Raw genomic sequence first — 62,910 nt, 5'->3', positions numbered from 1 at the left:
GCTGGATTTTGTAAACGCTATTGTACAATTTGAATGTGGTTTACTGGTAAGTGGAATAGAACAGAACGATTGTATTATGCCAATCAGATTGAGAAACTTCTCTGGGCTTACTTTTGAGCCAATAAATCAACTTATTTTTGACTCCATTGAATTGAACAGTGTGAAAACCCAAGACTGGTGGAGAGAGGCCCAAGACACACTGGCAAGCCAGAAGAACATCCATTTTATTACCATTTCAAACCAGTCCAACTGAACCATAACAACCTACAGTTATCATCACACCAGTTCAAACCAGTCCAACTGAACCATAACAACCTACAGTTATCATCACACCAGTTCAAACCAGTCCAACTGAACCATAACAACCTACAGTTATCATCACACCAGTTCAAACCAGTCCAAATGAACCATAACAACCTACAGTTATCATCACACCAGTTCAAACCAGTCCAACTGAACCATAACAACCTACAGTTATCATCACACCAGTTCAAACCAGTCCAACTGAACCATAGCAACCTACAGTTATCATCACACCAGTTCAAACCAGTCCAACTGAACCATAGCAACCTACAGTAATCACATGCATATGCTCATGCGGAACGGCGAGAGAGACAAGTGTGTGTGTTTCTGTGTAACTTTTCCAGCAGAATGAGATATCAGTGCTTCTCTAGGAGTCCATCAGTCATGTGGTTGGGGTGCATTAGGGGTGCATTAGGGGTTTAGGAGGGGTAGCAGGGTTGTGGGAGGTCTGTCTGTGTCAGGAGGAATGTGCAACAGCTGGATAGTGAAGGCGGACAGGGACGGGGGTGACGGGGTAACTGGGCATCAGGGGCACCCAGGACTGAGCCAGGCTGTGGGAACCATGGAGCGGGGCAATTACTGGAAGTTTTCCTCAGATGAGGCTATGGGCTGGCCGTTTGGCCCCTGGGGGCCGAGAGCTTAAAACTCTATTGAATCAGATACGCTCCTGCTGAACCTCTCCGCTCTCAGCTGTTCTCCCTCGTTTTCTTCATCCTTCGCTCTGTCTCAGTCGGTCGGTCACTCTCTCATTCGCTCACTCACTCACTCACTCACTCACTCACTCACTCACTCACTCACTCACTCACTCACACAGCTGTAAAATAATGAATGACCTCAAAGGTATGGCCAGTTATGTAATACATTTTTACAAGAGCTGTGAGTAGATGATGGAGTTCACCAACCTATTCACATTTATAATGGAGGTGGTGGCTATATGAACCCAGTGAATGGGCCTCCCTCCCTCTCTGTCTCTGTCTCTCTCTCTCCCTTCAGTCCCTTTTCAGCCCAGGGGGAGTATTAGAGTTCTATGAGTCAAACCTACCTCAAGAAAGCTCTTCTCACAATACCGCTAACTTGATTGATAGTTAATTAACTGTAATACACTTTCTGACTGGAGTAGTGTTCCGTAGACAATGAGGAGTAATCTCAACATTATTCTTGGAGCTGTGGACTCTTTTTATTTTTATTTTGGAAACATTGATTTAACTGCTTCATTTGAATATCAACCAGTCAGCAGAGACTGTTTAGTGTTCCCTATCAAACAACCCAGATATTTTCCTTCTAGGGAGGGAGTGTGTGTGTGGTGTGGTGTGTCTTCTGTCTGTGTGTGTGTGTGTGTGTCAGTGTGCATGTTCTCTTCATTGAGGACTGTGTGTCTGAGGGGACCCACTCATCAACCTAGCAACAGGAGGGAGGGGCCAGGATGTGAGGGAGAAATTCATATTTGCCAATGAAGCCCCTCTCCAGCACAGTAACCCCTCCTCCTCATGTGGATTTCCCTGTGTGTGTGTGTGTGATGATTCTGCACTGGGCCGGTGCAAGGAGTGAAACAGTGAGCTGTGCTAGAGGGAGAGTCAGTGTGTGTGTGCATGCTAACAGTGTGCCTTATGGAGAGAGGGGGCTTGAGTGACTGTTGACTAGCCGGCAAGTAGGTGGAGGAACAGTAAGAGCACAGACAGAACTCCGTGCTTGTTGGATCCAGTGTTTGTTGTGGAATCTATACTCTCAGACAAGGAGGCTCTGGGTGACGGTGGGTTGAAGGAGCGGGATGTCTAAGATGACGTTGTGGTTGGGCCTCATCCTGGCTCTCAGCGCAGGTCGTCTAGATGCTTGGTTCTGGAACAAGGACCCTGATCCTACTACCCAAGGCCCAACGAAGGCTCCGCCACTGGGCAAGGCAGGAGGACAGCCCAAGAGAGGTGAGGAGAACCTGGCAGGGGTTGGGGCAGAAATCATCAACGTGGCTGATGGGATCCGTAAGTTTGTGCAGACGTGGGACGCGACCCCAGCCACTTGGACTGAGAGTGGAGTGGCGAGCCCTACCACACAGATGGCTAATAAGGAGGAGTCTGTGTCTGGGGAAGGGTCTGGGGCTAAGGATGGATCTGGGTCTGGGGAAGGATCTGGGTCTAAGGAAGGATCTGGGTCTGGGTATAAGGAAGGATCTGGGTCTGGGGAAGGATCTGGGTCTAAGGAAGGATCTGGGTCTGGGGAAGGATCTGGGTCTAAGGAAGGATCTGGGTCTGGGGAAGGATCTGGGGAAGGATCTGGGTCTGGGTCTAAGGAAGGATCTGGGTCTGGGGAAGGATATGGGTCTGGGTCTGGGGTCTGGGTATAAGGAAGGATCTGGGTCTGGGGAAGGATCTGGGTCTGGGAAGGATCTGGGTCTGAGATGGGTTCAGGATCAGGGTCTGGTTCAGCATCTGGTTTAGGGTCTGGGTTTGGATCGGGGGTTGAGTCTGGTGTAGGTTCAGGGACCGGCTCGGGTTCGGGGTCAGGGCTTGGAGAAAGGGAAAGCTTGGTTCTCCCCACTAACCTAACAGGGGTGGTGGAGGATGACCTCACAGGGTTTGAGGGGGTGAAACAGGGCGAACCAAAGACCAACCTCTCTGACATCTCTTCTCATGACCACAATGGAACCTGCCACCTTGTGCCCTCTGATTGGCCAATCTGCATATCAAGGGGGTCAAAGCATTTCTCGCTGCCCAACTTCCTGAACCACACCTCTGTGGAGGAGGTTGGTGTGGCCCTGAGAGAGTGGGCGTGGCTGGCCAAGGCGGGGTGCCACCATGGAGCCGAATGGTTCCTCTGCCTCCTCCTCGTGCCCAGGTGCCCGCTGCCTGGCCAGGTGCTCAACAAGGTTCCCCTGCTGCCCTGCTGCAGCTTCTGCCAAGTCCTGCAAGACAGCTGCTGGCCAGCCCTGGATGACGGGCGACTTCCTGTAGAGTGTAATTTGCTGCCCGACAGGGATCAGGAGGCGGGGTTGCGGTGTCCGCCATGCGTGTCAGTTAGTAATCGGAAAGGTAAAACCGCGGGTTAGAATGTATCCTGTTTGGAGATACATTTTGAATCCGGTTGTCTGGTCATGACAGGTGTGCGTGTGTGTGTGTGTGCATGTGCACGTGTGATTAACACACCTTTGTGAAGTAGCATAGACACGCGTTATCCTCACATTTGAGCGACTTCAAAATGCTTGGCGGCAGTGGGGACTTTCAGTCAGGGACTGCTGATGATTGTACCTTGTTTTGGGGTCAATCATACTCCACTGCACGTGCTCAGAAGTGTGACATGAACACAAGCATGACTGACCGGCACTATAGACCACCAACCTGGGAGCATTTGCATGTTGTGTATGAATGTTAACGTTAATAATAATGTTTTGTCTGCGTAGACGAGACAACCCATGAAATATACACGAAGCATAAGACAAAATCATGCCACAGCATGTTGTTTTCAGACAGTGGAAAATACATTTCCTGCATTCTTCCCAATGCAACATTTATGAGTATTCAGATATGCTCGTACTGTAGGTTGGACTTGTGATTCATGTGATGCAGTAAAGAAGCAAATGGAGAAGTGGAAAATGCACACTGTTTATAATCTGTTCTCCAGGGTTCGGCCCCACAAAGGGACATGAAGACTTCTAAGCTCTACCTGGGCTTTAGCTCGGCAGGCTACGGCAGCTCAATAAATCATTCCCTGCTGAGTATGCATGGGAGAATTGATTGTCTGAGTTCAGAGTCACAGCACATAAAACGCATCAAGCCATATTTATCACACAGCTGTTTTCCCATGGGGATTTGTAAGTGCTCAGGTTTCTTAGCATGTTATTGAAAATGTTTTTCATTGTCCGTGTTAACTTTGCTTTTACCAAGTAGGGTAGGAGTTTAGATAACGTTGAAATGTTATCATAAACCATAGTCCTAGAAAATAGGGGTTAGGCTGCAAAGCCACTATTTTTGGAAGGCTCATTTAAAAGAAATGCATAGCAGTGTACTAGTATATATATATATATATATATATATGTCACTGTTTTCCTAGTTGTAATACATGACAGAATAGGTCAATATGAGACATGATAGAAAGACTGTTTCCTTATATTGGCTGTACTCATTTCATCATAGTTTGCACTCGTAGTTTGTCGTGTTTTTGCCCGACAAGATAAATTACTTCAGAACATGTTCATTTGGTGCTTCTGTTTGCCAAGCAAAGCAGTGGAACAGCACGTGCTTGTCAGCATGTTGTTCTCTTCTGGGATGCATTCCTAGACTTGTACATACACACTGAATCAAACACACACACACGCACACACAAACACCCACACACACAGTGCACTCTTTCCTTTGTTTACTTGAGTTCACTTGTCATTTGAGATGGGAGTTTAAATGGAAAGTCCCTGTTTTGTTGTGGAGTTGACGTTAGTCTGTTTTATGTGGACTGTCCCTTAGGCCTCTCTACCACTGTTGTGCCTTTTTCTATTCCAGTATCCTGTTTTACTGAGTTCACTAAGTTTGTCCTATCAGCATGAGAGGTGAAGATGGATGAAGGGATGCATGGGTTGATGGGTAGGCTGATGATGGACCTATAGGTAGAAGGATGGAAACAAACTATTACAAACAGCCATCTTAAGATTTGACTCAACTAACTGGCTGAAGAGGGTCAACCATCTTGTCTCTGTCAATCTACAAAGCATTTTCAGGCCACTATCTGTACCAATGGAATTTGGCTTGGTGGGCGACAATCAATCCGACCCTTATCGAGATTCGAGATTCGCCAGCTTCCTTTCATTGCCATCTTTATATTACACAGCCTCCATACTGTATTCAAGTATTTCTGGGACTCAATCAATGTCTGAAATCAGTGAGCATGAGGATTGGAATGTAGAATGTTTCTAGGAGGAGTGAATGATGCATTCTCAGCAGAGCAGACCACTGCAGTCTGAACAATGGTTTCATCTCATCCACACTGGTGCTGTTGGACATGGGGTGCGTGGCTGGGGGTGGTAGATTCATGGACAATGATCTGCTCTGGGGAAGAGTGTGGCGATTCTGCCCTCTGGTTTGGGAGAAAGGGTGAGGGTGTCTTTGCATGCCCCCTTCCAACAAGGAGCTGTCTGATTCGGGCCAGACCGGGGCACTGAATCTCCACGAGGGGTCATGGGTCGCACCCACATTTTTACACAGTCTTTCAGTAAAAGGGTCGAAATGAGTCAATGAAACATCCAGTCATCCGTGTGAAGAAGAGTAAAGAGAAAAACAAAGAGAAAGAGAGTCATTTGTGTCGGGGATTTACCAGTTCATTACATGTGAAGGTTCACATTGGTTCACTGGGAAACAAGTGGGTGGTATAGCATGCTTGTTGCCCACATTGATGTTATCATGCAGTGGATCATGTTTCGTAATAAACAAGTGTGGATTTTTGTAATATCTGTTATGTAAACAGATTTTATAGGTTTGTAGGTAGCAAAACTATTGCTCTACAGTATACCAACTCAAATCACTCAGACAGTTGAATTCCCAGAAGATTCCAAGTATGGGCAAAATCTCTGAAAGATGGGCCCTTGCCAGAGAAAACCTAGCTGCTGTGGCGCCAAATGTTATGTTATGTTATGTATGACCAATCCAACCATTAGCTTGAATAGCAGAATGGGGCTTTTTTTCAGCCAATTGAGCCAATGTACAAGGTTGGATTTAGTGATGTCATCTTTGTGGAGTGCTCTGCTTTCTTGTTTCCTGTTCCATCATCAGTCATCTTTAACTGACCATAGCCGGGGTTTGGCCAAATATGGATTAAGGGCTGACCTGGGAACAGTGGAAATGCCATAGATGTCACAGCTGTGTAGCCTCACTCTGAAGTGATAACTGATGGGCTTTCAGTTCTGGCACTGCTCCCCCTTTCTGTAGATCTCCAGGTCCAGTTGGTCTGGTCCTCTGGGATGTGTCACAGCTGGAGAGGTTGGACCATTCAGACTTTCTAACAGGGGGTCCTTGGAGAGGATGGAAAGTGGAGTTAGATACTATATCTCAAACACCAGCTGACATCTGTCTGTTTCTGGTACAGTAAGATCAGTGTTTCACATTACAGCCTGTTCCAATGGTCTTTGATGGGCTCGTCACCAACTGTAACAAGCATTGCAAGTTAGCACCAATAAACAATGATGATGGTTTCATTTTTGGCTACTTACATTTATTTTATTTATTTTTTTACCCCTTTTTCTCCCCAATTTCGTGGTATCCAATTGGTAGTTACAGTCTTGTCCCATTGCTGCAACTCCCGTACGGACTCGGGAAAGGCAAGGTCAGGAGCCGTGCGTCTTCTGAAACACAACCCTGCCAAGGGTTGCTTCTTGACACAATGCCCGCTCAACCCGGAAGACAGCCATACCAATGTGTCGGAGGAAACACCGTGCACCTGGCGACCGTGTCAGCGTGCACTGTGCCCGACCCGCCACAGGAGTCGCTAGAGCGCGATGGGACAAGGACATCCCTGCTGACCAAACCCTCCCCTAACCCGGACAACACTGGGCCACCCCCATGGGTCTCCCGGTCTCGGCCGGCTAAGACAGAGCCTGGACTCGAACCAGGATCTCTAGTGGCACAGCTAGCACTGCGATGCAGTTCCTTAGTCCACTGCGCCTCTCGGGAGGCCCCCTGCTACTTACATTACTGTAATTAAAGTACATTCTTATGTCCGTACAGTAGTTTTGGTACTGTCATCTTGGAACCTGGGGTTTAAACAAACAGTTGTTTGATGTTCGGCCTCTGGGTCTCTCTGATGCATCATTGAATTAGGAAAATAGTTTTCTGTTGCTCTTTGCACAGAGTTAGTAGGCCTTCTCATTTTCCCAAACAATTACTTATTACAGTTTTCAGACGAAGAGAACAGCACCATTTCTTCAGCACGGTCTCGAGGCAATGAAGCCTTTTACAACGAAGTAGTGCTCTGTTAACTTTTTTATTGTTCACTGTGACATACCTAAGTTTATTTAAAACAGAGTGAAACTCAGACATGAGGTAACTAGATGGACTGTAGTTGAGTCAATGTTTGGGTTGTGGGACATTTTAGGTACGCCCTCTTGGCTTGTTATAAGAGGAAGCTCTTTGCTAGGATAACAGAAGTGAAGAGGAGAGGATGAAGATAGGATAGAGAGGAGAGGGGATAAAATAACGTTATACAGTACATACGAAAAGTATTCAGGCCCCTTGACTTTTTCCACATTTTGTCACATTACAGACTTATTCTAAAATGGATTAAATATTTTTTTCTCCTCATCAATCTATACATATTACCCCATAATGACAATGCAAAAACAGGCTTTGATTTTTTGTTGTTGCAAAAAACACCTTATTTACGTAAGTATTCAGACCCTCTGCTATGAGAGTCGAAATTGAGCTCAGGTGCATCCTGTTTCAATTGATCATCCTTGAGATGTTTCTACAACTTGATTGGAGTTCACTTGTGGTAAATTATGTTTATTGTACATGATTTGGAAAGGCACACACCTGTCTATGTAAGGTCCCACAGTTGACAGTGCATGTCAGAGCATTAACCAAGCCATGTGGTCGAAGGGATTGTCAAAGAGCTCCGAGACAGGATTGTGTCAAGGCACAGATCTGGGAAAGGGTACCAAAACATTTTGTCAGCATTGAAGGTCCCCAAGAACACAGTGGCCTCCATCATTCTGTGCAATCGGGGGAGAAGGGCGTTGGTCAGGGAGGTGACGAAGAACCCGATGGTCACTCAGACAGAGCTCCAGAGTTCCTCTGTGGAGATGGGAGAACCTTCCACAAGGACAACCATCTCTGCAGCACTCCACCAATCAGGCCTTTATGGTAGAGTGGCCAGACGGAAGCCATTCCTCTGTAAAACGCAAGACAGCCCGTTTGGAGTTTGCCAAAATGTACCTAAAGACTCTCAGTCCATGAGAAACAAGATTCTCTGGTCTTATGAAACCAAGATTGAACTATTTGGCCTGAATGCCAAGCGTCATGTCTGGAGGAAACCTGGCACCATCCCTACGGTGAAGCGTGGTGGTAGCAGCATCATGCTGTGGGGATATTTTTCAGTGGCAGGGACTGGGAGACTAGTCAGGGCCGAGGGAAAGATGAACAGAGCAAAGTACAGAGTTCTCAGGACCTCAGACTGGAGTGAAGGTTCACCTTCCAGAAGGACAACGATCCTAAGCACACAGCCAAGACAACGCAGAAGTGTTTTCGGGAAGAGTCTCAGAATGTCCTTGAGTGGCCCAGCCAGAGCCCGGACTTGAACCAAATCGAACATCTCTGGAGAGGCCTGAAAATAGGGGTGCAGCAACCCTCTCCATACAATCTGACAGAGCTTGAGAGGATCTTAAGATAAAATGGGAGAAACTCCCAAAATACAGGTGTACCATGCTTGTAGAGTCATACCCAAGAAGACTTGAGGCTGTAATCGAGTAAAGGATATGGATACTTATGTAAATGTAATATTTAGTTTTTTTACTTTTAATACATTTGCAAAAATGTCTAAACCTTTTTTTGCTAAATCATTATGGGTTATTGTGTGTAGATTGATGAGGGAAACCTTTTTAAAAATACATTTTAGAATAAGTCATTGCAACGTAACAAAATGTAGAAAAAGTCAAGGGGTCTGAATACTTTCTGAATGCACTGTATATACAGCTAAATATATAAAATTTCAACACTGACATAAATGTAACTGTTTCTTTTATTCACTAAGGAAGATTGATTCATTCTCAGTGTAATGTATTGTTATGGATATGAATGACTGCAGGTTGGTGTATGTATTTTTTCTAGATTGTATTCGTATAGTGCTTTCCATCATGTCTAAAAGTACTTCATACCGTAACTCACCCTCATCCACTAGCACCTACCTGGGTGATACAACATGGCAGCCATTTTGTGCCTCACAGAAACCACCCACCACACATCAGCTTAGTCATGGTCTGAGAGCCAGTCGTTAGCCCTCGTCCCAAGTCACTTCAGCATGTTTAGACGGGCAGGCCTGTTGTGCTGGGCTTGTTGCATTGTTTAGGCCACTCACTTCACAAAATGATGCTGCCATGTTATTCCAAATATGGAAGTTCATGATATTGCAGGTGACATACAGAGATCAGGTGACTATTAGGTGAATAAGCTCAGCTAACAGACGTACAGTGCATTCAGTATTCAGACCCCTTCACTTTTTCCAATTTGCAGTCTTATCCTAAAATTGATTAAATTGTTTATTTTCCTCATCAATCTACACACAATACCCCGTAATGACAAAGCAAGAACAGGTTTTTAGATTTTTTTGCAAATTTAAAATGTGCACTGTAGGCCATGGATTTCCCAATCTGGGGGAGGTGGGAATATATTCCCTATTGGGATGGGACATCTGCAGTACGTAATTGACAGGATATTCCCTTAATCTATATCTGACTGGGAATCCCTGGAACGCTATAAGGTTCCCTATTACTGCAGTGCTGTGGAACGTCTCTGAGCGTTGCCAGGATAGCGTGAAGGATCAGACCAGTGTGGAGAATCATGGAATCATGTCAGATTGGGAACAGGGAAGGGAAGCTGCCTGCCTGGCCAGCCACCCTGGTCCCATGTGGCTCAGCTGCTAAATGACTGAAATGAAATGTGATCCTGGGATGTGGTGGTGGTGTTCCAACGTTCTCCTCTGTCAACACGACATCTGCCTGCATGGGAATCCCCATTCAATGCAGTGCAACTCAGTCCCAGTTGATTTTGTATAGTGCAGTACAAGTGAGTGAGTCGATGGATTCTCTGTTATGACATCCATGTTGGTAAACATGGCTGGTATGTAACTGCTAATACTTTCTGACAGCTATAGTGGATACCATCCATATTCCTCTTTTGTTCTGCCTCTCTTATCTAACTTTTTCATTATCATTCCTTGTTATGTTTGGTAGACAGAAATCAGTTACTCCCTGAGGCTCTTTTGTGACTCGGGTTAGTGTTGAGTTAGTGTCTGCGGTAGTGTTTTAGTGTCTGCGGTAGTGTCTGCGGTAGTGTTGGGTTAGTGTCTGCGGTAGTGTTGGGTTAGTGTTGCGGTAGTGTCTGCGGTAGTGTTGGGTTAGTGTCTGCGGTAGTGTTGGTTTAGTGTCTGCGGTAGTGTTGGTTTAGTGTTAGTGTTGGGTTAGTGTCTGCGGTAGTGTTGGGTTAGTGTCTGCGGTAGTGTTGGGTTAGTGTCTGCAGTAGTGTTGGGGGGGTAGGGTTGGGTTAGTGTCTGCGGTAGTGTCTGCGGTAGTGTTGGGTTAGTGTCTGCAGTAGTGTTGAGGTAGGGTTGGGTTAGTGTCTGCGGTAGTGTTGGTTAGTGTCTGCAGTAGTGTCTGTGGTAGTGTCTGCGGTAGTGTTGGGTTAGTGTCTGTGGTAGTGTTGGGTTAGTGTCTGCGGTAGTGTTGGGTTAGTGTCTGCGGTAGTGTTGGGTTAGTGTCTGCGGTAGTGTTGGGTTAGTGTCTGCGGTAGTGTTGGGTTAGTGTCTGTGGTAGTGTTGGGTTAGTGTCTGCGGTAGTGTCGGGTTAGTGTCTGTGGTAGTGCTGGGTTAGTGTCTGTGGTAGTGTTGGGTTAGTGTCTGTGGTAGTGTCTGCGGTAGTGTTGGGTTAGTGTCTGTGGTAGTGTTGGGTTAGTGTCTGCAGTAGTGTCTGCGGTAGTGTTGGTTAGTGTCTGCGCTAGTGTCTGCGCTAGTGTCTGCGGTAGTGTCTACGGTAGTGATGGGTTAGTGTCTGTGGTAGTGTTGGGTTAGTGTCTGTGGTAGTGTTGGGTTTGTGTCTGTGGTAGTGTTGGGTTAGTGTCTGCGGTAGTGTTGGGTTAGTGTCTGCGGTAGTGTCTGCTAGTGTTGGGTTAGTGTCTGTGGTAGTGTTGGGTTAGTGTCTGTGATAGTGTCTGCGGTAGTGTTGGGTTAGTGTCTGTGGTAGTGTTGGGTTAGCGTCTGCAGTAGTGTCTGCGGTAGTGTTGGTTAGTGTCTGCGGTAGTGTCTACGGTAGTGTTGGGTTAGTGTCTGTGGTAGTGTTGGGTTAATGTCTGCAGTAGTGTTGGGTTAGTGTCTGCGGTAGTGTTGGTTAGTGTCTGCGCTAGTGTCTGCGCTAGTGTCTGCGCTAGTGTCTGCGGTAGTGTCTGCGGTAGTGTTGTTAGTCTGTGGTAGTGTTTGGGTTAGTGTCTGTGGTAGTGTTGGGTTAGTGTCTAGTGTTGGAGTTTGTTTGTGTCTGCGGTAGTGTTGGGTTAGTGTCTGCAGTAGTGTTGGGTTAGTGTCTGCGGTGTCTTAGTGTCTGCGGTAGTGTTGGGTTAGTGTCTGTGGTAGTGTTGGGTTAGTGTCTGTGATAGTGTCTGCGGTGCGGTAGTGTTGTGTGTCTGTGGTAGTGTTGGGTTAGTGTCTGCAGTAGTGTCTGCGGTAGTGTTGGGTTAGTGTCTGCGGTAGTGTCTGCGGTAGTGTTGGGTTAGTGTCTGTGGTAGTGTTGGGTTAGTGTCTGCGGTAGTGTTGGGTTAGTGTCTGCGGTAGTGTCTGGGTTGGGTTAGTGTCTGCGGTAGTGTTGGGTTAGTGTCTGCGGTAGGTAGTGTCTGGGTTAGTGTCTGCGGTAGTGTTGGGTTAGTGTCTGCGGTAGTGTCTGGGTTAGTGTCTGGGTTAGTGTAGTGTTGGGTTAGTGTTAGTGTCTGCGTGTCTGCGGTAGTGTTGGGTTAGTGTCTGCGGGTTAGTGTCTGGGTTAGTGTCTGCGGTAGTGTTGGGTTAGTGTCTGTGGTAGTGTTGGGTTAGTGTCTGCGGTTGGGTTAGTGTTGGGTTAGTGTCTGCGGTAGTGTTGGGTTAGTGTCTGCGGTAGTGTTGGGTTAGTGTCTGGTAGTGTGTCTGCGGTAGTGTTGGGTTGTGGTAGTGTCTGCGGTAGTGTTGGGTTAGTGTCTGCGGTGTTGTGTTCTGCGGTAGTGTTTGGTTAGTGTCTGTGGTAGTGTCTGGGTTAGTGTCTGCGGTAGTGTTGGGTTAGTGTCTGTGGTAGTGTTGGGTTAGTGTCTGCGGTAGTGTTGGGTTGCTGAGTGTGTCTGCGGTAGTGTTGGGTTAGTGTCTGCGGTAGTGTTGGGTTAGTGTCTGGGTAGTGTTGGGTTAGTGTCTGCGGTAGTGTTGGGTTAGTGTCTGCGGTAGTGTTGGGTTAGTGTCTGCGGTAGGTTGGGTGTTGGGTTAGTGTCTGCGGTAGTGTTGGGTTAGTGTCTGCGGTAGTGTTGGGTTAGTGTCTGCGGTAGTGTTGGGTTAGTGTCTGTCTGGGTAGTGTTTGGTTAGTGTCTGCGGTAGTGTTGGGTTAGTGTCTGCGGTACTGTTGGGTTAGTGTCTGTGGTAGTGTTGGGTTAGTGTCTGCGGTAGTGTTGGGTTAGTGTCTGCGGTAGTGTTTGGGTTAGTGTCTGCGGTAGTGTTGGGTTAGTGTTGGGTTAGTGTCTGCGGTAGTGTCTGGGTTAGTGTGTCTGCGGTAGTGTTGGGTTAGTGTCTGCGGTAGTGTTGGGTTAGTGTCTGTGGTAGTGTTGGGTTAGTGTCTGCGGTAGTGTTGGGTTAGTGTCTGTCTGGTAGTGTTGGGTTAGTGTCTGTGGTAGTGTTGGGTTAGTGTCTGCGGTAGTGTTGGGTTAGTGTCTGCGGTAGTGTTGGGTTAGTGTCTGTGGTAGTGTTGGGTTAGTGTCTGTGGTAGTGTTGGGTTAGTGTCTGTGGTAGTGTTGGGTTAGTGTCTGTGGTAGTGTTGGGTTAGTGTCTGTGGTAGTGTTGGGTTAGTGGGTTAGTCGGTAGTGTTGGGTTAGTGTCTGTGGTAGTGTTGGGTTAGTGTCTGCGGCAGTGTCTGCGGTAGTGTAAGTTAGTGTCTGCGGTAGTGTTGGGTTAGTGTCTGCGGTAGTGTTGGGTTAGTGTCTGCGGTAGTGTTGGGTTAGTATCTGCGGTAGTGTTTGGTTAGTGTCTGCGATAGTGTTGGGTTAGTGTTGGGTTAGTGTCTGCGGTAGTGTCTGCGGTAGTGCTGAGTTAGTGTCTGCGGTAGTGTTGGGTTAGTATCTGCGGTAGTGTTGGGTTAGTGTCTGCGGTAGTGTTTGGTTAGTGTCTGTGGTAGTGTTGGGTTAGTGTCTGCGGTACTGTTGGGTTAGTGTCTGTGGTAGTGTTGGGTTAGTGTCTGCGGTAGTGTTGGGTTAGTGTCTGTGGTAGTGTTGGGTTAGTGTCTGCGGTAGTGTTGGGTTAGTGTCTGCGGTAGTGTTGGGTTAGTGTCTGTGGTAGTTTTGGGTTAGTGTCTGCGGTAGTGCTGAGTTAGTGTCTGCGGTAGTGTTGGGTTAGTATCTGCGGTAGTGTTGGGTTAGTATCTGCGGTAGTGTTGGGTTAGTGTCTGCGGTAGTGTTTGGTTAGTGGCTGCGGTAGTGTTGGGTTAGTATCTGCGGTAGTGTTGGGTTAGTATCTACGGTTGTGTTGGGTTAGTGTCTGCGGTAGTGTTGGGTTAGTGTCTGCGGTAGTGTTGGGTTAGTATCTGCGGTAGTGTTTGGTTAGTGTCTGCGGTAGTGTTGGGTTAGTGTCTGCGGTAGTCTCTGCGGTAGTGCTGAGTTAGTGTCTGCGGTAGTGTTGGGTTAGTATCTGCGGTAGTGTTGGGTTAGTATCTGCGGTAGTGTTGGGTTAGTGTCTGCGGTAGTGTTTGGTTAGTGTCTGCGGTAGTGTTGGGTTAGTGTCTGCGGTAGTCTCTGCGGTAGTGCTGAGTTAGTGTCTGTGGTAGTGTTGGGTTAGTGTCTGTTGTAGTGTTGGGTTAGTGTCTGTGGTAGTGTTGGGTTAGTGTCTGCGGTAGTGTTGGGTTAGTGTCTGTGGTAGTGTTGGGTTAGTGTCTGCGGCAGTGTCTGCAGTAGTGCTGAGTTAGTGTCTGCGTTAGTGTTGGGTTAGTATCTGCGGCAGTGTTGGGTTAGTATCTGTGGTAGTGTTGGGTTAGTGTCTGCGGTAGTGTTTGGTTAGTGTCTGCGGTAGTGTTGGGTTAGTGTCTGCGGTAGTGTTGGGTTAGTATCTGCGGTAGTGTTGGGTTAGTGTCTGCGGTAGTGTTTGGTTAGTGTCTGCGGTAGTGTTGGGTTGTGTTGGGTTAGTGTCTGCGGTAGTGTTGGGTTAGTGTCTGCGGTAGTGTTGGGTTAGTATCTGCGGTAGTGTTGGGTTAGTGTCTGCGGTAGTGTTTGGTTAGTGTCTGCGGTAGTGTTGGGTTAGTGTCTGCGGTAGTCTCTGCGGTAGTGCTGAGTTAGTGTCTGCGGTAGTGTTGGGTTAGTATCTGCGGTAGTGTTGGGTTAGTATCTGCGGTAGTGTTGGGTTAGTGTCTGCGGTAGTGTTTGGTTAGTGGCTGCGGTAGTGTTGGGTTAGTATCTGCGGTAGTGTTGGGTTAGTATCTACGGTAGTGTTTGGTTAGTGTTGGGCTAACCGGGTCACAGCTGTGACTGCCCTAGCGCCCTGTCAGATGGACCAATAACAGGTGCATTCAATGAGAAGCTGCCTCCCCCTCGCCCTCTCTGCCTCCCACTTATTGGCTGAAATCCCATAGGATCTTCAGCTAAGCTTCGGTTGACTTGCAGGTTTAGAATGTAGATAGCATAACAGCAGTGTCCAGTGAGACCCTAGCTGGCTTAGCAATATGGTGTGGGAGTGAGTACAGACTGTACAGAATAAGTGGTATTGCTGTGTTAGTGTGTGGAAACATATGTTTGGGATTAGTCCAAAAGTGTTGAGTCTCTTGTTCCAATTCCTTTTAGGATGTAGTACAATAGTCCTTCTGTATTGGTTGCTGTCCAAGGGCTGCACCCAAGTAGTATCCAATAGTCAAATAAATGCCATTCACACAAGTCACAACTGGAAGTATGATACTAATATGAGACATGATGCATTTTAAAATGTAGGCTTACTCAACCACCTGAAAGGGCATTTATAGATTTAGCCCGTGGTAACTTGTAGAATAGACACTGGCTAGAATGCGATTTTAACCAATCAGCATTCAGGATTTAGACCCACCCGTTGTATAATCTTCATTATAAACTGAGTGGTTAGAATCCTGAATGCTGATTGGCTGACAGCTGTGGTATATCAGACCCTATACCATAGGTGTTACTGCTTTAATTACATTGGTAACCCATTTATAATAGCAACAAGGCACCTAGGGGGTTTGTGGTATATGGCAATATACCACGGCTAATGGCTGTATCCAGGCACTGCGTTGCGTCGTGCTTAAGAACAGCCCTTATCCGTGGTATATTGCCCATATACCACACCCCCTCGTGCCTTATTGCTTAAGTATGATATGATATTGCACTTACTTATGAATGCCACTTTTGGCCATTGAGAAGTTCGATCCCCTTTAGGATCCACTATTAGCTATTGGAATAACTCCTCATGGTTCAGTCTAGATCCTCTGAGACTTAATGACTGTGTAACAGAGTTCACTTCCCCTGTTTAAGTTTACATCACTGGAGGGATAGGAAATCTCAAGTATCTCTGGTTCGTGTGACATTCACATTGTACAGTGTGGGCTTTTCTGTAAACATCTGTCATAAATCTACTCTGACAGTTCACCCATGAGAGGATGTCTGTCTGTCCAGTGTTTAGTTCCCTAGAGGTGCTATTTCATGTGAATGTGATGGTTAGTCTCATGTAATTTCCTCATTTCCCTCTAGGCTATTTGAGTCCATGGGAACTGGATTACAGTCAGACGTTTTTCCATGCTAAAACAGCCCAAGTTCATTTGACACAGTCTTTGCCTGCTGAACCCCAAAACTCTCTCCATAAAGCCTTATTTTTGCTTTTATTTTACATCTACTACCTAGCTTGGTCAGTCAGGCTTACTGCTGCACTTGAAAGATAATGTGAGCATCATCACATATCGTTTTTTGTTGTTGAAACGATGTGGAAACAACGTTGATTCAACCAGTTTTTGCCCAGTGGCTATGTTTACTCCACTGCACATGTATGGGTATGGCCTGAGGCACTCATCCTGGCTAAATCACTTGGTGAAGCACAGCACACCAGTCAAGGCATGATGCTTTCTAATCTGCTACTGCACTGTGCCCTTGTACCCTTCGGTAACCTCATGTCAATGATAAAGTACTCTGTGTATGCTTACTCTATGCCCTTAACAACTGACTCAGGATCAGTTTGGCTGTTCAGCTGAGGGTTAAGTTTGGGGGTATGGTAAAGGAAGATGGTACAAGCTTAGAAAAAAAGGAGCTGTCTAGAAGCTAAAATGATTATTCGGCTGTCCCCATAGTAGAACCCTTTTTGATTCCAGGTAGAACTAGGGTTGCAAAGCTACCAGTAGTTTACCGAAGTTACCGGAATCTTCAGTTATTTTTGGTAATTAACAGAAAATATTTGGCAATCTATCATAACTTTGGTCATTGATACTTGAATAACTTTTACAAAATGTATTCATACAGTTTATAGAATTATGCATTTAAATATCTGTGTCCATATTGGCCACAGGTTTCTAGTATACAGACCATCTGGTTCAAGAGAAAATAGACTAAATAATGAAACAGCAACTCGTACAACTATTGACTTTTTTCACAACTGCCACCAGTTTGACACTGAAACATTGTCAACAAATTTATAGTAAAATAAATAAAAGTGTGTAAAAAAATATTTATATGTATATTTCATGCTGTAACCCTCATAATAAACACCAATGATATTCACTAAGTTGATGGTTTATATTTTGGAAAATGTTTTGCAGCTTTTATATTCAATGTTTTATTTGAAAATCATATTATTTAATTATTTAATACACTGTATGTTACATGTGGTAAGGTCACACCAGGTCACACTACATGTAGACTAGTCTGAAAGAAGCCCTGGGCACTACATGTAGACTAGTCTGAAAGAAGCCCTGGGCACTTCATGAAGACTAGTCTGAAAGAAGCCCTGGGCACTAAGAAAATAGTCTGAAAGAAAACTTCATGAAGACTAGTCTAAAGAAGCCCTGAAAAAGAAGCCCTGGGCACTTCATGAAGACTAGTCTGAAAGAAGCCCTGGGCACTACATGTAAACTAGTCTAAAGTTTCCTGGGCACTTCATTTGCTAGTCTGAAAGAAGCCCTGGGCACTTCATGAAGACTAGTCTGAAATAAGCCCTGGGCACTTCATGAAGACTAGTCTGAAAGAAGCCCTGGGCACTATGTAGACTAGTCTGAAAGAAGCCCTGGGCACTTCATGTAAACTAGTCTGAAAAAGCCCTGGGCACTTCATGACTAGTCTAACTAGTCTGAAAGAAGCCCTGGGCACTTCATGTAGACTAGTCTGAAAGAAGCCCTGGGCACTTCATGTAGACTAGTCTGAAAGAAGCCCTGGGCACTTCATGTAGACTAGTCTGAAAGAAGCCCTGGGCACTTCATGTAGACTAGTCTGAAAGAAGCCCTGGGCACTTCATGTAGACTAGTCTGAAAGAAGCCCTGGGCACTTCATGTAGACTAGTCTGAAAGAAGCCCTGGGCACTTCATGTAGACTAGTCTGAAAGAAGCCCTGGGCACTTTTGTAGACTAGTCTGAAAGAAGCCCTGGGCACTTCATGTAGACTAGTCTGAAAGAAGCCCTGGGCACTTCATGTAGACTAGTCTGAAAGAAGCCCTGGGCACTTCATGTAGACTAGATCTGAAAGAAGCCCTGGGCACTTCATGTAGAAAGAAGCCCTGGGCACTAGTCTGAAAAAGCCCTGGGTACTCCATGTAGACTAAGTCCCTGGGCACTTCATGTAGACTAGATCTGAAATAAGCCCTGGGCACTTCATGTAGACTAGATCTGAAAGAAGCCCTGGGCACTTCATGTAGACTAGATCTGAAAGAAGCCCTGGGCACTTCATGTAGACTAGATCTGAAATAAGCCCTGGGCACTTCATGTAGACTAGTCTGAAAGAAGCCCTGGGCACTTCCATGTAGACTAGTCTGAAATAAGCCCTGGGCACTTCATGTAGACTAGATCTGAAAAAGCCCTGGGCACTTCATGTAGACTAGATCTGAAAGAAGCCCTGGGCACTTCATGTAGACTAGATCTGAAAGAAGCCCTGGGCACTTCATGTAGACTAGATCTGAAATAATCCCTGGGCACTTAATGTAGACTAGTCTGAAATAAGGCCTGGGCACTTAATGTAGACTAGATCTGAAAGAAGCCCCGGGCACTTAATGTAGACTAGTTTGAAAGAAGCCCTGGGCACTTAATGTAGACTAGATCTGAAAGAAGCCCTAGGTACTTCATGTAGACTAGTCTGAAAGAAGCCCTGGGCACTTCATGTAGACTAGATCTGAAATAAGCCCTAGGCACTTCATGTAGACTAGTCTAAAGAATTGGACAAATCAGAATGCAAGGTGCCATTTTTATTATACTGCTCTATCCAGTGTTTTCAGATCTACACAGTGCCCTGGGATCTAAGTTAGGGCTAGTACTTTGTTTCTGGAACTGGGCCAATGGGACTCCTGTACTGTAAGCGCTGGCTTCGTGTGTGTAACCTCACCTCCTATCCTGTCTCCTCCCCTTCAGCAGAGAGTGGTGTGACTCTACTGCAGCTGATCGGAGGCCTGCCTCCTGATGAATCCCAGGCCGGTCCGGGGGGAAACCCGCCTACTACTTCGGAGGGCTGGACGGGCTGACTGCTGCAGGACAGCCGGCCCTGGCCCACCTCCCCAACCCCTTCTACAGAGACTTCTCCCTGGTCTTCCAAATCCTCCCCTCCAGCCCCGGGGTCCTCTTCTCCATCACAGACGCCTCCCAGAAGTTCATGTACGTGGGGGTGAAGCTGAGCGCCCCGGACGCTGACGGCAGGAATCAGAAGATTCTGTTCTACTACACAGAGCCCGACTCTGAGGCCTCGTACCTGGCCGCTAGTTTCACCGTGCCCTCCCTGGACCTAGTCTCCTGGACCAAGTTCTCTCTGTCCGTGTTCAACGACCAGGTGACCTTCTTCATGGGGTGCGACGCCTCTGGGAAGACGGTGAAGTTGGAGCGCTCGCCAGATGACATGGAGCTGGACAGGGGGCGGGCATCTTCGTGGGTCAGGCGGGAGGCGCGGACCCTGACAGGTTCGAGGTACAGTATGGATCGCCAACCACACCTCTAATGCTGACCTGACCACACATATTTACCTCTAACTTTATTGTTCTCTCATGTAAAACATCTTTATTGTTCTCTCATGTAAAACATCTTTATTGTTCCCTAATATAAAACATCTTTATTGTTCCCTAATATAAAACATCTTTATTGTTCCCTCATGTAAAACATCTTCATGGTTCCCTCTTGTAAATTATATCTTTATTCTTCCCTCATGTAAAATATCTTTATTGTTCCCTCATGTAAAACATTGGTATAACTCTTCCCCTAAAGTCTCTGTCGTTCTGCACCCCCACCCTCAACCCTCACTCTGGTGTCAAACCCCATGTGACCATCACATGTGTTTAGACGGGTCAGTGACTATGCTGAGGGTGTCAAAGGCCAGACGACAGGACAGGTCAGCAAATAGATTTACTAGAGGGAGGAGGGGTTAGTAGTGCTGTGTTAGTGAGATGTGACTGGCTGTCTGGCTTTCCTGTTGCCAGTGACACATACCTGACTGAGATTCCTGAGGGAGCGATTAGTGAGGGATTTACCCCCAAACAACGTGTGGGTTTAGGTTTCATCTCACTCACACCTGCTGTTTTTAACAAACAGTGTGTTGAAACGTGCATTCTCATAGTCTAACTCTATCAGGCCCCTGGGAGAGATTTAGAATCAAATCAAAATCAAATCAAATCAAATGTATTTATATAGCCCTTCGTACATCAGCTGATATCTCAAAGTGCTGTACAGAAACCCAGCCTAAAACCCCAAACAGCAAGCAATGCAGGTGGGAGAGATTTAGAACCCTGTCATTCTCATAGTGGCTAGGAAAAACTCCCTAGAAAGGCCAAAACCTAGAACCCTGTCAAGAAACCTATCAGGCCCCTGGGAGAGGAACCAGGCTATGTGGGGTGGCCCATGTCATTCTCTTCTGGCTGTGGCCCCTGGGAGAGATTATAACAGAACATGGCCAAGATGTTCAAATGTTCATAAATGACCAGGCCCCTGGGAGAATTTAGAAAGGCAGAACAGTTGAAACTGGAGCAGCAGCACGGCCAGGTGGACTGGGGACAGCAAGGAGTCATCATGTCAGGTAGTCCTGGGGCATGGTCCTAGGGCTCAGGTCCTCCGAGAGAGAGAAAGAAAGAGAGAAGGAGAGAATTAGAGAACGCACACTTAGAGATTTAGAACCCTGTCATTCTCATAGTCTAACTCTATCAGGCCCCTGGGAGAGATTTAGAACCCTGTCATTCTCATAGTCTAACTCTATCAGGCCCCTGGGAGAGATTTAGAACCATGTCATTCTCTAAACTCTATCAGGCCCCTGGGAGAGATTTAGAACCCTGTCTGTTGTTTCAGCAAGACTGTCTGTTCTGAGTTAGTAAGGCCACGGTCAGTCAGACACAACATTCTCTTTATATTTGATTGTATATTAATGGCTTTGATAATGACTAGAATCATTAAATTCTTACTGCCCAATGGCTGTACAGTATCTCCTTTCTCACAGCCATCAGTGTGTTTGTCTGTGTCTCTGTGTCTGTGCGTGTTGTGCAGGGCGCGATCGCTGAGCTGAACGTGGTGGGTAACCCTCAAGCAGCTGAGTTACTCTGTGAAGACGATGATGACTCAGACGCTGTGAGTGATTAGACTGTAGAACCAGACACAGTTTAGAAGGAATATGATATGATTCATGTCAACTAACATTTTCTCAAATGCCTTGACTTGTCTCTGTTTGTCTTGCTGTCTCTCTCTCTTTCCTCTGTCTCTCTCTCAGGCCTCAGGTGACTTTGGCAGTGGGGATGGGGACAGAAGAGAGACCAGCAAAACTGTAAAGAATCTTCTTTATCCTATGTTGTCCTGTTAATCTATTCTGTGATGTGGAAATAGAAGGAAGGATTTACTGTGAAACTATTGGATCAGGGTCTGACTGTCCTGTCTAACCTTCCTCTCCTCCCTCCTGTCAGACCACACCTCCATCTCTCCGACCAGTGCCAGAGCCCCCTCTGACATCATCAGTGAGCGACAGGCTCTCAGAGACAGGTCAGTGGGCTGAGTTGAATAATGATGACATCATCTGTAAAGTTATCCTCTAAAATATTACTTAGGTTCATTGAAAATGCGCATATAATAGTGAACCAACCAAGCTATATTTAGAGTAACTGCAGAGCTAACAAAAACTGTTGATGTAAAAACTGTGAAACTATCTGTCATGGAAATATGTACCTAGTGTAATACCACACTACTTGAGAACCTTGTTGCTCGTTACATACAGTATGCTGGGATATACAGCACACTAGCACCTTCTAGTGGAGAAGGTAGACATTTCCTTTAATTTTCCTTCAAGAGTGGCTGATTGGAAAGGAAAAGGAATGTGGATACCTAGTCAGTTGTACAACTGAATGTATTCAACTGAAATGTATCTTCCCCATTTAACCCCTCTGAGGAGGGGGGGCTGCCTTAGTCGACATCCACGTCATCGGTGCCTGGGGAACAGTGGATTAACTACCTTGCTCAGGGGCAGAACGATCGATTTTTAACTTGTCAGCTCTGGGATTCGATCCAGCAACCTTTCGGTTACTGGCCCAACGCTCCTACCCACCAGGGGATGGTGATAATTGTTAGTGTTTTCTAGTGTACGAACTAGGCATGCAGGTAAGTGTGTTTGTGTTGATTGACTGTAGGTGACAGGAATCATCAGACCTCAGTAGAGTCCAGACCAGGATCAGGAGGTCAACCAGGTAGGTCACTGGAAACTTTGTCTGTCTGTCTGTCTGTCGGGCTATATTATAAACACTCTCCAATGAGGTCCAGTGGAGTTACCTGACAACCAGTCCCTGATTTCAGGACAGTATACCCTTACCACTCCATGTCAGAGTTCAGGGAATCTGCACTGGACTAGGTTGATGAGATCTCATCATGCCCTCAGCATGTCCTGTCTGCATGGAACTCTGTGGAGTAGGTTGGCATGGAACTGTAGAATATATTGGCATGGAACTCTGTGGAATAGTTTGGCATGGAACTCTGTGGAACAGGTTGGCATGAAACTCTGTGGAAGGAGAGGACAAAGGTAGTAGGATGCTAACTGAGGATAGAGGATGCTAGTGAAAGTGATGATGACAGCAACATTCATGCCGATGATGACCACGATGTTACTTCTGACGTCTATTCTAACACCCAACTCTCCCTCTCTCTGTGTCTCTCTGTGTGTCGTCAGGCCCTAGTGGTTCTAACGGAGTGAAGGGGGAGAGGGGAGAAGGGCAGTCCTGGGGACAGAGGTCCCGCCGGGCCAAAGGGGGAATCGGGGTCTTTCTCCAGCTCTGCTTCTTCCTCTGGCGGAGGAGAACGTGGAGAAAAGGTACTGCATGCTGCCTGGCACAGTACTGTGTGTTATACACCCCCTATAACTGATGACCCCCATAGCTGATTACATCTGATTCAGACAGACCACATACATGCCTCTGAGACACATGTAATAGTTCCAACATCACTTACAACTTGTCTTTGTCTCCTTTTCCTTTCAGGGAGACAAAGGCTTGAAGGTGCGTTTTGACTTTGTCCTTCCCAGCTTCTTTTTATTTGACTTCATCTTAGCTAGTCATTGAAGTGATCAGATTAAATAGGTAGTTGATTGTTTTCTTCCCACAGGGCAGTTCTGGGTTTGGTTACCCAGGCTCCAAGGGGGACCGTGGCGTACCTGGTCCCCCTGGCCCTCCTGGCCCTGGGGGGCCAGCTGCCCAGGTTGTGAGGCTAGGGGACGGCTCTGTGGTGCAGCCAGTGGCTGGGCCAATGGGACCGATGGGGCCCCCAGGGGCCAAAGGACCAGCAGGACCCCAGGGACCAGAGGGGGAGGCGGTGAGTTGTACCATACCTTCTGACATACAGTGCATTCGGAAAGTATTCAGACTCCTTGACTTTTTCCACACATTGTTACGTTACAGCCTTATTCTAAAATGGAAAATAGTTTTTTCCCCTCATCCATCTACAAACAATACCCCATAATGACAAACCAAAAACAAGTTTTTCGACATTTTTGCACATGTATTAAAAATAAACAACTGAAATATCACATTTACATAAGTATTCAGACCCTTTACTTAGTACGTTTGTTGAAGCACCTTTGGCAGCAATTACAGCCTCGAGTCTTTTTGGGTATGACGCTACAATCTTGGCACAACTGTATTTGGGGAGTTTCTCCCATTTTTCTCTGCAGATCCTTGCAAGCTCTGTTAGGTTGGATGGGGAGCGTTGCTGCACAGCTATTTTCACGTCTCTCCAGAGATGTTAGATTGGGTTCAAGTCTGGGCTCTGTCTGGGCCACTAATAGACATTGAGGCTTGTCCCGAAGCCACTCCTGCGTTGTCTTGGCTGTGTTCTTAGGGTCGTTGTCCTGTTGGAAGGGGAACCTTTGCCCCAGTCTGAGCTCTCTGGAGCTGGTTTTCATCAACTATCTCTCTGTACGTTGCTCATTCATCTTTGCCTCGATCCATCCCTGCCGCTGAAAAAGATCCCCACAGCATGAAGCTGCCACCACCATGCTTCACCGTAGGGATGGTGCCAGGTTTCCTCCAGACATGACGCTTGGCATCCAGGCCAAAGAGTTTAGTCTTGGTTTCATCAGACCAGATAATCTTGTTTCTCATGGTCTGAGAATCTTTAGGTGCCTTTTGGCAAACTCCAAGTGGGCTGTCATGTACTTTTTACTGAGTAGTGGCTTCCGTCTGGCCACTCTTCCATAAAGGCCTGATTGTTGTCCTTCTCAAAGGTTCTCCCATCTCCACAGAGGAACTCTAGAGCTCTGTCTGAGTGACCATCGGGTTCTTGGTCACCTCCCAGACCAAGTCCCCCCCCGATTGCTCAGTTTGGCTGGGTGGGGAGCTTTAGGAAGAGTCTTGGTGGTTCCAAACTGCTTCCATTTAAGAATGATGGAGGTCACTGTGTTCTTGGAGACCTTCAATGCTGCAGAAATGTTTTGGTACCCTTCCCCAGATCTGTGCTTTGACACAATCCTGTCTCGGAGCTCCACGGACAATTCCTTCGACCTCATGGCTTGGTTTTGGCTCTGACATGCACTGTCAACTGTAGTACCTATAAATAGACAGGTGTGTGCCTTTCCAAATCATGTCCAATCAATTTAATTTACCACAGGACTCCAATCAAGTTGTAAAAACATCTCAATGATGATCCATGGAAACAGGATGGACCTGAGCTTAATTTCGAGTCTCATAGCAAAGGGTTTGAATACTTGTGTAAATAAGGTATTTCTGGTGGGGTTTTGCAAACATTTCTAAATACCTGTTTTCGCTTTGTCATTATGGGTGGGGTATTGTGTGTAGATTGTTGATTTTTTTATTTTTTATTTAATCAATTTTAGAATAAGGCTGTAACGTAAGAAAATGTGGAAAAAGTTAAGGGGTCTGAATACTTTCCGTAGACACTGTATTCTGTGTAGAGCATTCTCCCTTTATTTGGTCTCAGTACTTGTACATTTTCTTTGAATTGACTGTAACAAACCGTATCTATTTCATTCCCCAGGGGGATCCAGGAGAGGATGGCAAATTAGTGAGTGTCACTTTCTGATGTTTTATCCCATTGATCTCATGTCATGGGTTTTTATTCATTGTTAATTGTGTGAGGAGAAATACAGTGGTAGTCAGATGTCATTATTGATAAGCGGTGGTGGTCAGTAGCAGTGGTCAGACAGTGTCAGCCTCACTAAGCTGTGTCTTCTCTCTCTGTCCCACCACAACTCAGGGACCTGCCGGAGACAGAGGGTTCCCAGGAACACAAGGAGACTCAGGGGTCAAAGGACAAAAGGTAAAGGCCAGAAGCCATTTATTTAAGAGCATGAGAATTTGAATATTATCGGAGGTGCCCAAAGGTTAAATTTGTCCCTGTGACCTCTCCAGGGGGATCGTGGTGATGGTCACCCAGGAGCCCAGGGGTCCTCCAGGGCCACCTGGACCCCCAGGCCCAGGGATAGCTGACCGCGCTGTGAGTAAACCACTACAGGATCAGGCCATTCAGCCCATAAATTCATGTGGATCAGACATGAATATACAAATATACCATTGTTAATGTTTCTTCATTTGTCCCTAGACATTTGTGGATGTGGAAGGCTCCGGAGGATTCCCAGATTTGGAGAAAATACAGGTATGTTTTAGCTGATGCAGAGATTTTGAGTTTGGCCCAGAAAAATGACTTTTCACCAAATGTATATTGTGAAACCCAAGACTGTTGTGTTGACTGTTTCTTTAGACTCTCCGTGGTCTACCAGGCCCCCCGGGCCCTCCAGGTCCCCCTGGCCCCTCAGCCGGTGGTGTCAGCTCCCATGGGTCAGGCTCTTTCGGGCCCCCTGGACCTCCCGGACAGGACGGGGCACGTGGCCTACCAGTGAGGACCCTCTCTCTACTACATCTGACGTGACAATATGTTTTATGCCTAGTTAACTGTAGCCAGCACAACTACAGCATTGAAATGAATGTCTTGATTTTTTGACCATTATGTATTGATATCATGCTGTGTTTTTCAGGGGCCCACTGGTCCACCTGGCAGACCTGGAACCCCAGGATCCAGTAGCGGAGAGAAGGTATGAGACAGCGAGGAAACATATTATTTCAGCTGAACTGATCATACGAAACTCAGCAGAAAAAGAAACATCCTCTCACTGTCAACTGCATTTATTTTCAGCAAACTTAACATGTGTAAATATTTGTATGAACATAACAAGATTCCACAACTGAAACATAAACAAGTTCCACAGACATGTGGCTAACAGAAATTGAATAATGTGTCCCTGAACAAAGGGGGGGTCAAAATCAAAAGTAACAGTCAGTATCTGGTGTGGCCAAATCAAATCAAATCAAATTTATTTATATAGCCCTTCGTACATCAGCTGATATCTCAAAGTGCTGTACAGAAACCCAGCCTAAAACCCCAAACAGCAAGCAATGCAGGTGTAGAAGCACGGGGAAGACATCCACCAGCTGCATTAAGTACTGCAGTGCATCTCCTCCTCATGGACTGCACCAGATTTGCTAGTTCTTGCTGTGAGATGTTACCCCACTCTTCCACCAAGGTACCTGCAAGTTCCCGGACATTTCTGGGGGGAATGGCCCTAGCCCTCACCCTCCTATCCAACAAGTCCCAGACGTGCTCAATGGGATTGAGATCCAGGCTCTTCACTGGCCAAGGCAGAACACTGACATTCCTGTCTTGCAGGAAATCATGCTCAGAACGAGCAGTATGGCTGGTGGCATTGTCATGCTGGAGGGTCATGTCAGGATGAGCCTGCAGGAAGGGTACCAGATGAGGGAGGAGGATGTCTTCCCTGTAATGCACATCATTAAGATTGCCTGCAATGACAACAAGCTCAGTCCGATGATGCTGTGACACACCTCCCCAGACCATGATGGACTCTCCACCTCCAAATCAATCCCGCTCCAGAGTACAGGCCTTGGTGTAATGTTCATTCCTTCGATGATAAACACAAATCCGACCAGCACCCCTGGTGAGACAAAACCACGACTCATCAGTGAAGAGCACTTTTTGCCAGTCCTGTCTGGTCCAGCGATGGTGGGTTTGTGCCCATAGGCGACATTGTTGCCGGTGATGTCTGGTGAGGACCTGCCTTACAACAGGCCTACAAGCCCTCAGTCCAGCCTCTCTCAGCCTATTGTGGACAGTCTGAGCACCGATGGAGGGATTGTGCATTCCTGGTGTAACTCGGGCAGTTGTTGTTGCCACCCTGTACCTGTCCCGCAAGTATGATGTTTGGATGTACCGATCCTGTGCAGGTGTTGTTACACGTGGTCTGCCACTGCGAGGACTATCAGCTGTCCATCCTGTCTCCCTGTAGCGCTGTCTTAGGCATCTCACTGTACGGACATTGCAATTTATTGCCCTGGTCCACATCTAAATGGAATAATGTGTCCCCTAAAAGTAATTCAGTTTCTGGTGTGGCCACCAGCTGCATTAAGTACTGCATTGCAGCTCCTCCTCATGGACTGCACCAGAAACTAGACTGCACAAGGACTGCACCTCACCCTCCGATCCAACAGTGTCCTTTTAGTGCTCAATGGGATTGAAGGCCTTGCTTTTAGTGGTCCTAAGTTTGCAGTCCTCATAACATGTGACCTTAAGAACTCTGCCTACTTTTTCTTTGGTGTTATTCAGAGTCAATAGTAAGCTGTGTAAGTTTTCATAACTGTCTTAATTGCCTTAACGAGCCTTACACCCATACTATCCCACCTCTAAATCTAAGTTATTTTCGACCTTGTTTCTTTGGTGCTGCTGGGTGTGGGACCCCTCCTAGAGATCGGATGTTGGTGGTGGGGATTGATAGTCGTTCCACAGGTGCATGTTCATTCATTGTTTATGGTTCATTGAACAAGCATGGGGAAACAGTGTTTAAACCCTTCACAATGAAGATCTGTGAAGTTATTTTGATTTTTACAAACTACCTTTGAAAGACAGGGTCCTGAAAAAGGGGTGTTTCTTTTTTTGCTGAGTTTATATATCATATATCACTGTATACAGTACACACAGAACTGGACCTTTGTATAGGGATCCTTTTGACATGATTGTCTCTTTCTCTCTCTTTTCTCTTTCCCCATCTCTCTCCCTCTCATCCGCAGGGAGAAGCTGGTGATCTAGGTCTTCCAGGGCCCAGTGGAGAGAAGGTGAGCTCTCAAATACACCCATACTATCCCACCTCTAAATCTTAAATATATAGCTATTTTCACTTTGACCTTGTTTCTTTGGTGCTGTTTGGTGTGGGACTTCTCTAGATTGATGATAGTCTAAACTCCCAAAATGATGTGGTGGTGGTGGGACATCTAGGCTGAGCCTGCTCTGGTTGTTTCCCTTGCTGTATAGGGTAACGCTGCTTCGAGGGTGGCTGTTGTCGTAGTGTTTCTGGTTCGAGCCCAGGGAGGAGCGAGGAGAGGGACGGAAGCTTGGCAATACTAAAGTCTAAACATGATGTTGGTGGTGGGACTTCTCTTTCTTTCAGAGATCGATAGTCTTCAACATGATGTTGGTGGTGGGACTTCATCCGCAGAGATCGATAGTCTAAACATGATGTTGGTGGTGGGACTTCTCAGCTAGAGAATCGGTATAGTCTAAACATGATGTTGGTGGTGGGACTTCTCCTAGAGATCGATAGTCTAAACATGATGTTGGTGGTGGGACTTCTCCTAGAGATCGATAGTCTAAACATGATGTTGGTGGTGGGACTTCTCCTAGAGATCGATAGTCTAAACATGATGTTGGTGGTGGGACTTCTCCTAGAGATCGATAGTCTAAACATGATGTTGGTGGTGGGACTTCTCCTAGAGATCGATAGTCTAAACATGATGTTGGTGGTGGGACTTCTCCTAGAGATTGATAGTCTAAACATGATGTTGGTGGTGGGACTTCTCCTAGAGATCGATAGTCTAAACATGATGTTGGTGGTGGGACTTCTCCTAGAGATCGATAGTCTAAACATGATGTTGGTGGTGGGACTTCTCCTAGAGATCGATAGTCTAAACATGATGTTGGTGGTGGGACTTCTCTAGAGATCGATAGTCTGATGTTGGTGGTGGGAAACATGATGTTGGTGGTGGGACTTCTCCTAGAGATCGATAGTCTAAACATGATGTTGGTGGTGGGACTTCTCCTAGAGATCGATAGTCTAAACATGATGTTGGTGGTGGGACTTCTCCTAGAGATTGATAGTCTAAACATGATGTTGGTGGTGGGACTTCTCCTAGAGATCGATAGTCTAAACATGATGTCTGGTGTTGTGGGACTTCTCCTAGAGATCGATAGTCTAAACATGATGTTGGTGGTGGGACTTCTCCTAGAGATCGATAGTCTAAACATGATGTTGGTGGTGGGACTTCTCCTAGAGATCGATAGTCTAAACATGATGTTGGTGGTGGGACTTCTCCTAGAGATCGATAGTCTAAACATGATGTTGGTGGTGGGACTTCTCCTAGAGATCGATAGTCTAAACATGATGTTGGTGGTGGGACTTCTCCTAGAGATCGATAGTCTTCTCCTAAACATGATGTTGGTGGTGGGACTTCTCCTAGAGATCGATAGTCTAAACATGATGTTGGTGGTGGGACTTCTCCTAGAGATCGATAGTCTAAACATGATGTTGGTGGTGGGACCTCTAGAGATCGATAGTCTAAACATGATGTTGGTGGTGGGACTTCTCCTAGAGATCGATAGTCTAAACATGATGTTGGTGGTGGGACTTCTCCTAGAGATCGATAGTCTAAACATGATGTTGGTGGGGGTGTGAGGATTTTAGGATATAGATCTTCTCCCTTATGCTTGTCTTCCTCTAGCAAAACTCTTTGTCTGCCTTCTCCTCCTTCTCCAACTTTTGAACAGTATCTTTAGTGAAGGTGATGGGTCACAGGTACTACTGGTCTCCTGCTATTGGTTCCTTGTTTTCATCTGCATACTATTGGTTCCTTGGTTTCGGCTGCATTCATCACATGGGGGAATCAACTCACTGACAAAAACTAATTCCCAGTGTGTTTCATTATAGGACAAATGGAACATTTGCTTGTTTGACTTCTGACATAACATCTTAAATAGCATGTAGTTGCTTAAGATATTTTACCATCAGTCTGGATGTTTTATATTGAACTAAACTATATGCAGTCATTTTTTTATAATTGTTTTTTATTATTTTCAATATTGATTTACATTGCTTGTTATAGTAATAATTCAGCTTTAAATGTGTTTCCAATTTTGTGGAATGCTTCTTTATTTGTCTGTTATGTCTACATGTAAATGGAATGCTGATTTTTACACACACATGCACACACACACCTTTACAATCTCTCTCTCTCGTTCTCTCACCTCTTCGCTCCTAACCACCAGGGTTCTCAGGGTGACCCTGGAGTGCCTGGTCAGGCAGGGCAGGGGGGCTTAGCTGGACTTCCTGGGCCCATGGGACCGATTGGGCCTCCAGGACCACCCGGACCTTCCTACCCCGTGCGTTATGTGAGTACTGTACACAACTCCTGCCACCCACCCAGACTACATCAACTACAGCTTAACCTCCCACCCCACAGCTCCCTTCATTCAAATTGTTACCAAATTGACTACATACTGTATATTTGACTACATATTTTTGTGGAATTGTCTTTTTTGAACTGTATCTGTGTCCTCTCTGTGTAGGGTGACGGGGAGGGTTTCCGGAGTGACGGGGGTCAATGGTGTTGCTGGAGTGATAGGGATTCCAGGACCACAGGTGATCTATACATTGCCATTGACTCATCATTTGGATTGCCTTTACGATCACGTCAACTAATACATAGTCACATATCCATTGTTTTTCAGGGTCCGCCTGGAATCGCTGGCCTTCCGGTAAGAACCAGGAAATCCCTTTGAATATATTGCTAAGTTTGATTGGAGGCCATATCTTTGTTATATAGCAATGCTTACTGTATTCCTGTCATCATACAGGGAAGATCTGGTTTGCCTGGGCTTTCGGGAGAGAAGGGGAGCGAGGGAGCAAGAGGACGGGATGGAACACCAGGGATGGACGGATTCCCAGGACAATTGGTAGAAGATTCTTATCCCTCAGCCACCTCCCCAGACTCTATTAGAAAGTTACTTACGCTTTAGAGTAACCCACACAAAGTGCACTAACCTATTCTGTTTTGTTTCTTGTGTATACACAGGGAGACAAAGGGGAGAGGGGAGACAGAGGAGAAAGAGTGAGTTACCTACTCCTGATTACCATATTTTGGTGGTTGATTTTTTTATTTTATTTTCTTGCTTCTTTAATCAGAACAACAGTTTTCAGCTGCACTAACATAATTGCAAAAGGGTTTTCTAATGATCAATTCGCCTTTTAAAATGATACACTTGGATTAGCTAACACAACGTGCCATTGGAACACAGGAGTGATGGTTGCTGATAATGGGCCTCTGTTCGCCTTTCCATGTAGATATTCCATTAAAAATGTCTACACTGTATTTCTAATCAATTTGAGTTATTTAAATGGACAAAACAATGTTGCACTGTATTTCAAAAACAATTTGATGTTATTTTAAATGGACAAAACATTTGCTTTTCTTTTCTTTGTTGTGTGTGTGGTGTTATAGGGTGAGCCAGGACGTGAAGGGGGGCCCCCTGGACCTCCAGGAGCCCCTGGCCCACCGGGACAGATCTACCAGACCTCAGGCAGCGTGAGTGTGGCTGTGTACTGTACGGTCTTGTCTGCTCTGGATCATAGTGATGTTTCAGTGACACAACTGACCTACCTGTCTCTGTCTTGTTGTAGTTTGATGGAGTTCTTGGGAATCAAGGACAGGTGAGAATTTGACTCAGCAGACTAGTCACTATGTTACTCTACATGCAGTTTTATAATGTCTTATAATGTTTTATAGTCACTCTAACCCTTATTTCCTTTTCTCCAGGGAGGACCAGGTCTTCCCGGCCAGGCAGGATTCCCAGTATGTATCAGTATCACACTGCCAATGAACACACAGTGGAGTGGAGACATTTACCATGACTGTTTCTAAAGATATTTCACAGTTGAAACACACCAAATAGTGTAACGGACAGTGTTGTTCTAGATGTATGGTGGAGATTGCGGCAAAAACTATTTTATAACATGTTAATGGAACATTTTTTTAAAAAAATATATATTTCACAGTTGAAACACCTTAATAGTGCTCCCTAATATTTAAAAAAGCAATGCTGTACGGCCTACTAGTTGTATATTAAAAACTGCCTAAAACATGTTAATGGAACTCTCTTTTAAAAATATACACACACAAGGTTGTTATTTATACTGATCCCAACTTCTTCTGTAGGGGCCTATGGGACCAAAGGGAGATACAGGAGAGCCTGGACAGACAGGATACGCAGCTAAGGTCTGGTAATAACTTCATTCATATCTTGTTTTCTGTACAGTACAGGGAAAATTGCATGAAGTATTGACATGTCTCCACCCTGTGTCCTGTCCAGGGGGAGAAAGGAGACCCTGGTATTATCATGGGGCCTGATGGAAGACCCCTGTACCTGGGAGGGCTGGGGTCTCAACCGGTGAGAAAAACCACACACGAGATTTATAGTTGGTAGAAATACTGTATGTTATTATGCTTGTTCATCTCTTTTATATGTGCCATGCCACATAAAATGTTGATACCCTTTGACCTCTGTGTGTGCAGGGAGAGAAGGGACACCCGGGACCTGAGGGACCTCCTGTAAGTACTCTCCTTTAACAGTGACATGCTGTTTCTGATTAGCCATCGATAACCATGGATGTACTGTACATAGTTCTCTGTTTCTATAGGTCCAGCTGGTAAATGTATATTGTTCTGTATCTATAGGGTCCAGCTGGTAAATGTATATTGTTCTGTATCTATAGGGTCCATCTGGTAAATGTATATTGTTCTCTGTCTCTATAGGGTCCAGCTGATAGATTTATATTGTTCTGTCTCTATAGGGTCCAGCTGGTAGATGTATATTGTTCTGTTACTATAGGGTCCAGCTGGTAGATTTATATTGTTCTGTCACTATAGGGTCCAGCTGGTAGATTTATATTGTTCTGTCACTATAGGGTCCAGCTGGTAGATTTATATTGTTCTGTCTCTATAGGGTCCATCTGGTAGATTTATATTGTTCTGTCTCTATAGGGTCCAGCTGGTAGATTTATATTGTTCTGTCTCTATAGGGTCCAGCTGGTAGATTTATATTGTTCTGTCTCTATAGGGTCCAGCTGGTAGATTTATATTGTTCTGTCTCTATTTAGGGTCCAGCTGGTAGATTTATATTGTTCTGTCCTATAGGTAGATTTAGATTTATATTGTTCTGTCTCTATAGGGTCCATCTGGTAGAGATTTATATTGTTCTGTCTCCAGCTGGTAGATTTATATTGTTCTGTCACTATAGTCCAGCTGGTAGATTTATATTGTTCTGTCTCTGTCCAGCTGGTATTTATATTGTTCTGTCTCTATAGGGTCCAGCTGGTAGATTTATATTTATATTGTTCTTGTCTCTATAGTCTTTATAGGGTCCAGCTGGTAGATTTATATTGTTCTGTCTCTATAGGGTCCAGCTGGTAGATTTATATTGTTCTGTCTCTATAGGGTCCAGCTGGTAGATTTATATTGTTCTGTCTCTATAGGGTCCAGCTGGTAGATTTATATTGTTCTGTCTCTATAGGGTCCAGCTGGTAGATTTATATTGTTCTGTCTCTATAGGGTCCAGCTGGTAGATTTATATTGTTCTGTCACTATAGGGTCCAGCTGGTAGATTTATATTGTTCTGTCTCTATAGGGTCCAGGTGGTAGATTTATATTGTTCTGTCACTATAGGGTCCAGCTCGTAGATTTATATTGTTCTGTCTCTATATGGTCCAACTGGTAGATTTATATTGTTCTGTCTCTATAGGGTCCAGCTGGTAGATTTATATTCTTCTCTGTCTCTATAGGGTCCCTATGGTCCAGCTGGTCTAAAGGGAGATATAGGCATGCCAGGTAGACCGGTAAGTATCTCTGTTCAGCTATTAGCCAAGTGGTGGTGCTCTGTAGCTCAGTTGGTAGAGCATGGCACTTGCAATGCCAAGACAGTGAGTTTGATTCCCAGGACCACCCATATTGAATAAAAATGTCTGCAAATGGCACTGAAGTGTGACTATGACTAAAGAATCCAAGTGTGCTATTTCCCATTCAGTATTAACATGGTGATGGACTGCTGCTGGATGTGAACCAGTGTGTTGGTTACAGGGCCGTCCTGGGTTGAATGGTGTCAAAGGAGAGAGGGGGGATTCAGCGGGAGGGACTGGAGGATATGGAGTAAGTATGACACCGCTGGTTGGTGATTGATGGGATTCATACATGAAAGACTGTTGGGATGCAACCCAGAGGTCAGCATGTCAAATCATTCATAAAAGCAGTGGTATGGTTAGACCATTATGACCCAGACAGGGCATCAGTTTAACCCAGATTGATCCACGTTTTTAGGGTCCTCCAGGACCACCTGGCCCACCCGGACCCCCCGGGCCAGCAGTACCTCTGGACAGGTTCAATGTGAGTAGATGTCTGATCCAGTATTGTATCTTTCCCAGACGTTGGTGTTGTGAGTTATATGCTGTAGTCAGTCAGGTTGTTAAAACCCACAAAGTCACTAATGTGGGTTTACAAATTGATAGGGTCTCTTTCCAAGGTACAGTAGTGTAACTCTCCTCCCTTTTGTTCTGTTTCACACTCAGAGGGATGATGTCTCACGGTTATATCCTGGTAAGTCAACTCATTCTCATTGGCCAGTCCCACACCATGACATAGAATGTTACATGTAAAACGATGTCATGTGTTGGCTTACATGTTGGCCTTTTTCCTCCACCCATCAGACTCCAAAGGAGACAAAGGTGATCGTGGAGTACCAGGAATACCCGGGGTACCAGGTACAGTACAACCAGCTAGTTATTTACCTCCGCTGGCCTTAGGTGTACCAACACACGAGATTGAGCTGATTGAACTCACGTTCTATCGTCTCCACTCTAGGTCTCACGTCCAACTTTGACATCTACACCTTCAAGGTAAGTGACGTAACGACAAAGGAGCTCTACACTCACAGCCCGCCATGTGTCTGTATGTGTTTGACGTGAGGTCAAATGACGTGGTGTGTGTGCGTGTCCCTGCAGAGGGAGATGAAGGGAGAGAGAGGAGACTCGGGGATGAAGGGGGAGAAGGGCGAGCCAGCCGGAGGATATTATGGTGGCGGTTACGGTGGACAGGGTGGTCAACCTGGACCTCCAGGACTTCCAGTAAGAATAACCACTGAACAACAACAGCCATTTTATTTTACTGCATTCTCCACGTTTTATCAGTGCCTTGCATCAAAAGACATGTACAATGGAATTCAATTAGAAAGTTTTAATGAGCAGGACAAATATCTATCGATCTCCAGGGGCCAAAGGGAGAGTCCATCATCGGTCCTTCAGGGCCCCAGGGCCCTCCAGGTAACCCAGGAAGAGGGTACGAAGGCAGGCAAGGGAACCCAGGCCCACCGGGGCCCCCCGGACCTTCAGGATCCTCCTCCTCACCTGGAGCCTACAGGCCAACACAGAGTGAGGCGTACTCTCTCGCACACACACTCATACATACAGTACATAGGCAGGAACACAACCTTCTGGTGACATGAAGTACAGTAGCTCCTTGGTTAACAGCTTCAATAAATGTGATCTTTTTACATCTCAGCCATCAGCATCCCTGGACCTCCGGGCCCTCCTGGCCCACCTGGAACTGATGGACACTCCTCTGGGGTGAGTCTGTTAACCCCTTCATTCCTAGTGTAGGGTCTAGGAGGTTAGGGCCTGTTTCTGGACAGGGCCTCACGGTGATGATATATACACCACTTCCAGGATGTGGCATCATTTAGCTCCTTGTCGTCCACGTTTGAACAGGTGATGGTGCTGAGGTCATATGACACGATGACAGCCACGGCCAGACGACAGGCAGAGGGGACACTGGTGTATCTGGTCGACCAAACAGACTTTTACATCAGAGTACGAGATGGCTTCCGGCAAATCCAGGTGCAGTGTTTGGATGGATGCAAGCCACTATATTTATAAAATACAACACCTTCATCCTTTGTTAATGTCTACATGATTAACTTGGAAGTTTTACCTTTCAGCTTGGACCATACATAGCTTTACCCCCTGACCAGGTAAGTCGTTGGAAATGTGCACTTGAGAAATGCTGACAAACTATTGTGACAGTGAAGGAATCACTTAATGAAGTTATTAATCACATTAGTGAATCTTATTGACATGATTTCTCTGCCTGTATCCATCTGAAGGGTAATGAGGTAGCAGCTGTCGACCCTCCTCCAGTGGTCTACTACCAGCCAGACCATCCCTCTAACACGGCCACAGAGCAACCCCCCAGACAGCTAGACCCCCACCAGCCACAGCCTGAGGGACAACACCCTGTTCACCCCGACCCACGTTACCCGACTAACCCGGATCCACGCTATCCAGCCCAGCCAGATCCACGCTACCCAGCCCAGCCTGATCCACGCTACCCAGCTCAGCCAGATCCACGCTACCCAGCCCAGACCAGATCCACGCTACCCAGCTCAGACCAGATCCACGCTACCCAGCCCAGCCTGATCCACGCTACCCAGCCCAGCCAGATCCACGCTACCCAGCCCAGCCAGATCCACGCTACCCAGCCCAGCCAGATCCACGCTACCCCTCACATTCAGACCCTAGATACCCCTCACATTCAGACCCCAGATACCCCTCACACACTGATCCACGGTACCCCAGTTATACAGACCACCAGCACAACCCTGACCCTGTTCAGCCGGTCCAGCCCCAGCCAGCCCCTGTCCCACAGAACCCGGTTTACTCAGACACCCGCTACCCTGTAACCCCACAACGCAGACCCAGACCTCCTGAGACCCCCAGCCACCAACACACGTCAGGCCCAAGTGTGAGTAGCCAGTGATTTAAATGTCATAAATGTAACCTAAAAACATGCCACTGCTGAAATACTTCTGATTGTGGATGTGATGGGAAGCACGTTTTTAAAAGCAGACTTTTCTTCTTCTTTCCTTCTGCAGATTCACCTGGTCGCCCTGAACGCCCCCCAGGGGGGTAACATGCGGGGTATCAGAGGGGCAGACTTCCTGTGTTTCAACCAGGCTCGGGCCATCGGGCTGAAGGGAACCTTCCGGGCTTTCCTCTCCTCCAAGCTCCAGGACCTTTACAGCATCGTCCGCAAGTCAGACAGAGACCGCATGCCCATCGTCAACCTAAAGGTACTGTCGGCTAAGACTGAGATGCATTTTCAGCTTCATTCAGAATCCCAGTATCATTCCATATCATTTAAGTAATTGGCAGCAACCGTCCCTAACCATTTGTCTGTCCCCTCTATAGGATGAGGTCCTGTTTGACAGTTGGGAGGCCATCTTCAGTGACTCAGAGGGCAGAGTGAAGGACAATGTACCCATCTACTCCTTCGATGGCAAAGACATTTTCACAGACGGGCACATGGTGATAAACTACACTTCTACATCACTCACTATACACAAAATATCAAATCCTCTCTTTTTACAACACCCATAAGGAGGCATTGATAAGTTATGTAAAGTTAACAGCTGAGAAAGTGAATGGAAGCAAAAATATGATGATTCAACCCTTCATCTCGTTCTCTCCCTTATTCCCTCTCCTCACCCAGGCCAGACAAGATGATATGGCACGGTTCGACCAGCAGGGGGCACGGCCAGGTGGATAACTACTGTGAGACGTGGCGTATAGGGGAGCGTGCGCTGACGGGCATGGCCTCCTCTCTACAGGGGGCCAGCTCCTCCAACAGAGAACCAGCAGCTGTCACAGCTCCTACGCCGTGCTCTGCATCGAGAACAGCTACATCGGACAGTTCAAGAGATAGGACTGACCGACCAAACGCACACATACACACTACAGCCAGATCAAGAGATAGGACTGACCGACCAAACGCACACATACACACTACAGCCAGATCAAGAGATAGGACTGACCGACCAAACGCACACACACACTACAGCCAGATCAAGAGATAGGACTGACCGACCAAACGCACACACACACACTACAGCCAGATCAAGAGATAGGACTGACCGACCAAACGCACACACACACTACAGCCAGATCAAGAGATAGGACTGACCGACCAAACGCCAGATCAAGAGATAGGACACACAAACGCACACACACTACAGCCAGATCAAGAGATAGGACTGACCGACCAAACGCACACACACACTACAGCCAGATCAAGAGATAGGACTGACCGACCAAACGCACACATACACACTACAGCCAGATCAAGAGATAGGACTGACCGACCAAACACACACACTACAGCCAGATCAAGAGATAGGACAGCCAAACGACACACACAAGCCAGATCAGGATAGGACTGACCGACCAAACGCACACACAGCCAGATCAAGAGATAGGACTGACCGACCAAACGCACACACACACTACAGCCAGATCAAGAGATAGGACTACACACACACTACAGCCAGATCAAGAGATAGGACTGACCGACCAAACGCACACACACTACAGCCAGATCAAGAGATAGGACTGACCGACCAAACGCACAAACACACACACACTACAGCCAGATCAAGAGATAGGACTGACCGACCAAACGCACACACACACTACAGCCAGATCAAGAGATAGGACTGACCGACCAAACGCACACACACACTACAGCCAGATCAAGAGATAGGACACACAAACGCACACACACACAGCCAGATCAAGAGATAGGACTGACCGACCAACACACACACACTACAGCCAGATCAAGAGATAGGACTGACAGCACACACACTACAGCCAGATCAAGAGATAGGACTGACCGACCAAACGCACACACACACTTACAAGAAAGGACTGACCGACCAAACGCACACACACACAGCCAGATCAAGAGATACAGGATCAAGAGATAGGACTGACCGACCAAACGCACACACACACACACTACAGCCAGATCAAGAGATAGGACTGACCGACCAAACGCACACACACACACTACAGCCAGATCAAGAGATAGGACTGACCGACCAAACGCACACACACACACACTACAGCCAGATCAAGAGATAGGACTGACCGACCAAACGCACACACACACTACAGCCAGATCAAGAGATAAGCCTAATGAAACACCCACACATCAGCCAATCCAGGAGGCCTAACAAAAGGTAACTACCAGTGGAGGCTGGTGACTTAAATAAATACTAGGATGGTAGACCCAGGGTATAGGTGTGGAACGCACGGGGACAACAAAGTGTGTTTCAAAAATCGTCAAAGACTAATTATTTTAACCTAAAGCATTTAATAAAGACATTTATAGTACACTATTATGGGGAATGGGAATGAGAGGGCTACTTACAGTGTTGGAAAGGGACCACAGCAGTGATTGAATGAGGGTATGAGGCATGAGTTGAGGTGTTCAGAGGCTTGACCAGTGCAGGACAGGATTTGCCTAAAAGACAAACAATAACACAACACACTACACAGTTAGACAAAAGAGCTAAGAATGAGTTAGTCCAAGCAAGGAGTAAAATCATTCATGTGTAATAATGGGATTGTGTTTGTGATTAACTCTTCATACAGGAATGAGAGAAAATTGATAGGGTACTCAGTGCTTGGAGAGGAAACATTCAATGTGCCAGTAGATGAGCGGCACATGAGACATGGCTTCAGTTCGTCAGGAGATAGTTGACAATGGTAGTGGAGTGATCATCACCTCTTAATAAGGGAACTTCCCTGGAAATACAAATAGCAGATACATTCCATTACAGCTGTGCCGTCATAGGTTTGGACAACAAATTTCTCTATGAAGTTAAAACTCAGACATCTCAAAATGCATTAAGTCAAACAGACTGCAGCGCATCTCGCCCACTTCACACATCGAAGTAGCCCAAGAAAAGTTCCTAATTAAAGCCCTGATCACCCACATACCTGACCATAACTGACAACTGCAAGCAGACTGGTGGCACCATAGGTCCCAGAGCGTGGGGCAATTTTTACCCCCTGGGGCCTAGAGTTTTTCCTTATATGGTAACCTAACTAGGAAAACTCTGGACCCTATAAAGTATGCCAGTGATTAATTAGCTGTAAAAAAAGATTGATCAGACTGAAATATAGTCTCGTTTTCATCCCATACAGCATGTCCGATTTCTAGCGTTCAGGTGTGCCTAGGCTGCTGCAACATTTGTCATGAGTTTTTACTTGTGTCTGTCCGGAGTGATTGTGTTATCTTTTGCTAAATAAATACCGGAGGAAAGTAGAAAGCTTACTTGAGTGCACACGAAAAAAATGTGCTGTGTCAACCTCTCTCTTTAATCGAAATGTTTATGGATGATGCGATGAAGCTATCAAATCATTCTGAATTGTTTTCGACATCCTAGAAAAGACAAGTCGAAAGGTCGATATGTTCAGCAAGTAAAGCATTCTAACGTGCAATTATTAATTAGTTGCCCTTGTTGGCGGGAATTTTCCCCTCTAGTCATGTCCTCTTATCGATGCAGCTTATTCCCAGAAGCTTGAATGTGATGTCGGCATTTATATTCTCCCTGCTTTTGTTTTGCCGTTTAGCTGAACAATCGATGTTCTTCAGGTCACTGTACCCACCTTTTGACCAAGGCTCAGACTTTCCCTAAAGCAGGCAAGGCCAGCAATACAGACAGCTTGATGAAAGGCTCCCTGTTACCAGCTTTACTTTTAAACGCCCTCACCTTTTCATCTTTTTCATGAAAATCTCAGGCAGTGGTCGACCTTCCCTTTTCCGTGTAAAATGCAAACTTCACGCTGGTAGATAGCTAGCTACTGAAGTTACTGAGGCTAACTTTTAAAAAAAAGTTAAATCAGTTGCTAACTGGACATAAAAATTAAGTTCTAAAACCAAGAAAACAATTTATATTCCTCTTCTGTCTCCTGTCATTTGAAAAAAACAAATTTGAATTGAATAAAATACCAAAATGCTCAACTATCACTGTTCACTCTTAATCTCTATCCGACAATGTCACTAAGCTTTCTCAACACATAGAATCCCCATAATGCTCTGTGGCACATTCCCAATACAACACACTGTTTGTTCTCTGATCCTAAAAGCTTTGATCTGTTGGAGGACTTCCTCCAGAAGTGGTCATAATTACCATGTATGTCTATGGAAGGGGTGAGGCCTACAAGCCACCTAGGTTTTGTATTGAAGTCAGAGGAGGATGGAAGCTAGCTGTCCTCCGCTACACCATGGTGCTACCCCAGACAGTGCTTTTGAAGTTACTGTAGACCATTGCAAAACAGTGTATTTTAATCAATTATTTGGTGACATAAGAATATATTTAGTATAGTTTTATCTAAAAAGTATAACTTGAATGTTTCTAATGTTTACATTTTTATGAAATTCACTGAGGATGGTCCTCCCCTTCCTCCTCTGAGGAGCCTCCACTGATACGTACACACACAATGGTGCTTTGTATATAACAGCTACATTCCCCTTCTCAATACACTCAGTCCAGCTGGCCAAATAGGACCACATGTCCATAATATGGGGTTGATCAAGAACAGCGACAACCAGGCTAAGAGATGGACCACGCCCCAAGCCACCCCCTTTTTACACTGATCGCAGCTGACTAAACAGCCCACCCCGACCCCCTGCACATACGTCTAAATCGCTGTTCTGTAAACACCTCAACACTGTGGTTTTCAGTAGAGTTTGTATTCATTCCACTTCTCCTTTCACTGTCCACTTCAGAAAGCCATGTTCATTGGGGGTTAGATAACAGACTCTCACAATGTACATTTATTTTTTGTGGTCTTACCCTCAAAAGCATAATACCTGCACTGTAGAAAGTCTATAGCCTTTTAACAGTTTGCCCTAGAATCAAACCACACCTACAGATTAAACAGGACACATTCTGTCTGAGTCCAACAAGCTAATTGTTGCAGTATTGTAAATTAAATGTTTATTATCCAATGTTGTAATTGTTTATTCACTTTACATTTTGTTGTAATCAGTACATATAACCAGTTTTTGAAGCACTAGCTATAACATTGTCGTAAATGTTGGATGGTTTTATTTTTCTAGCAGACATCAAAAGGGAACAGGATATTTAAATGTTTTGATAACAAATGGAGTATTTATTTTGCGATTAACATTTTTTAAGTAGTTTTAATATTCACACTTTTCAGTAATGGACTCCAGGGATCTATGTATTGACAGAGGAAGAGATGAGTCTGGGCCAAGAATCATAACATTTTGTATCAAAAATCGAATGACAATGTTTTTGTTTTGCAATGTCCTTTTGCGTTTCAAAATCCTCAAAAGTGCTCTTAAGTGTTTTTCATGTCTATGCACTGTGATGGAAATTAAATAAACGCTTTTTATCCAAAATCCAAAGACCAAAGCATTGCAGCTCACTGAATGAACCGGTGTATGACCCTGGTGAGGAGTTTCCTGAGGTGACATGTACTGTGCCATCTCTCTAATGTCATCAACGTTTATTAAAAACAAACAAATGCTACATTGTTTTTCCAAACTGATTTATTTGTAAATCAAAAATAAAATGTTGACATAAGTCTGTTTTTTTACAGCAACAAAATAGGTTCACAGTCATTCACCCAAAGTGTATATTCGGCATTGATTGAAGTCAGTGTGACAATAAAAACATGAACAATTCTGACAGTTAACATTACAAATCTTATCCTATACTGAAACTCGTTGGCTAGTATACTGCACGGCATATAGACCATTAGGTGCAATTAATCTCATACCTTTGTATTTGTTTGAGGCCATATGACCATGTAAAAATCATTGTATACTCCACAACCTCATCACTATAGGCTGAAACCTACCTTGAGATATGACCTTTTAAATCAATTAGAGAATAGTGCAAAGTTCAAGTTGCATATCTCGTGTTCCGGACCCATTGTACATAGCATTCTCAAGTTAAGTGCTTGTATTGTTCACACACATCTTTTATCCACCCTACATGTAATTAATAGGCACTCAAACTACTATAGTCTATATTCTGACATGATTTCTCAGTTTTGTAGTAAGATGGTCCTAAGATTACTCAAGGGGACAGGAATTCAGCAAACCACTTCCTATGCACAGCAATTCAAATTAAACTAAAGGCAACTTCAATAAAAAATAATGGGTTAGGTATAATCTGCATTTATGGGTGTACTTTAAGTATGGTATAAACACATTTAGAATGTAAAGGGTACACCAGATATGAGTTCCCAGAGTTGTCAGATTCCAAAGAATAAACAGGCCTAAAAGATATTTACATTTTTCAACTTCATTTTGCATTTTATTTCCTCAGTGATAAACATTTAAGAAAACAATTTTACTCTTATGCACAGATAAATAAATTGTTCCATTAAAACAGTAGTTCCCAAACTGGGATGGAAAAGAGAACGGACCTATATATTTTTCAATAATAGCCTATTATCTTTGAGAATTTACAATCAACAAATAAAAGCTAGACAATCAGGCCCCACTGATGTTATGTTTGTGCATAAGAACACCAGCCATGTCAAAATGCATAGAATTGTATCAAATTTGCTTAAAAGCAAACAAAATCTCAGCTCCATAGCAAAATGCATAGAATTGAAGGAAATTGGTTTTAAAATTGTAAAAATTTATTTCAGCTCCATGGCAGGATGTGAAATTGCAGGGGATTAGCTTTGAAACAGCAAAATATTGTGTCCACTGCCAAGATCATATTTTGTATTTATGCTTTGGTCTGTGTATGTTTGTTTTTTACCACTCAACCCTTGTGGTGGGTTGAGACTCAAAACACAGCTCAATTGGTGGGTCACGAAGCAAAAACATTTGAGAACCCCTGCATTTAAAACAATACAAAATAGCTCATTCGAAAATAAAATAACATGCAGAATAAATGTCTGCCAGCTCATTGCTAAATCCTCAAACTCATTTGCAGTAGTTCATAACAACTATACTCCAGTTTACACATTCACATTCATGTGGGCTTCCTATTAGAAAAGATGACAATGAACATATGATTAGCACTGCTGGGGGAGAAAAGACAAATCTGAATGAAAACATTTAAACAAAAATAGTTGAGAGTGGGATAAGTTGAACCAAAGAGGTAAATTGAGCCACCCTTGTTTCTAGGAAACTATACACAAAATGTTAGTAATTTGAACAAATATCTAGGAAGAGGTCATCATTTCATTGAGTCTGAAGGAAGAAACCATTTGGAAAAAGTTAAGTAAAAAAATATATATCAAAAATAAAATAAGATTTTCACCAAGTCAAATTATTTTCTGTTATAGAGGTTTCATGATGCTTGTATCTAAAGCAAAGTAGATAATTTTAAAGATTATTCTATACATCAGCATGAAATGATTGTATCTGTGTGTGCTAATATAATCAAAATGTTTGCCTTGGGGTAAAAGTTGAACCAATTGAAGTGTTTTCATCCCAGGCATAATGCAAGGCTTTATCGCTGGGATATGAGGTAACAGGGCCTGGCCAATGTTAAAAATATATATATATAAACTACAAAGTCTTTGAACGTAAGTGCCGAATGTAAAAAATGGCTTAACTTACCCCACTCTCCCGTAAGCAAAACTATACACAAAATGGTAGCTAAAACACTTCCTGACACAAGGTGCATTGAATTACTCACTGGCAGCAAGCATAACTTGTTCTCAACTGGCCTACCTGGTTAAATAAAGGTGAAATTAAAAAAATTTAAGTCCACTGATATGGTTAGTTTGAAGGCCCTAAAACAATTGGCATCTGCTTTGTTCACAAGCAATCACTGATTAAACCTAAGACAATGGGAGTGCAGTGAACATACACACAAAGGGCTTCATTTAGAAAATACTTTCACTCTTCAAAGAAAAATCTTCAGGAAGATTCAGCAGCCCAAAAATGCATCCTGTCACTTGTCTACTTAATCTAAAGCAATGCTAATGTGATCACATAGTAATCATGGTCCTGTGAGGTACACCTCTCTCACTGGAGGACTTCTGTACAGCTAACAATAGACACACAGATTCAAAAATATGGTTTTCGCTAATCAATACAATTGCAGCAATTGTCGAGAATTCCTAATGATCGAAAAACAGTGAATCATTTGCTGAATATAACAGGCTACTGTTCCATCAGTAGAAGAAGTAGTCCAGTAGAATTAAGACTGTTTCTGTAGATCATTTCCTATTGGTCCCCTCTAATTGAGATTATTATTTTCTCAGTCAGAGTTACGAAAACAAACATGCTTTAACATTATCAGGGAAAATATGATTACCCTGTATTTGGAAAACTCTGAACATAATCCCCAGTGGATAACACCATTTGGGATGTTTCTGGGATGAGAAGAGCAAAGCAGCCACTACATAGTACATGTCAACAGTCTCTCTGAGAACATTAGGCCCAAACTCTGACTATTAAAAACAAAACACTGTTTGAGTGAGAAGTAGGGATTGGTCTAAAGCCGAAAAAGAAAATTCCTTAAATGTACCTACTACAGTAGCTATATGCTGGTCTATTGTACTTCGAAAAATGTTGAGGCAGGTTGCTTAGGATGCAAACCTTCCCAAAACAGCCTAATTCATTCTATTAGAGGTGCTCCCACAATGTGATTTGTACCGCATACAAGGTCATGTATTGCTACTTACAAGCAGTGGTGTAAAGTACTTAAAATACTTAAGTACTACTTAAGAAGTATCTGTACTTTACTATTTATATTTTTGACAAATTTTACATCACTACATTCCTAAAGAAAATAATGTACATTTTACTCCATACATTTTCCCTGACACCCAAAAAGTACTTGCTATATTTTGAATGCTTAGCAGGACAGAAAAATGGTCAAATTCACACACTTATCAAGAGAACAACCCTGGTCATCCCTACTGCCTCTGATCTGGCGGACTCACTAAACACAAATGATGTCTCAGTGTTGGAGTGTCCCCCTGGCTACTGATGAAGAAAAAATGCAATTGTGCCATCTGGTTTGCTTAATAAGTCATTTATACTCTTACTTTTTAATACTTAAGTTTATTTAAAACCAAATACTTTTAGACTTTTACTTGAGTCATTTCTATGAAGGTATCTTTACTTTTAATCAAGTATGACAAGTTGGTACTTTTTCCACCGCTGCTTACAAGACCATTAGGCTCCATCGAGTGAGCTTTTATTATCTGGTAGTAATGTAGGTGGGCCCTGCCTGTAATTCTTTAAAAACATTAAGAAAAAAATATGTATTCCATAATAACATCCTTTTGGTGAACTGAATACACGTTGGATATAACGGATAAGGCACTAAGGGCTGAGAACAGTGACTGTTCACTAACACTGGTAAACTACACTCCCCAACACATCCATCAAAGTGTCATGAGGTCTCGACTCACCTCTAAGTCTCATCTGTCCTTGTGCAGTCGTGTGGAAGCCGTAGCGAGAGATTCCCAGACCGTTTAGACCACTACTCAAAGTCAGTGTAGGGGGTTTAGGTGTTGATGTAAAGATGATACAATGTTCAAGGGATAGTTAAGGATTTTGGCAAGGAGACCCTTTATCTACTTCCACACAGTCAGATGAACTCATGGATACCATTTGTATGTCTCTGCATCCAGTATGAAGGAAGTTAGAGGTAGTTTCGCGATCCAATGCCAACTAGCGTTAGCTAGCGCAATGACAGGAAGTCTACATGAACAACTTGCATGCTAGCTGTTCCGATAGACTTCCAGTCATTACGCTAACGGCAGTTAGCAATTTGGCTAACGCTAGGTAGCAAATTCCTTTAAATTGCATGCAGATACATAAAAATGGTCTCCACGAGTTAATCTGACTCTGGGGAAGTAGATAAAGGGCTTCACTGCCAACATTCCAGAATATCCCTTTCAGGCCTTCACGTTGTTCCCATTGGACAGAGGTTCCGTCTCCGATGGGTTTGATGGTACGGAACATAGCTCAGTGGGCGTGGCCTGGTCTGTGTCCCCTCCACCTCCTGCCGATTGGTTCCTGTAGTGGCGAATGATGACCCAGGCAGCACAGCCCAGGTAGATAACCGTCAGCAAGGCAAAGTAGAAGAAGTAGACCAGGAACTATTGGAGAACAGAACAGCACTCATTAGAAAACATATGGTGTTCCCATATGGGTGACGTCAGCTTGCAGGAAGTCGTCTGAGCGTGGTCGTAATCAGAGTGTGTGTGACTGACCTGGGAGTGTACGTCTAGTCCCAGACCCTTCTTGTCAGAGACGATGAGGGTGATGATGGTCTTCAGAACGGTCGCCAGGAAAGTGTTGACCCCAAACACCAGGGCACACAGCTCCTTGGTGAGCGACGAGGCGATCTGGAAACTACAAACACAACAGGATAGTCAGCAGATTAAATGTACAGCCTAAAGTAAGAAAGACGTGACAGTTCTATTTGACAATGCATTCATACACTGTACACGTCTGAACATGAAAATCCCCAAAATCCCATTATATGTATACAACAACGTTAAATAAAAGTAGACCTAAAGAAACGTACATGGCGATGGGCACGAGGAACTGGTAGAAACCCTTGAAGAGGGAGTAGGCCACATAGCAGACCCAGATGTTGCTGGTGGTCCCCATGAGGAGCAGCAGGGCAGCCTGTAGAGCCGTGATGATGCCGATCACCAGCTCAGACCACACGTTCCAGCGGATCTTCACGAAGCCCGCTGCAAACGACGTGATCGCACCTGGGACAGAGTTAACGAGGTGGAGTTAGTCGAAGAAGATAAGCTGACTAAGTTAATGACTGAGTAGGTGATTAAGGCTTGGGGGAACTTCATTTAATAAATGCTGTGTGTGTGTGTGGACTCAGGGTCACAGTTTGACATTATCATATCAAGGCAAACAGAGGGAATTGCTGGTTCAGTAAGCCTTTATGTTATTATTATGCATCAATAAAATAATTCTACTAAATGACTATGGGGAGCAGCACATTGTCTGGCGTCATCTCCCTGTGTGATCAACATCTAAACCATTGTCATCTTCCACCACCTTTCAACAGAACGTGACTGTTTAGTCTGCTATTGTCTCACCACATTCTTCTTCATGGGAATTCCTCTTTCTAGATTGATGGGCTTTGTATGTCTCCTGTCCTTGTCAGCTGTTTAGGTCATGTAATTTCAGTCATAATTAAATCATTGGAGAGCGGTCAGTCTAAAACAGTGTTTCCCAACTCCAACACACATTTTTGTTGTGGCCCCGGACAAGCACACCTGATTCTACTTGTCAACTATTCATCAACTATTGAATCAGGCGAGTTAGCCTGGGGCTACAACAACATGTTGTTGGGGGTACTGGAGAACTGGAGATGGGAAACCCTGGTCTAAGACAAACTTATTGACCTGACGTTACGTGATGCCGGAGAACTCGTTTGACTGAGAAAATATGTACCTTGAAGCATGTTGCCATGGTGCTCTCACTACTACCTCTGCCAAATGCTGTAGGGGTGTTAATATTTTGTAGGAATCATTGACTTGGAGAACACAGGCTCCAACCCTGTCAGACAGTAAAGACCCAGGTGAATGCTACATATTGGTTATTAAAACACTTGTATACCTGGCTTTGGAGGGCCTTTGTACCCAGACTAAAACCTAGGGAAATGGATCCCTCACCTAGTAGTGTGGAGACAGCCTCCACCCCTCCGTTGTAGACGTGTTTGTTCTCCGTGGCGGGGTACACCTTGTTCCACAGGACATGGATGTACAACAGCACCAGGTAGTAGCCAGCGGAGTTGAACACCCACCACAGGCTCCACAGTCTCAGGCTGGGCCTCCGCGGCACGTTCCTCAGCTCCTTCAGCATCTGAATAAACACTGAGTCCCTCCAGGAGGAACCAGAGCTGAGAGGGGCCAGGGAGGGTGTGTCACCTGAACCCAGGCCCGCTTCGCCCTGCTTCATCCTGGCCAGCTCCGACTGGGCGGCAGCCTGCTCCTGGAGGTTCCTCTGGGCAGCGTGGTGGGCCCTGTTGAAGAACAGGGACCTCTTGGGCCAGGGCAGGCAGCAGGAGAGCACCAGGCCGAAGGACACCAAGGCCAAGGAGACAGCACTAAGCATGGCGAAGGAGAGCCTGCCCACGGATATCAGCACCTGGCCCAGCACCGAGCTGGCAAACACCCCCATGAGGACACAAGAGCGCGAGTAGCTGGCCACACGTTGGTAGAGCTCTGGGGTGACCAGGGAGAATATATAGGAGGAGTAAGCCACGCGTGCTGCCATGGTGATGCCGTAGAAGAACTCCATGAACTGCATCTCTAAGAGGGAGGAACCCAGGAGGAGGAGGAGCCAGATGGCCACGTGGCTGAGGCTGGAGAGGACCAGGACGGGCTTGTAACGCAGGACGTCTGTCAGGAGGAAGACTGGCACCAGCACCGCCATGTAGGAGTAGGACAGGATCGGGTTGATCTCATTGGTCACCTGGAGGAAGAGAATGGCGGGTATGAGAGGGGGAGACCACATAGAAGAGACAGAGGACTCTAATTCTCCTTGTAAAAAGTTGCAGCTGAAGGCTCTATAAATGTGCCAGCAGGTGTTCTCAAATTGCATATTTAGGCTAGTTTCCTGAGAGTCCTCGAACACTGACAAATGCACATGCAAATCAAATCAAATATTTGTCACATACACATGTTAGCAGATGTTAATGCCGCTGTGCTGAAACCTTGTGCCAGTTCCACAATGCAGTAATAACAACGTTAATCCTAACAATTCCAAAAAAACTACAGGAAATGTAGGGGAGCAAAAATATCACTGATCCCATTCATTTGAACTAATGCAGCATAGGCATTACAGTAGATGCAATCGGACACCTTACAATGAGATAAGTATGCAGACTTCAGGGCATAGTTAAAGTAGCTAGTGAGACATGTAGCCACATAAGGATGCAGTCGACATATAGAGTACAGTATCAACGTATGCATATGAGATTAAAAATGTAGGGTAAGTAACATTATATAAGGTAGCATTGTTTAAAGTGGCTAGTGATATATTTCATCATTTCCCATCAATTCCCATGATTAAAGTGGCTGGAGTGGAGTCAGTGTCATTGACAGTGTGTTGGCAGTAGCCACTCAATGTTAGTGGGGCTTAACAGCACCTCAGATAGAAGCTGTGATTTTCAGTCTCTTCCCAGCTTTGACAGTCCAGTGGGTTCCATGACAGCGGGGTGAACAGGAACACTGGTTCAATGTATTTTTATGGCCTTCCTGTAGCATCGGGTGGTGTAGTTCAAGCTCCTAGTATAAATTCAGATGGAACACTGCCAGCTGATAGCCTTATATCAGGGTTGTCATTCTACCAGGCGGTCATACAAGGCTATAGCCTCCAGCGCATCTGTAGAAGTTTGTGAGTGCTTTTGGTGACAAGCCCTAAAAATCTTCAGCCTCCTGAGGTTGAAGAGGCGCTGCTGCGCCTTCCTCAATGCTGTGTGAGTGGACCAATTCAGTTTGTCTGTGATGTGTATGCCGAGGAACTTAAAACTTGCTACCCTCTCCACTACTGTTCCATCGATGTGGATGGGGGTGTTCCTCTGCTGTTTCCTGAAGTCCACAATCATCTCATTTTTTGTTGACGTTGAACCTTATTTTCCTGAACCACACTAGGCAAGTCACCTTCCCTGTAAATCTCGGTTCAATAAAAAGAAGACCACTGTTGCAATAGTTGAGTTGGAGGCGACTAACAATATACTTTTTTACTAAGCAAGAGTGAAGATAAGTTTCTCGATCCTTCCTACTAGTGCTCCAAAATTATTGAATTCACATAGTAATCAAAATACTAACGTGCAATATCCATATCAAGGGTGTCAAGAGGTGATATGGTCCTTGACTATCCATGATGACGGATGTGAGAGATCCATAGTCGTTTAGCAAGAGCCTCATATGCAGAATCCATATCGCTGTGCTGACACCATAACGCAAGAGAATCCCCCTCTACAGGAAATGAGCCAGACAAGCCTACAGTAACCAATCAGAAAAAGACTCTGGCCTAATTTGTAGGAATGTGAACTTTGACCATACTGAGGAGGGGTTACTGCACTCACACTGTGATAGCCTTATTACAGTCCAGTGGGTTCCATGACTAAGGAACACTGGTTCAATTACTTTAGGATTGAGCGGTTGTAGTTCAAGCTCCTAGTATAAATTCAGATGGAACACGTGTCAGCTGATATAGCTTATATCAGGGTTGTCATTCTACATGTCATACAAGGCTATAGCCTCCAGCGCAGGACATTGTCTTTCATATCCCTCAAAATCAATTGGGCCTCAGGTTGAACTGATGCCCTGGCCTTTAAATATATATATATCATTTTCTTTTTACATTGAACCTTTATTTAACTAGGCAAGTCAGTTAAATAAAGGTTAAATACATTTTTTTATTCAGTAGAAGACCGATAGCAATAGTTGGCACGACTAACAAAACACTTGTTTACTAAGCAAGAGTGAAGATAAGTTTCTCGATCCTTCCTACTAGTGCTCCAAAATTATTGAATTCACAGTACATGGTAAGCAATATATTGAATCGCAATGAAATCACAGTCCAATAATCACATATCGAGATCCATATATCAAGCAATATTTTGAAACGTGAATGGAAATATTTCCACCATTGTTTTCTCCTCTTGAGGTCCCTGGCACCATTCCCAGTTCCTCCTCCTTTGTTAGATTCATGTAAGTTTGCATGCTATTCTGTTATTTCTAATGATTCCAACAGTTCACCCTAGTATTTTGGTTCTTTAACATCAAATCTATAACATTTGGTAAAAACAATAATAATTGTGCTGTTCTCCATCTTCTATTTATTTTGTTTTCAGCACTTTTATTTCCCTGACTGATCAAAACTCATTTTCTCATGGCTCTCTTGTCCCTCTGCAGCAGACATCTGAGCAATATGTTTGGAACATCAACTTAAGAGATCACACACACGGATAGTTTTTAATATTTTATTTCACAAACTGCACTAGTCAGAACAAGTTCAAACACACTGCACACCAACATTCCAAACTGTGATATAGTATTGGGGTCCCTGACTGTGCATCACTGACCTGTTCCCTGGTGAAGTTCTTCTCCATGCTGAGCAGGTTTGGTGTTATAAAGGGCTCCCCAGGCTTCAGCTGCACCATAAACCCATAGAAACACAGGAACACCACCGACAACTCCCAGGTCCGGGCGGTCTTGGTCTGGCCGTCTGAGGGGTCCTCAGGTGGGGGAAGAGCCATCTCAGGGTCAGGCTCTCCAGGGGAGGTCTCCTTCAGGTCCAGTTCAGCCTCTTCCTCCACAGCCCTGTCCCCACTCACCATAGCGTCTTTGCCCACCATGGTAGTGGCCTGACAGTGGACACTGGAGTCCCAAGTCTACCTCTGACTGTATCAAATGACTAAGTGGTATTGCTATAGTGAAGAGGCTTGGTATAGGACTTTTCATAGAAACCAGAGAGTAGGGCCTAAACCACCAATTTAGATGTTCTAAGCAGACAATGAGTAGAGATTCCTGTTAGCACTCTTCCCTTACAAGTTCCACAAAGGATCCAGTGTTAAACATTAGAGGGGGTGAGAGGGAAACCTTTCACAATGACGAACATGGAGTTAAAGTGCTACCTGCAGCCATTTTCATACTCTATGTATGAGAGAATGTCAACCTTTGCTCCATTCCATGGATTAACAATGATTGAAAGCAAGCTAGTTTACAGCTGGACCTCTGGTCTGTGTGAACCTGTAAAATACAATCATGTTTGCAAATAGTCACTCAAAGTTTGTTTTCTGACAGAGTGCTTTATTCTTCATTATTTTGTGGGATGGTGCTCAACCAAACTCCCTATGTCCAAAGCGGTCCTTTCCAGGCAGGGACATCAAATCACACGTATTATAGTAACAACCATGGCAAACAACGACCCTAACAGATCTGAGCTGTCAGGTAACGAGTATTATTTGGGTGCAGTCAGTGTATGATAACTTTGTTGTTCTCTGTTGGACTGATTTATTAACTTGGGGTTGACACACTCCAAAAAAATGGATTCACAACGAACGACTTGTGTAACGTTTACCTTGGTTAGAAAGCTTTGTAATTGCAATGCTGCATGCGTGAGACAAGACATAGTCACTTTAAAAAGTATTCGCTAAAACAGGGGTGGGTGCAACTTCTGCACGCATGGCTGGCACGAGCCATATTCAATGTTAGCTAACTAGTTACGTTAGCTAACCAGATTCCAGTCTGGAATACCTAACGTTAGTTAGCTAAAGGTAGCTAAGCTTGTCTGGAAGAGGTAGGAGCTTATTTTAATAAACCCCTTGCTAGTGAACAATGTCAGAGAGCTAGCTACAGCTAAAATCAAATAGCCTATACAATTTAGCTAACTGCCTACAGTAGCTGACACTATCTAGCTAATGTTAGCTCCATCATGCGAGTTAATATTATCTTATTGCAGGGAACATTGGTGAACTTGTTAGCTAGCTGAAGTTGACACCAATAATTGGGTTTTAAACAATGTACATACAACTTTGTACATTGACAAGGAAAGTAGGTAAAACCTACCTCTAAATTCTTCCCCGACTGAACTCGTGTGCGCGCTGTTGCTCAGTTGAATGCATTTCAGAGCAACTGAGTCTGTGAGATTTTGCAAGGAACTATGGGGGCTGTAGTTTCTGTTGATTGACCGGAGATAATCCAAAATGCACCTTAAAAGGTATTTATCAATTAACATTCGTATATCACTCAATGATCAATACTTTTCACTGGTTTAAATATCAATGGCCAATAGGCTACATAATGTATTCCAATATATTAGGACATAATATCACATGAACATTTAATGAACAAAGATAAACACCCTACACAAAACATAGAGCATTCTACTGAGCACGCAACTGAACATTGCCCCATGGATAATCATTAGACGTGACCGTCGCGCGCGCTGTGAAATGAGGGAGTTCTATTTTCCTGGCCCGGGTTGAACCGAGAAATGGCGCCCTCATGTCGTCTGGGGAAGGCTAGGAGGAAGGAGCGCCCTTCTCAAATCAAACAGCAATCTGCCCCCTCGGCCAATCGTCCCGAAACATACAACATCTCCTTTCCATAAAAATACATGTTTGAATGTTCAAACTAGTTTTAATTGGGAAGGCAGATAAAGCGTTTTTATCGCACTCACGTTTGCACAGAATCCGACTCATCACTAATCCGCTGTATCACTCCACGTCCTTAATTACTACACTTTTGTTTAGAACCGGCTAACACCCTTCAGGCCGCCCTGTTCCAAAATGAATGCAATCACCTTCACCCGATACAAACTCCTCTCATCTGGGTAACCCGAGCTAGATTAACGAATCCCCTCAGTGTGAACGTCCATATTAAATCTTTGGAGAGTAGGCTACATGTCGGCGTTACAATGTAACTGAATAAAGAAACGTTGTTATAGTATGAGGAGAAAACGTATGAGAATGTTTGTAAACTTTCTTTTCGCGTCACGTGTGAGCTTTTATATACAGATTTGGAATACGTCTAGCAGTATGAATATGCTTGAAAACGCCTGCAACATCATAAACAAACTTCAGCAAACATTTGCAATCTGAGTTTGACCTTTGGTGCTATAAATGAGGGCATAGCAATGGAGTGGTGACTGACTATCCAGTGCGCATGTTACATAATCCTATTGTGCATTTGCCTACTTATTTTTCAAACTGAGTTCTTTTATGGGATTTGGTAGAGTATTTATAACATATTTACTACTCGTATAAATAGTTCTCCAAGTATGGCATGACCAATTTGATTATCTTGTGGTTGGTTTTAAGTTTTAAAAAACTGTCTCAGGCTACATGGAGAGAATCAGTCCATTGTCACAGCACTTTAAATGTTATGTGATTTAGCCAGTCATGAGATATCTTCTGTGCCCTCAACAGAACCCATAAACAAATATCTGGGGATTTGGTTGTCATGCAGTTATCCCAAGGCAGTCCAACAGTGTGCCTTGATTTCATGGACATCACAGCCATAGCTGTGAGGAAGGCCTCACTGCAAATTCTGGATCCATCCAACCTTTCCTTTTCTAACCAAGACCCGTCTGCGTCTAGTGCTATTTCCCAGACGAAGCACTTCCTTCTGTGTCACCTCCTTTGAGAACCAGACCCTAATGTGAAAGGATAGCATGCATGCATACGGTGGCGGCCATTCTGCTGTATCACTTTCACCCATGAATGTATTCTGTGCTTTCAACCTGGAACTATCCATCTCTTTCAGATCAGTGGTTATAAGGAATCGGACAGAGAGGGAAATAAGTCTTAGGACATCATTTCCACAACATTTTCCTGTTACCTTGGTTTGACTGTGGCAATATCCTGTATATTATTCACAGCGACCAATAGTAATTTCATCGCAGCTGGTAAACCCTGCCTATATTTCCCCTCTGTGCCCATCTTTCCCCTCCCATTTTCTATGAATCTTTTATAGCCATCTCCTGTCCAGTATAGAGGAGGTACATCCTCCACAGCACAGCCTGTCAGCTGTGTTTTATTAGAGGGCTGAAATACTGCTGAATCAGAGGTTCCACCTCTCCTCCCTCTTTAACAATCAACTCTGTACGTGTGTATGCATGCATTCCTGTGTGTGTGTCTGTGTGTGCACGACTGCGTGTGTTCTGTTTTCAGAAATAATGCAACATGTCATGCGTAACCTCCTTTAAGAGGGTAGCCGTACATGAGAATGACTGTAGCATGCAGTACAGCACCTGACTGGATCTCAGCTAGTGTTGTAGGGGAGCATGCTGCCTATTGTGTTGTCACACTGGTCTAGGTGAATCAAAATCTAATCACTCTGTGTCCCAGGTCAGGGTCTTAAATCACTCACACAGGCTAAGTGCACCTTCCTAAATCTGTCATTAAGAGAGAGGGAGTTTCTAAGAGTCCAAAGGCAATTTCTCTGATTGGCTGGATGAGTCATTGCACCTATTTGCCCTGCCTTCAACGTCTCTCATTGGTCGTGCAGTTTTACAGCTGCCTCCCATTGGGCCAGTAGGAGAGATTGGGCTGGGTCTTACTCTTGTTCTCTGTGTTTGAGTGTATGTGGATGGGTAAGACACTCTCTCTCCCATCCTGGGAGTAACTGCTTGTGTTAGTTCCTTTCTGTAGGCTGTGTGAGTGTGTGTTTGGGTGTGTGTGTGAGAGAGAGAGAGAGAGAAAGGGAGAGAGTAGCGCTTTACGTTTCACCTCCCTGTCTCCCTGTTCCCTGTCCTTCCTCTCCTCTCTACTCCTCTCTCGTTCCCTCTCCTGGACTACCCATTGGGACCTACCCAGACTCCTTCCCTGCCTGGACCCTCCACTCTCCATCCCTGTGACTCTCCTCATCTGTCCATCCCTCCCTCTCCCAGGTCAAGGTAAGCACCACTCTTTCCTATTCAGAATGGGACTTTATCTAGCTTCCTCTAATTTCCGACGTCTGATGAATTACAACCCTGGATAAGTTTACACCATATTGCAGTTTTCTAATCAATCTCAGGTCAGAGATATTCAAGACAGTTGGCATTGCATACAGCCCAGTGATCCTGAGAAGCTCTCTTCCCTTTTTCCTCCTTGGCTGCTGTTCAAAGACGCCTGCTTGCCTGGCCCTTCTTCCTCCATGCAGACCATGGCTCTGGTGAGTCTGCTCAGAGGGAGGCAGGGAGGGAGAGAAAGAAGCAGGGGATTAAAATCAGCCAGCAAGGCCACATGGATTTCATCTACCCAGACTAAGCTCAGTCTAAAAGAGGTCCCTTATCTCTCTCCTCTTTTTTGGTCTTTGAAACATGGGTATCCTGCTCTCTGGGCATGGTAGTCTCACCTCATTTGAAAGTTTAAAATAAAAAGTTAATTCATGCTCGGGTGCAGTGGTGGTTGTTTGTACCAGGCTGACTCGTGTTTTGTTGTTATTTTAGGCTGTTGTTGTCATAGGCGTTTGACCTAATTAGCCCACAGATGCTCCAACAGTAGGTACAAAACAGTATCCCTACTTCCCCTCTTAGAAATGCATTGTCTCCTGTACTGTGGAGGTTGTGGGAGCACCATTAGCTAGCAAATGTAATTATGTTGCACACAGGATAATTGCCTTACCAGATAGTGTAATTACCTGCTAAATTGAATCAAAGCCATGGCCTCACTGCATTCCCTTCTGTAAACAGGGTTTAGAGGGAAGGCATGCTGACTGGTACTGAGGATGGACAGGATGTGCTCTGCTGGCTGTCTGATTGGACTTCCTGTTTTGAATCTAGTTAGGAGGGAGGGCTGAGTGTGTTGATGTAGTCCCTCAAATAAATATTGTTCTGTAGACATACGACTGTGCTTTTACTAGCCAGTTAGAACCGGTACATTGTAACTACTGTGACCTGCATGTGATACCGGTTTGTTGGGGTCATCTTGACTAATTTCAAACATATATCAACTGGTGGTGATTATACAAATATTCTCATGGCATCTTGTTTTATTAGATGCATAGCTACTTGTACTAGAAACAAACAGAGTTAAATAAATGTTGAAATTTTTCCCCTTACAAGCTTCACACGTCTTTGTTAACAATCCAACGACTGTTGTTTGGAGTAAGAACACAAGGATGCGGTGTCTATGGCTTGAAAAGTCGAGAGACGAAACGGTTCGCCAATAGTGCTGTTAACGTTGTATCCTTGACTTCTCAGTAACCCTCTGTCTGTACAGTAGGACAGCAGAGTTCAACAGACATTCAAGATCCAGAACCTGCCATTCAGGCAGTACTGTGTCTTATTGTTCCATTGTCAACCTCTCAATAGGATGGATTCATGTTTTTTAACGAGTGTGGGAAATGCAGCTCAATAATGTGACATTTATTGAAATCGTAAGAGTAGTTCAAATGTCATAATAACTCTCTGAAGTGTGCAGGTGTTTGCAGTGGAGCCGTATCATGTTGTAGTCTATGTTCAGTATCTGCTCTATGCATCCATAGTACTGCAGCTCTGAAACATACCTGCTGTGTACATGCCTCAGGGTTTTGGCAGTTCCATTTACTCCCATATGGCTCTACAACAAGGAGCTGACATGAGCTGTTTTTATCAGGTGGAAGGAGGAAAACTGATGATGATGGCTTATAGAACTCAGGGCCCCAAATGGAACAGAAAACGCAGCCGTATGGAATTTGGAGGACATTTTGACAGATTTGACGTGTAAGTGGTTGTGTGTGGCCATGCTAGCACCTTCTAGTGTACAGTAGGATGGCATGTTGATAAATGTGTATTGTCCTGTCAACAATAAGGAAGGAAGGACTTTACTTACCCATTGATGGACGTTAGGGATGATACAATAGCTTCTCATTACCACACCTCTGTGTTCAATAGGCTCATTAGGTTGTATTCTATTCCTCCTGCACCCATTTGCACCAAAACTCATAACAGGATGTAGTGTAAGTGATATTCCGGCCTAAGAGAGAAACCTGAGTCCTCTCTCTGTTCACTGGCCACACAGAGGAGAGTTATGGCCTGGGAAATAGAGATATTTCTGTCTCAGAGAAAAACAATCTCTCTCTCTATCTCTCTCTGTTTGTCCTTCTCTCTTCTCTCTCTTCCTCTCTCTTTCTCATCTCTCGATCTCTCTCTTTTCTCTCTCTCTCTCTCTCTCTCTCTCTCTCTCTCTCTCTCTCTCTCTCCCTCCTTCCCTCCATAACCTGGTTTGACAACCATTAGTCAGTTTTATGATGTTGCCGGGAGGATTATAGACGGCTCACTGTTTCCTTTAGACACATTTCCTCTTAAGCGTCTGCAGGTGCAGCACACGGAGCAACTGATGATTGTCACTGCAGCTTCTTACAGTAAGCCGGTCCACTCTCCCTGATCGCTCCCTCTTTGGGAAGGAGGGGGTAAAGATGAGTACGAAGCACAGAATACTCACAGGACGAGGATGTGTAAAATATCATTTGTCTTCATCTAATCGTGATGCTGTTTTGTCATGTGTCTATGCAAGCCTTGTCTGTCCCTGTTTGGTACACAAGCATTTCTGGAGAGAATGGATTGTCTGGCCGTCTCGGTTGACACGCACATGGCAAAGTTGTTGTTGAAACAACCTTGTGCAAACCATCTGCACTTCCAGGTTAGCTACAGTACATATTAACTATACACACCTATAGATGTAGAATAGGATCAGAGACGAAGGCAGACATCTCAGTACTCTCTTTGAGCTGTTGTATTTCTGCCTGTATTATAGAATTAGCTGAGTAGACCGGAACAGGGCATTCGCCTCAGACTGATATGGAAATCATGTTATACACACTATTTTGTCTTATGGAATTCAGTCTCATTTCAAAGCATTGCATTTTGGTTGATACCGCAGCCCTTGTCACTGTTGTTGTCAGAAAGCCCTGGAGGTTAAACAGGCTCAAGTTATACTGCAGCCCTTATGACTGTGTGGTTAACAGGGTAAAGTTACACGTACTAACGGCCATTATTTCAGTACTTAAACCAACATGGTTTTTTCATCACTAACATACTCTTACTAGTGGCCTTTACGGTGTTGATGTCAAAGCAACGTACAATTAGAGAGCAGGGATATTTCTCTCAGCAAGAGGTTGAAAGAGGGAGAAAATGGAGGGAGGAAATAAAGAGGTAGATGATTACTTTAAAGGGGCAATCCACAGTTGAAATAATAAAGCGTTTTCCCCCACTTCTGTTTGGTAAAAGGCTGAGGGATGTGCCTGGAGAAATGTTACCACTTTCAAATTCATAGACAGAGATATAGATGCAGGGATCGACCAACCAAGATATCAACATTATAGTTTTAAGCATGCACTGTTTGTTTACAAGTACAATGTTTACTTTATTTAAACTCAGTTTTTCACACTTCCTGACATTTAATCCTAGTAAAAGGTCAGTTAGGATCACCACTTTATTTTAAGAATGTGAAATGTCAGAATAATAGAAGAGAGAATTATTATTTCAGATTAGATTTATTTCATCACATTCCTAGTGGGTCAGAACACTCAATTAGTATTTGGTAGCATTGCCTTTAAATTGTTTAACTTGGGTCAAAGTGTCGGGTAGTCTTCCACAAGCTTCCCACAATAGGTTTGGTGAATTTTGGCCCATTCCTCCTGACAGAGCTGGTGTAACTGAGTCAGGTTTGTAGGCCTCCTTGCTCACACACGCTTTTTCAGTTCTGCCCACAAATTTTCTATGGGATTGAGGTCAGGGCTTTGTGATGGCTACTCCAATACCATTACTTTGTTGTCCTTAAGCGATTTTGCCACAACTTTGGAAGCATGCTTGGGGTCATTGTCCATTTGGAAGACCCATTTGCGACCAAGCTTTAACTTCCTGACTGATGTCTTGAGATGTTGCTTCAATATATCCACATAATTTTCTTTCCTCATGATCCCATCTATTTTGTGAAGTGCACCAGTCCCTCCCGCAGCAAAGCACCCCCACAACATGATGCTGCCACCCCCGTGCTTCACGGTTGGGATGGTGTTCTTCGGCTTGTAAGCCTCCCCCTTTTTGGTGGTGGTCATTATGGTGATGGTCATTATGACCAAACAGTTCTATTTTTGTTTCATCAGACCAGAGGACATTTCTCCAAAAAAGTATGATCTTTGTCCCCATGTGCAGTTGGAAACCGTAGTCTGGCTTTTTTATGGAGGTTTTGGAGAAGTGGCCTCTTCCTTGCTGAGCGGCCTTTCAGGTTATGTCGATATAGGACTCGTTTTACTGTGGATATAGATACTTTTGTACCTGTTTCCTCCAGCATCTTCACAAGGTCCTTTGCTGTTGTTCTGGGATTGATTTTCACTTTTCGCACCAAAGTATGTTCATTTCTAGGAGACAGAATGCGTCTCCTTCCTGAGCGGTATGACCGCTGCGTGGTCCCATGGTGTTTATACTTGTGTACTATTGTTTGTACAGATGAACGTGGTACCTTCAGTCATTTGCAAATTTCTCCCAAGGCTGAACCAGACTTGTGGAGGTCTACAATTATTTTTCTTGGCTGATTTATTTTGATTTCCCCATGATGTCAAGCAAAGAGGCACTGATTTTGAAGGTAGGCCTTGAAATACATCCACAGGTACACCTCCAATTGACTCAAATGATGTCCATTGGCCTATCAGAAGCTTCTAATGCCATGACATCATTTTCTGGACTTTTCCAAGCTGTTTAAAGGCACAGTCAACTTAGTGTATGTAAACTTCTGACCCACTGGAATTGTGATACAGTGAATTATAAGTGAAATAATCTGTCTGTAAACAGTTGTTGGAAAAATGACTTGTGTCATGCACAAAGTAGATGTCCTAACAGACTTGCCAAAACTATTCGTTAACAAAAACGTTTTTGGAGTGGTTGAAAAACAAGTTTTAATGACTCCAACCTAAGTGTATGTAAACCTCTGACTTCAACTGTATGTAGCAACTGCAGATTGCCCCTTTAAGGTGGTGAAAGTGGGAAGGGGCAGAAGACAGCACAGGACTTCCTTTTAGAAGTCATAAAATATGAAACAGTCTGATTCATCGTGGTAGGCTTTGCTAAGAAGCGTTCTGATGTAATAGCATATTGCATTCAGAGCATTTCTGTCCTCAGTCCAACCGTGAGTTGTATTTGAACACAGCGACCAACAGAGGGCACTGTTATCCTGTTGAAACAGCAGCCACAGCGGTACAATGACTCCTTTCCTTTGGCAGGCCAAGCACATTGAACACACACGACTTGCCCTAAACCACCCTCAGAGTGGCAGGTTATCATTGCATTATGTGCCATTGATGTTGACGACATCCGCTGACCTCCCACTGTCTAGTCGACTATCTAATCAAGATCTAGAGACAATGTCATCATCTATATTATGGTCAATTCTATCTAAAGCATTTCAGGGGGTCCAATAGGGGAAATGAGAAATAATCATGGAAAAGCGGTTGATTGAGATAATCAATGTTCAATCAAAACTCACATTTAACCCCTGCCTGCAAATGTTTGACTCTTTCTCTAGTCTCCGGGTGGATCAGAAGTGGAGAGGTGGAGTCTTCCATGTTATTCTGGAATGTGGGATAAGACAGGGTCCCATGACATGGACCCCTCTTTGGTAAGAACAGCATGATCTTCTGACATTACCCATTAGGCTGATAATCAACACACACACACGCACACGCACACACACACACGCATACACTTTTTCATACAATATGAGAGGCTGTTATTTTCAGCTGCAGCAGAAGGGAATGCTACTAATTTGAGTTTTTGTTGAGTTTACTAATGATGAAAGCCATTTAAGCATACACTAATGGTGTAGGTCCACATACAGTATGGTGTTTGTTCTGCCTTTTAGCCAGGGGTGGACTGACCATCTGGCATTTCGGGCAAATGCCAGATGGGCTGGTCCAGTTTTAGCCCATTGGGCCTGTCTAACTTGGGTTTGTTGTGCAAAATTATCTTTATCTGAATAATATAGGGGGCCTCAAGGAATAAAATGGGCCGTTGAGGGGCCTCAAGAAAAAAAAATGGGCCTTCATGCGGCCTCAAGGAAAAATATGGGCCAATATGTTAAAAATGCCAGAGCCGATTTCAGGCCCCAGTTTTATTATCTTTGACCTAGAAGTGGAGGCTTTCACCTACTGGAGAAATACTAAAAGATTAGATGTTCCATAACCTGTAGGTAGGTAGGAGTGGTTCTGAACGGATAGTTCATCACTTCTGCTCTTTTCTATAACCTGTAAGAAACACTATATATGGTCTATTCTTGGCATGTAGGTTTCTTACTTATGGTTGGCTTCTTACTTATGGTTGGCACAAATTGAGATATGGGGGAGGGGAATGGGTAGGTTATACTGTGTGCAAATTAATTGTACTGTAGTTACTGTAGTATTTACTGTAGTGATTTTGCTGAATATAGTATACTGTAGTATTTAGTATTTGTAGTATTTATTCAGTCATGAATATTCAAATTTTTCTGTAATAAAAAAAAAGTGGTAAGAGTTTGAAATGTATTCTTAATGGTTCTTGTGTTTTCCTCCTCTCTCTAGAATGGGTTGATGCTGGTTCTGCTGGAGTGGAGCTGATGATCTGAACCAGTCT

At 44.6% G+C, this 62,910-nt stretch overlaps 2 protein-coding genes and 1 long non-coding RNA gene across 4 annotated transcripts in view; 2 read left to right on the top strand and 1 right to left on the bottom strand.

Moving 5' to 3' along the window:
• The first annotated feature begins 2,695 nt into the window (after positions 1-2,695).
• On the top strand, positions 2,696-38,024 carry LOC112253635 (collagen alpha-1(XVIII) chain). The gene is given in 45 exon segments (XM_042313374.1): positions 2,696-3,310; positions 18,843-19,275; positions 19,278-19,333; positions 20,894-20,974; positions 21,114-21,167; positions 21,304-21,379; positions 22,021-22,077; positions 22,554-22,694; positions 22,861-22,880; positions 22,985-23,191; positions 24,872-24,898; positions 25,091-25,153; positions 25,246-25,272; positions 25,274-25,330; positions 25,436-25,489; positions 25,595-25,729; positions 25,869-25,925; positions 27,973-28,059; positions 28,899-29,624; positions 30,167-30,343; positions 30,521-30,709; positions 30,809-30,907; positions 31,027-31,062; positions 31,453-31,536; positions 31,632-31,661; positions 31,768-31,803; positions 32,167-32,226; positions 32,321-32,398; positions 32,524-32,559; positions 33,789-33,842; positions 34,084-34,152; positions 34,321-34,386; positions 34,569-34,596; positions 34,707-34,760; positions 34,861-34,895; positions 35,001-35,123; positions 35,267-35,426; positions 35,557-35,621; positions 35,763-35,891; positions 35,993-36,025; positions 36,158-36,457; positions 36,460-36,795; positions 36,926-37,123; positions 37,242-37,358; positions 37,543-38,024. Coding segments are annotated over 45 exon segments (5,622 nt in total). The 3' UTR covers positions 37,600-38,024.
• Positions 38,025-45,708: 7,684 nt separating this feature from the next.
• slc19a1 (solute carrier family 19 member 1) lies at positions 45,709-53,700 on the bottom strand. Of its 2 annotated transcripts, XM_024425555.2 has the most exons (6): positions 53,412-53,700; positions 51,926-52,592; positions 48,504-49,305; positions 47,387-47,579; positions 47,070-47,211; positions 45,709-46,955 (listed from the first exon to the last, which is right to left on the bottom strand). In XM_024425555.2, the coding sequence occupies exons 2-6, from the start codon at positions 52,196-52,198 to the stop codon at positions 46,752-46,754; spliced, it is 1,614 nt and encodes a 537-aa protein (XP_024281323.1). In that variant the 5' UTR covers positions 52,199-52,592; positions 53,412-53,700; the 3' UTR covers positions 45,709-46,751. The 2 variants fall into 2 exon arrangements, with proteins under 2 accessions (XP_024281323.1, XP_024281322.1); XM_024425554.2 differs by having other exon boundaries at positions 51,926-53,700.
• Positions 53,701-55,921: 2,221 nt separating this feature from the next.
• LOC121843628 overlaps positions 55,922-62,910 on the top strand; it is a 7,063-nt gene continuing 74 nt past the window's right edge. Inside the window, exons 1-3 of the long non-coding RNA XR_006081692.1 lie at positions 55,922-56,241; positions 61,829-61,921; positions 62,859-62,910. The exon at positions 62,859-62,910 is cut by the window's right edge and continues 74 nt beyond it. This is a non-coding gene — a long non-coding RNA (uncharacterized LOC121843628). The remainder of the gene's footprint in view (positions 56,242-61,828; positions 61,922-62,858) is intronic.

The sequence above is a fragment of the Oncorhynchus tshawytscha genome, unplaced genomic scaffold (assembly GCF_018296145.1).
Source record: "Oncorhynchus tshawytscha isolate Ot180627B unplaced genomic scaffold, Otsh_v2.0 Un_contig_13920_pilon_pilon, whole genome shotgun sequence".
NCBI lineage: Eukaryota > Metazoa > Chordata > Actinopteri > Salmoniformes > Salmonidae > Oncorhynchus > Oncorhynchus tshawytscha.
The sequence above is the reverse complement of the archived record's forward strand: the minus strand, read 5'-3'. Positions and strand labels throughout refer to the sequence as shown.

What these genes read in the sequence shown, in the direction of transcription:
- slc19a1 (XM_024425554.2), bottom strand. Translation starts at nt 52,198, where the DNA reads ATGGTGGGCAAAGACGCTATGGTGAGTGGGGACAGGGCTGTGGAGGAA. An exon ending in GGCTGTCTCCACACTACTAG is followed by an intron (nt 47,580 to 48,503) that starts GTGAGGGATCCA and finishes ACTCTGTCCCAG; the next exon opens with GTGCGATCACGTCGTTTGCA. An exon ending in GACTAGACGTACACTCCCAG is followed by an intron (nt 46,956 to 47,069) that starts GTCAGTCACACA and finishes GTTCTCCAATAG; the next exon opens with TTCCTGGTCTACTTCTTCTA.